The 72089-nt window shown below is 37.5% G+C and overlaps 1 protein-coding gene across 1 annotated transcript; it reads left to right on the plus strand.

Moving 5' to 3' along the window:
• The first annotated feature begins 10550 nt into the window (after positions 1–10550).
• Positions 10551–35393, plus strand: LOC145980245 (XK-related protein 6-like). Its single transcript, XM_083113256.1, has 5 exons — positions 10551–10665; positions 20702–20800; positions 21802–22088; positions 31982–32134; positions 34924–35393. The coding sequence occupies exons 1-5, from the start codon at positions 10613–10615 to the stop codon at positions 35391–35393; spliced, it is 1062 nt and encodes a 353-aa protein (XP_082969382.1). The 5' UTR covers positions 10551–10612.
• Positions 35394–72089: the final 36696 nt, after the last annotated feature.

The following is a 72089-nucleotide window of genomic DNA, read 5'->3' on the forward strand; positions in this document are numbered from 1 at the left end:
TCAGAAATATGCTTATGTACATCAGCATTAACATTGCTTTTACTTTCTAAAATAGTGACTCTAGACATAAGATCAACAATGTTAGAATTATAATTTGATTTGATATTATCTAAACTTTGATCATAATCATTAAATTTGTTATTAACATCCTTTAGACGTTTGTCACAATCAAGAACGTGTTCTTTCAATGATCCTTGCACATTTTCAAATTCAGATAGTTTGTCATCAACATTACGACATTTATTATCAAATACAGATTCAAGACGTGTAGTTGATTGTAAACACGCTGTACTAACGTCATCTATTTTGTCCTTAAATTCAGACATTAAAATATTGAGCCGATTGTTAACATGACTAATATCATGATTAACAGCTTCAAATTTAACATTAAGCTGTGAAGATAACTGTGTATGTGCACTAGATAATTCAGCTTGTTTTAAAGATATAACGTCAAGTTTAACCTGAATATCTTCATTAGACAGATTTAATTCTGATCTAAGTTCCTGATTAGACTGTTTGAGTTCTTGATTAGACTGTTTAAATTCCTGATTAGACTGTTCAAACTGAGTCTTAAGTTCCTGATTAGACTGTTCAAACTGAGTCTTAAGTTCCTGATTAGACTTTTCAAACTGAGTCTTAAGTTTCTGATTAGAACTTACAACAGCTAATTGTATGCTTCTAATGCTGTTTAGTATGTCATATAAATTAGGATTTATACTTTCCAAATACACCGGCAATTGGTAAGGATCGTAACTGGAATCACATTTGTTACAACAGTATTTTTCTTTAGTGGTAGAATAAATTGTCCAATGTGTGACGGAAAGCTTCAAACATGAAACATGATATCACGAACGGCAATCAAAACATTGCACATACCTCAGGTTATTATCGAGCTTATCACAACACGTCACTCCTTCAATCTTACCTGACTGTACATCACAAATGTCACCATCGTGAGAATTACTACTATTTAAGTAGGTTCCTTCATATGCAACATTAGATTTTAGCCTACGTGAAAGTCTAGGCTTCGTTTCTTTAGATTTATCTGCCATAATTGCACAGAATAATAATACACTTAAGAAATAAAATATTTAGGGTCGCCAATTTTGTCTTCGCAACATGTTCAACAAATTGCAAATCGAAGACAAAATAAAATTTAAAAGTCTATAACTACCATTGCGCAAACTTCAAACCACGCATTAGAAGATTGTCCTTTTATCTTGAATCCTGGTTGTAGGCGCCTAATTATTCAAGCAAGTCTTTCGCACACATTTCAACGAAACATCCTAGTATTTATCTTTATCCAAATCTACTTACAGTTTGTTAAATTCAAAGAAAACTCGGACGTCACTATATAAAATTTCAATATATTTTTCACTTATTGATCTACTGTGTTTTGTTTCATTATCGTTGCTATGGTCAAAAAATGTATATAGAAATGTATACATCGTAATTTTACATTATCAACAATTCGATAATAATTAATTATACATCATATTAATGCAACAACGTTTTCCAAACTATAACAAAACAGAAATTGATAACATAGATATATCATCTTGCATATTAAACACAAAATTAAACAAATCATAATAAATGTGAATCTTTGGGTCAGTCACAACTTGCATATTGAATAATCGTGAGATTATCTTCTGGTGTGTCTCCATTTTGCCATAAAACACCTCCAAAACCTATCTTTGAACCATCTACATTTATATTAAAAGGTTTAGAAAAATTAGACTGTGCTAATGCTTCTGGAGATATAACCAAATCACGTAACCTTTCAAAAGCTTCTACATGCACTTCCTTCCACGTCCAGAGAATATTTGACTTTAGAAGTTCATAAAGTGGATGGGCAACTTCTGCAAATTTATTAACGAATTTTCTTCTCAAGTTGACTAAACCCAAGAATTTTCGAAGTGACCTTTGTTATTTGGTGTTGGAAAATTTATTATAGCAGAATTCTTGCTACTATCTACCTTAATTTCATTTCCAGAAACAATATGTCCAAGAAAAGCAATTTCTTTAGGAGCAAATTTGCACTTTGAAAACTTGATGGACATATTAACATCATTCAATTTTTGCAGAACAGCTTCCAGGTGTGTTAAATGCTCCTGCCAAGTTTTACTAAAGATCAAGATATCGTCGAAATAGCAAACAACAAAGTCGTTCAATTCTCTCGTGAAAATTTTGTTTATCCTGTCTTGAAAAATGGACACAGCAGATCGTATGCCGAAGGGAAGATATCGAAATAAATAGTCTACCACGATATGAGAAAGCAGTATGAAGATGTGATTCTGGAGTTAATGGGATCTGGAAATAGCCACACGATAAATCAATAGAAGAGAAATATTTTGATCCCAAAAATAGTTGTAACATTTCATGAATTGGTTCAGCTATAACTTGAGGACTGATGACATGCTTATTTAAATTTTTAAAATCCACTACTGGTCTTCATAAACCAGCTTGTTTTGGCACAATGTGTAGAGGATTTAAATATGGGGAAGATTCTTGATATATGAAACCCCACCTTTCCCATTTGGCGAGTTCATCTCCTAAATTCTTTCTTCTAGAAATTGGTATAGGATAAGGTGTGCCGTGGCAATAGTAGATATGTCACTGTCTAACTGTATCTTATATGGTTCTACCTTGGCATGTCTTGGTTTGTCAGAAAATTGTTCGTGATAATTCCATAAGAGTGAAAATAAATCACGTTTCTGTGAATCACCGATATCATCAATTGAAAATACTTTCTCGTGAATATTCCTCTGGGAAGGCATATAATTTGCTTCAATATCTAACATATGTACATATTTTAACATCCTACATGACTGGAATTCATTCTCCGTTATGTCAGTATCATGCTCCACACCAGATACAAGCTTGTCAGATTCAACACTTATCGTACTAGAATCCTTATTATCTAATGTTGTACACACTTTCTTTCCTGATGAAGTTATTAAGCTTATATTCTGATTTCTAAAATCCACAATTCCTTTGTACCTTCTTAAGAAAGGAACCCCTAAAATAATGTCTGCATTAAGTTCTTTTAAAATGAAAAATTCCATTGGAAAGTATTTGCTGTCAATCTGAATGTTTATCGTCTTACAACCGACAATTTTGCACTTTTTATTTCCAACAAATCCACATAATCTAATGTCATCCACCTTGTCCAACGTAAGATTACCAATACATGATGATATCTTACACCAAAGCTCATAATTCATAACATTTGCTGGGCTACCACAATCTATTATACAAATTATAGGCAATTGACATATAATTCCATGTACAATTGGAACTTCTGTTAAAGGTACAGGAATATCTACATCGTTAATAACCCAGTCAGGTTCTTCCTCAAACCATTCTAACAAAAAAATAATTTTCAAGTTTCTTAATGCATTTTCATTCGAAAGTTACATAGCATCACAAACATTAAATAAATCATTTGACTCTTCCTTGTGCCTCTTGTAGGTAGTGCAGAGGGAAAGAGGCTCTTCCGACTGTCACTTCCAACTTCCAACTGCTGTTGCCTAGCATCATTGTCTTGTCTGGAATTCTCATTCGAGATATTTCTATTATTATTACAGTAAAACCTGCCAGTATTGTAAAAATTCCTAGGAAACATTTGATTTCTATTTCGTCGGAAATTTCCAAAATTAGAAGCATTACTTGCATTATATCTTGAACTCATAGATTGGTTTACATTGTCTGAACTATTTCCAACACAGGCACCCAAATTATCAGAAGGCAGAGTTTGAGTAGAAGAAGTACTAACACTTCTTGTTTTTCGAATATTTACTTGTCGTACATTTAATCTTTGATGTTCATTCTTCTTAAGACCTTTGTTAGACTTGTCGCAATCTAAATCTTCAGGTAAATAAATAAGTCCTTTCCTACTAGTTCTAATAACATCTAACTTACGAAGCAGATTTGTAAGCTTATCAATCGTCTGAGCACTATGAAAAGCTATATTGTTAGCAACATTATCAGGAAACTGGATCATTATCAATTCTATAACATCAACATCATTCGGATTGTTCACTAAATTACAATATGTGGAATGTGTTTTTAATGCAAAAGTTTCTAAACTTCCATGCGCATCTTGGTCGTATTTTTGATTCCTTAAAACAGCTAACTGTGACTAACATTTCAGGCGAAGCAAACTGTTGAATAAATTTGTTTTCAAAATCAGAATAACAAAAGAAATATATTTTGTGTGTTCTAAACCAATAAGCTGCTCGATTTGTAAAACAATTCTGAATGCTCTGCAGTCGTTTATCAGCAGGCACTCCTATCAGATCTAACGTTGAGTTTAATTCTTTCAAGTATTCCCTTGCAGATTGCGTTTCACCTCGACCTGAGAATTTTGGTAATAAAAACAATTAATTTAACTTCAAATGTTTATCTTTCCTCATGTACAAGGGCAAAGAATCAGAGTCCGGTCTTGCATTACAATCTTCTTACAATTTTCTAATCCATTCACAAATGCACTATCATGAATGTTTTGGGTGACTGTTGATTACCAGCAAAATATGTGCAGGGTAAGAACGATTACAGAGTTTCCTTCTAGACTCATCGTTATCATTATGAGAATTAAATGCTCTCTGTGTATTATTCATTCTTGAAGCTGTGTTATCAGACCTGTCTGGATGAATTTGAGTATAATCAGTAGAACCAGAACACCAAGTGCAAGGATAGTTTGTGTAATTCAAATTACAATATCCTCCATAACTGCGGAAGTCCTCTGGCCTACCTAACATATTTGATGTTGTTTCAGGAAATGCGTTATTCGAGGAAACATCAATGTTATTCTCAGTTTGTACTCTGTTTTCGTTTAAAATACAACTAGATCTATTCATACAAGAGCAATTAGAATTTACTTGCGTCTTTCTAGCATTATGTAAACTAGATTGTTTGCGATTTTGCTTCCAACTTACATGCTTAAGATGCGGTTCCCTTGCATAAAACGTCTTTACTTTAGTAGTATCCGTAGAGTTAATAGAACTTCCATCTGAATCACTCAAACAAGAATCATGCTTATGACCAGTTCCAGAATCAAGCCTTACATTTAACCTTCTCGATTGGCGATTTGCAACATTATCAATACCATGAACTTGAGTGTTCGTATTAGAATATTTGTTATGAGAGGTACCTGTAACATTACAATCAGCACCATCATAATTTGCATTAACTGGTTTCTGCATATTATTATCAATGACATCAACACGCAATGCAAGCTGTTTCAAATTATTATCGTACTGATTAACAATTTCGAAACACTGTGAAACCTTAGAATCGGATGTTTCAACTTGCGAACAACAATCATCAAATCCACATTTGAGTTTACCTATATCGTCTTTTGCATCTTGCAAAGAACCTTCAATTTCATTTATTTGTTTCTCACGAAGATCTTGTGTACTAAGAATGTCTGATATTTTACAGTCATAATTCCGCATGCTTTCTTGCAACTTCTGGTTTAATTCTTCATTTAAACTTACACACGTTTCTGCTAAAGATTTGATTTTTATTGCTACATCAGAAGCCAACATGTCTATACGGTTATTAACCCGCTTTACATCAAAATTCATAGATTCAATTTTAGACTGTAATTCGACATTGGAAGCTTCAATTTTGGATTTCAACTCTTCGTTGGAAGCTTCAACCTGAGATTTTTTTTCCTCGCTGGAAGATTTAAATTCTCTATTGGAAGCTTCAAGCTGAGATTTTAATTCTTTGTTGGAATCTTCAAGATGAGATTTTAATTCTTTGTTTTAATCTTCAAGCTGAGATTTTAATTCTTTGTTGCAATCTTCAAGCTGAGATTTTAATTCTTTGTTGGAATCTTCAAGCTGACATTTTAATTCTTTACTAGAATGAACTACAACGAACTGAATGCTCTTGATTGTTTCTAACAGATCATTAAAATTAGGACTAATACTCTTTTTGTAAGCTGACAATTCATATGGATTATAACTAGTTTCACAAGATTTACAAAAGTAATTCTCTACCGTAGTAGAATAAATAGACCAATGAACCACTGACAACTTAAGACAAGAAAAGTGAAACCATGAAAGACATTTATAACACTGAACAAATCTGATGTCAGCTTATGTATCACCACAACATTCCACCTTGCGAGTACTGGTATCAGTCTTATCATCAGAATTAATTTCTTGACCTTGAATGTTTGTAAACGTTGCTAGATATGTACCATCGTATCGCATAGCAGTCTTCTTTCTGCTACGAGATTTAGATGAATCTCTGGAAGATATTTTTCATTAACAAAAAAAAAAAAAAAAAAAAAAAAGACTTACAAACACTTAAATACTTGAATATCAATCAAATGCAGTTAGAATCCGCTTCAATCCCAGACATACTGAGATTATATTTCACATCATTTATCCGAAGAACTACTTTACTTCAGAGTCCTGTCACACGGTCGCCACTTATTGCTAGTGTCGTAGAGGCTTGAGCATTTTACTTTATGCTCAGGAAACCACTATTCTACTTCACAGAAAATTATGAAATAAGAGTAATGTAAATAGTTCAAAATCACAACACCGTTCTCTGGTGAATATACTTGTTATTTTCACTAAATGAATACATTAGTTTATGCTCGATATGAAGTGATTCGAACCAAGGTTATTAGAAGTATAGGTTGGGCCAATCCGTTGTTTACTCGTGATGACGAAACGACGGTAAGAGGTGAATTTATCCATGAAATGAATTCCAAATCTATGCGCTAGTGTTGCACTATGCAGAATGGAAACCATGCCAGAAACTGAAGACAAAAAATCTAGTACACAATTGAGCATTTCCACCCATTTACATTTTGTGGCTTCAGACAAATTGAAAATAAATATAAATAGGTACTTATTGTTATGCGGGACAGAATATTATTGATCGGAACGGGAATTTTTTTTTAAATCCCGACATTCGGGACGGGAAATATTCGCAATTTCTCGACTAGTCGGGAAATCTCAAATTCTCATTTTCACCTAAGTGATTTTCTTTGCATTTCTGGAATGAAAACAAACAATTTCCGATAAGTTCCAGACACTGGCAATGTAGAAAACGTCAAGAATTAATACCGTTTTAAAATGACCTTTCGGTATTTCCCGACTGCTCGGGATCCAGAAATTTAGGGAAGGCATTTGCTGAAGTCGTGATAGGGACGGAATTTTTCTTTCCGATCCCGGTCCCAACTTTTCGAGATACCGCACACCACTTGTTATTATTTTTTATTTCAGTTCAGCACAAGATACATTTTCCAAGTACGTTGAACATAATATATACGTTATATACGTTTTTCAAAAGGATTCTTCGGTCACCGAGCTTTGGATTCGTGTGGAAACGCTAACGTGAATCATGCTAATGCTAGAATCTGCAGTGCGCATTTCTGCCCAGAAGATTATGTACGTAATCTGAAAAGTCAACTTTTAGGTTTACATCGAAGAAAGATCCTCAAGCAAGGTACCTTCGACTCCTTATTATGAGCAGGAATGTAGGGAGTATAATCCTGATAAGTACTTCGCCTACCATTTCTTTGCCATTAGTCTACAATTCTCTCTCGCTTTTTCCCTACATATTCACATAAAGCAATAAAAATACAAACTGCTAACTTTTCATTCCATTTTGGTTATTTATTAAACGATACGTGTTTCTATATATATTTATAAATTTACTTTGCTCTTCCGGCCATTTAAGTCAATTGTGATGATGAAGAAGTGATAAAATAGATGAATGGCCAATCACAGTTCCCCTTACTTACAAGAGCGACCACAAGAAAAAGAACCTTCCTCCTCTTCCGTTCAACTCGGACTATAAGAGAGCATGCTCCACTCTCCCCCTCCCCTCCACACTGGAGTACGGTGCACAGGAGTCGCGAGTCTGCGCAGGTTTCTTTGCTTGTGGTTCCACTATAATAGTAATATAAAATTGTACACTCACCTCACTTAGTTCTCCGGCAGTTTGTTTCTTTATACATCATATTTGGAGAAGATACAATTCAATCTATAGTTGTACGTACACTGTACACACCTTATTACTGACTTCCTTGACCCTGGATGTACAGGGACAAGGAAAACAAAGAAATAAGCATAATTTTCTCTTCGGTGAAGATGTTGAACCTAAACAAAAAAAAAACTCAAATAATGAATTCGACAATGTAAATTGATGAGATTTAGTAAATCATTTGATGAAGTGAACTAATTCTGAGTGGACTAATCGCAAAGGACATAATCAGCTCAGATCCTATTACTTCTTCATGGTATGTGACGTAAAGTTTCCGCCCAACCGTTTGACGGCGTTAGTGGTTATCGCATCTCCTTTTCCAAAGCCTGTAGTACACATCCTCATCTAGACATTGTTCTTGTTCTGAAGTTTAATATTTGCATACTGCAACACTGTCGTTTTGTCATTTCACGTGACTTCACATTGAAGTGATGCATTCACTTGGCCGGTTACACGTCATCGCACGCAAAAACTTCAACCGTTACCATGGTTTTGGGCCAGGGCTGATTCGAACTACTCACACACTTTCTTGTTATATCTTTTCACTTGTTTCTTACAACTGGTTGCTACGCAACAAAAGAGTATGCTATAACATTTTTTCTCTTTTCTTTTACACAGGAAGTGATTATACATTTTACAATTTGGAAACAGTCGCAAGATGTCGTGGCTTAGCTGCCCGTTTCTCCGCTAGGAGGCAGTAGTATGCAAACATGGTGGTGTCCATTGTGTCCTGCAATTTGCTAGAACTGATTCAACGTGGGTTTTGAACCAAGTATCGTACAGAACCACCAACGGATCAAAACAATAAGAGACTCGCAGTGGTGGCGATTGGGAGTCAAAACTGGGGGGGGGGGGAGGAGAACAGTTTACTTTCTCTTGGTAAACAAGGCTTAGCATTAACTGGCCATAGTAAGGGGGCAAAAAGTAAGGGTGTGCAACTGCCCCGCACGCCACCCAAATCGCCGCCACTAAAGACTGATATAGAAAATTAAAGGAAACTGTTTTTTTGTACATCGCAAATCGAACTGGTAGTCAGGTGCCATCGTATGCAACCCGACCACATACGGGTTAGATTACAGAATTAACTTCTGTCGAGTCACCAAGGGAGGACAGACATATGAAGCATTTGTAAGGTGGGTTAAACACTTGGATATTTACTCTCTTCACTGACATGCTCTCATTTCCGTGGGTGAATTGACCTCTGAGATAAGGTTAATATAAATATAAACGTTGGGCCAATCGCTTGCTGTTCTCTTGATGACGATACAACGGTAAAAGGTGACTTTAGCCATTGAAAAGAAATCCAGATCTATGCGCTAGTGTTGTAATATGCAGATAGGAACAATGTCAGAAACTGAATACGCGAAATCGAGTACACAAATGCGCATTTCCTGATGTGAGATGCTTTCCCTATAAGCATTTAACGCATAAACTAAGGTCCGATGGTTAAAACGATCAAGAAGATTCTTGTGTTTGAATATTGATTGACTGAATTGGAGTTTTAAGTCCAATTTATGCACATTTAGGATAATTGGGACTGGACCTACAGTTTAAAGTGGGGTCCGAACCACTATGTGCCTGTACCGGGTATCGAACCCGGAACCCTTTGATTACAAGGCTACGACGCGCTACCTCTGCGCCATAGGGGAGGCATTTTGTTTGAATATGTTACAATATGAACTCAAAGTGTAATACAACTAATACATCCTACAATGTAATTTGATGAAGTTTTGTAAATCACTCTGTGTTTCTAGAACCACGATCCATATTTCCTCTGTGGTCCACGCATTCGTAACTTCAAGTTCCCGGCCAACCGTTTGGCGGCGCTAGTTGCTCCTTTTCCACAGGCTCTGGTAAACATTCTTACCTAGAGTTTGTTCTTGTTCTGGTGTTTAATATCTGCATATTGCAACACTATCGTTCCGTCGCTTCACATTCAATCGATGCATTCACTTTACCGCTAACACGTCATTGCACACAAAAAAGGTGAAGCGTAACCTACAGAAAATTAGCAAACACTTCTGTTGTTACATCCTATCTTGATTGATTGATTGATTTGGTTTATTTTACTTCGCTTTTTGTGCCACTTTTGGCTAATTTGCAAAGATGGAGATGAAATTGATGAATGGACACTCACAAACATCCATGCCCAGGCCGGGATTCGAACTCAGGACCTCGGGCGTCGTACCGCGATGTGCAAACCACTCTGCCGCGGAGGCCGGCTACATCATATGCTTACATATGCTGAAGCCCCCTCGAAATCCTACACACATATCTAATTTAAATAGTGTATAGTGGTAATTAATTATACTTCCTTATGCATCAGCATATGCTCAAACACAGAATAGATAATAATGATAAGGAAAATTATCAGAAGTCTATATAAGTCATTCTTATCAAGATATCGTATCTTTCAAACGAAATCATGGAACCGCAAGGAGCTCCCCATGACAAAGAAAAAGCATATTTGACTTCAGTCTTGTGCGTGATTTGGAATTCTGTTTGCATCGTGCTTGCGGTTGCAGACACAGTGAGTGACTGCTATCTAGCGTACAGCTATTATGCAGAGGGCCAGATAGCGTATTGTTGGTTAACAATGGGTTTCTGTTTGCTGTCAACAATTGTTGTGGGAGGAGTGAGCATCCAATGGTGAGTTGTAGTGTGAAGGCTTGGGATGAAAGTTCGCATTTTTCTGTTGCATTTGTTCTGTTAGGCTTAAGGGCATGCGATACATTCTCCACGGGACTCTTCCCAAACTCTTCCACCCGTGACAGTGTGCCAATTTAGCTCTCTTGGAGCCAAATCTGGCTCTTTGTTGCCCTCGTTCGGCTGTGAACTGGGACGCCCACCCCCGTGCACCTCTATGATGCCATCACTGGTTCCGGCCCACGTAGGACAACTGTTGTCATAATTATACATTTTGCACGTGACGTGATATTGTTATATTGGCTGCGTCGCTCCCCCCCCCCCCCCGCAGCTACTTTTTTATAGTGCCGTGTTTGACGTTAAAATTGATATAATATTGTTGTCAGGGAATTATTTTATTTAGATTTCATAACCATCAATGGATTATTGAGATGGGCGATGCTGCCGGATCTAGATGTTGAAAACTAAGAATAAATTGTTAGAAATTTAGAGTTAAGGATAATAGCAGTGCCCCTAACCCTTTGACAACTAAGATTACCTAGAGAGCACTTTATCCAGACTTCGTACATCTAGCACCTTGAAAGTCAGTTTTAAATCCATTTAATTGATTGATTGATTTAGTTTATTTTTACTTCGCGTTTTGTGCCTCTTGGCTAATTTGCGAAGATGGGGATGAGTGATGAAATGATGAAATTGATGAATGGACATTCACAAACAACCAAGCCCGAGCAGGATTCGAACCCGGACCCTTGGCGTCGCAGCACGATATGCTAACCACTCAGCCACAGGCTTAACTCCATTTAAGTTGATATTAAGTTATTTTATGCGCATCAGTTTTGGCAACACTGCCAGGAGGCAAGGAGAAAAGTATTGATCATATGGAAGTATGATTTGATTCGTTCGCTTTGGAATATAAAACTTTCGATGGAATAGAAAAATATATCAACGGGAATAAGACAGTTTGAAGATGCATTTCACAAGCGGAAAAGTCGAAACTTCCATTTGATTAGCCGTAACTTGATGTTGAAGTTGATTCCCCATAAGGAATACATGGGATTCCGAAAATTCTTTTTCATCATATTTTTCAAACATCGTGTCCAGCTTAATAATCAACATAGAAAAACGCTTCCACTTTCAACATGGAGAGAAATTCCTGCTCTTGGAAACACTCAGGGGTTATCTTTAGTAGCAGTGCCCATTTGGATGATATTTAAATAAATGCACAATTGGTGCGTAACTGTATCTCTTCCCCTTAAGTTCCTATTCGCTCTACACTATGGTAACTGTACTTGTCATTTCATTCTCTTCGTTTATTCCTGCTCGAAGGTTTTGCTCAAATTTCTCATATTTGTTGCTTCGTTTACATTTTGCTTCGTTGTTGCATCAACTTCTTGCGCAACTATTCATATTTGTCCTTAAGCACTGTGAAGTATATTCCTCTTCGGTCTTTAGACCATCATTTCCTTTAGATCTTATTTGATCTTACATTCTTATTATGTCTGTATTTCTTCTCTGTCTTTTCTCTACGGTCTCCTCATTAAAGTAGTGGAAAGGCTATCGCCTTGTAATCACAGGGTACCGGATTCGACCCCACTTAAAACTGTCGGTTCATTCGAATGCCGGTGTGGGCATGGGTGTTTGTGAGTGTTCCTTCATCAATTTAATCATATAATCACTCATCCTCATATTAGCGATCCTAAAGGTGGCAGAAGAGCGAAGTAAAATTTAAAAGAAATCAATCCATCATTGAAACAGACTCTGATAAACTTATATAAATTCCTCTAACTGCACACTACTTCCTACTATATCCGGCTCTGTGGTGAGCACGTTAAGTTAATAATTGTCATTTTTCTTATTTAGCATAGCTCTTCTGCAACTTTTGGATAACGAGGATGAAATTGGCGAAGGGACACTCACAGGAAACACCCATGCCCAGGCAGGGATTTGAACCTGCGACTCCTGGAATCGTAACTCCTTGTTCTAACCACTCCGCCACAGAGATCCGCTTGAGGATATTGCCACCGAAGTTCCCGGGATCCTGACCGTCGTGATTACCCAAAAGTGACAGAAAAGCGACGATAAACAACAGAAATACAATGCAAATATTTCCTCTTACTTAATTCGGTAACAGTATGGTATAGTGAAAACACATTTCACTCGTTTATTTCCAAATTATTTACATTTGTACTTACCTGTTATGCATAGCGGAACATTTTTGCACGTGGGATTTTTTTTTTTCACTGAAAAAAGCGTAATTTTTCACATTACAAGTATTTATTGTTCGTTGCTAATTCGCGGGCAAATCTTGACTCACGTTGTCTATCCTCAGCTGATACGCAGTGTTACCAAACTTATTAACCGAAAAATGCCGCACAAACTATTCACAGAAGGTTTCTAAGCGAAAATTGATCCACAAACTATTCACGGAAGGTTAAGTTAGGTTCAGTTAGGTTAGGCAAACAGAAAATTAAATTGAAAAAAAAAAAACGCTCGCTCGCTCATCTTGTAAAACTACCGCGTGGTTGCTACACTAACAGAGGGGGTTACATAATCGAACGCACGGAACATTTGATTCACGTAGTCGACGGTAATGGTGGCAAGAGCTGTCGTGCATCGGAGATACATTAATGCCGAAAAATACATGATTTACCGGCCGAATAAGTTGAACGAAGGGAGAAAACACTTCCACGAGCTTCCAAAAGTCTACAGAAACTCAGTTGCGTAAGTAGTTTCTCCTGTAAATTTGAAGAAATGTTTTCACTTTACCATACTGTTACCCTTAATTCCTGTCTGTCCTTGCTTCTTGTAGCTAGTTCCAGTAACCCGCTGGTTACTAATAGAGAGAAGATAGGACAGATAGACTTGGAGATGAAAGAGAAAATAGTAGTGGAATTGATAGAAATGCAGGGAGAAAACTGGAGGAATATAGACCGAGAGAAAGAGATATAGACTAGCAGAGAAAGGGTGGCATAGTAAGAGAGAAACATATACTGCATAAACAGTGAGGACGCCAAAGCGGGGGGGGGGGGGGGTGCCGTTGTCGAACGCCCACCGTACAAAAACAAGCCTGTTTCTCAGCAAACATGAAAAGCTAACTAAATAAAGGTTGTTTCAGCGAGATATGGTATTTAGGTGCATATTCAATTACTGCTTTCCTAAAATAATATTCTCGTCCCCAGCTGACATCTCAATCATTTTACTTCTTGCCCCGTCACTGTAGGAACTGGAGGATTGGACTGGAATGAATTCCATTCATAATGTAGTCGAACTTAGAAAGATTGGTAGAACGAGATAAATAGCATTGCAGAGGGATTGAGCGGAATTTTCAGATTCTTTCTGTCGCATCCCTTCAATCCCTCTTGGGAGAGCTTCGAGAGAAGTTGTTGGAATATTCCTGAACTGGAAGCTTTAGAGGGTAAAAGGTGAGAAGAAGATAGGGAGATGAGGGAGAAAGAGCGATGGAGGGAGTGATAGAGAAAGATAGATGGAGAAAGAGGAAGAGATAGATACATAGGATAGTGAGGAAAGCAGAGAGATAAAGAAAGATGTGGAGAGAGAGAGAGAGAGAGAGAGAGAGAGAGAGAGAGAGAGAGAGAGAGAGAGAGATATTGAGGAAGATTGGAATGGATATAGAGGGTAGATAATAAGGAAAAGAGAGAGACAGCTTAAGACAGTGATAGAGTAAGACAGATGAAATGAGATACAGAAAGATAGAGAGATAAAGAAAGATTTTCAGAGAGATAGAGACATGTGGAGGGAGAGATAAATAGATAATAGAGATAGATGTATAGATAGTAAGTCTACCTTTGTTCCTGACCACAGTAAATAATCATCTTTTGGGTCCTTCGATGTAGATACTTAAACATTGTTTGGTTTCATTCCTAATAAGATGTCAGAGAATTCCAAGCACATATTCAGTGAGGAATTCTTATTCAACAATATTGATTTGGCCATGGTGAAGATAACAATGCATTTCCCGAACGATAAGATAAGATCTTGTCGATATCAAAAGTTATTGATCAGAATGATTACACTTGAATTGCACTCGATTACGTCATATTTGGATCTTCGATATTCTAATCTCGAATCCTAGGGCTCAAGGGTATCATTCTACACCCTCGATTTTCCGCACATTTTAAATATTTTCGTGAAAATATTTAGTCCCTTATAACAAACAGTGTTTGTAAATAGCGCGGAAGGTAATTTCTTAGATCTACGTGCTACGAAACTTACGTTTTCCTTAAAATTAAAATTCCTTGCGTAACGTCAAAGAGGTTTTTGAGAGCTTCTATGATAGCGGATCATGGATTCATGTCACAGGTGCACGTCTGATTTTTTCTTTTTCTTCTTATGATTGACTTGTGCAATGGGAACATTTGCGATTGCGATATGATATTTGTGTGATATATTGGCGGATTGGACATTTCAGACATTGGATTTCATTTATGCGACTTCAGAAATTGGAATTAATTATTTCTTTTTGGCAACTGCAGGCCGTAAAGGGGAGGGTTGTTTTTTCTAAATGACTTGTGGGATGGGATAATTTGCGACTTCTTATTTTTATGATGGGAAGGGAGTGGAGGGTGGTATTCTGTGGAAAAGGACAACAAGGACTTCCAACGTAGAAGTTACTTAATTTTTGGACTTTGAAATTTAACTTCGTCCCGCAATTCAGTGCCTGGCCTTGGTAAAAAGAGTAAGTTACCTTCTTAGGTTTAATTTTAGCCTTCATTTTTGGTATCTTCATGTGATAATGCGGAAAAAGTGAGAAATAGTGTTGGGGGCAGGTGACTCCGTCCAATTTCTAACATACCTTTAAAAGAGACTCTATAGATAAAGGCGGGTCCGCGGTAGCGGTAGGGGTCGGTAAGTCAATTACCCCAGGGGCGGAGCCCAAAACAGGTGGGAAATTTGGACTCGACAATTTCAAACGACAATATCTCAACTTCAAACGGCTGTACATTCGTAAATACTTGTTTCCGCGCTCCAAATTTTTGTTCTTCATAATTAGCATCACATAATCTTCATAAAAAAAAACTTCCGAAATCGAGGGTGTAGAATGGGACACCGAACCCGATCTATCATCCCAAGAAGTGCACATTGATGTGGCATAGGGAATTCAGCTGCGATCGTGAGTCATGTGAAGATGAACAACGTAACGGAATACCGCCGTTGTTCAGGAAACTATCAATCGTGTGAAACAACTAGTCAACATTGATAGCACATTCAACACTAGGACACTTTCTGATATTGTTGGCATATAAAATGGTAGCATTCGTACCATTTTAACTGTCCACTTGGGATTAAAAAGAGTAAGCTGTCGTTGGGTGCCTCGATGTTCAAAAACACGACAGGCTATCCAGTCCTGTAGCTTCAAAAGCTTGCGACATCCACCTTATTCCCCAGATCTGGCCCCGATAGACTACTACCTGTTTCCTAAACTAAAGGAAGAGCTGCGTGGTAATAAATTTCACAATGATTCTGATGGCATGGACGCTGTGGTTGGGTAGCTACCGGAGCAAGACAGAACATTTTAATCTACTGGATTTGAGACGCTATTAAAACGATGGAACTCGGATTGGACTATATCGAAAAGTGATGGAAGAAATTTCGGGTCGGGTACCCTATTCTACACCCTCGAATTTTAATTTGTTTTTCTTTCATTATGAAGATTATGTGATCCTAATTGTGAATAAAAAAAAATGGATCGCGGAAAGAAGTATTTACGACTGTACAGCCGTTTAAAGTTGAGATTTTGTCGTTTGAAATTGTTGAGTCCAAATTTCCCACCGATTCCGGGCTCCGCCCCTGGGGTAATTGACGTACCGACCCCTACCGCTACCGCGGACCCGCCTTTATCTATAGAGTCCCTTTTTAAGGCTTGTTAGAAATTGGCCGGAGTCTCCTGCCCCAACACTATTTCTCACGTTTTCCGCATTGACACATGAAGATACCAAAAATTAAGGCTGAACCTAAGATGGGAACTTACCTCTATTTACCAAGGCCAGGTATTGAATTGTGGGTCGAAGTTTAATTTGTAAGTCCAAAAATGAAGTAACTCTTACGTTGGAAGTCCTTGTTGTCCGTTTCTACAGAATACCACCCTCCACTACCTTCCCATCATAAAAATAAAAAGTCGCAAATTATCCCATCCCACAAGTCATTTAGAAAAAACAACCCTCCCCTTTACGGCCTGCAGTTGCCAAAAGGAAATAATTAATTCCAATTTCTAAAGTCGCATAAATGAAATCCAATGTCTGAAATGTCCAATCCGCCAATATATCACACAAATAACATATCGCAATAGCAAATGTTCCCATTGCACAAGTCAATCATAAGAAGAAAAAGAAAAAATCAGACTTGCGCCTGTGACATCGAATCCATCATTCGCCATCATAGAAGTTCTGATAAACATTTTTGACGTTACGCAAGGAATTTTAATTTCATAAAAAACGTAAGTTTCGTAGCACGTAGATCTAAAAAATTACCTTCCGCGCTATTTGCAAACACTCTTTATTATGAGGAACTAAATATTTACAAGAAAATGTTTGAAATGTGCCTGAAATCGAGAGTGTAGAAAGGGGTACCGGAGCCGAAATTTCTCGATACCACTACCGGAAGTGGGTCAGAGCACGAACTTATTGTATGCCCCTCGTAAGTACAATATTAACAATAATTGTAGGCCTAGTACCAAGTCTAATATTAGTTTAGTTTGTTATCATTACTTAAACAATTGGGGAAATTGTTATACAGATTGCAATCAAAACATTCCTTTTTGCATTTTGAATGTATTATCTTCTATGCTGTTATCTGAGAAGGAAAAATGCATATAGATTCCAAAGAGATTTCATCTGTGTTTTGTAAGTGTATCTATTAAGTTTATCTTTCGTAAGAATGTACACATTTATACCAAATGTTTCTTCACAATTTGTATCCAATCAGCTTTTGTGTCTAACCAACCTCTTACGATATGAACAGGAGACTTTTGGTGTGTGTGTGTTACAAAAATTCATATGCAGTACGCTTGGCAAATAAACCAATTTTAATTACACTGGTCGAAATTTGAGAAAAAAACGTTCGGATGTTTTCAAATCAATTGGTGTTTCTGGAACTACTTTGAATGCTGATCACAGAAATAACATCCATTTGTTCCCATCATGTCAGAATTATTCACAATTTTACAATCAAGATTCTCATATTCGCTATTACATTGCATTTATTACATAACGCAACAAAAAAAATTCGGATGTTTCCAAAAAAGTAAATGATTCTGGAAGTATTTTCAATGCTGTTCACGGAAATAACATCCATTTTTTTTTGCATGAGGACAGGATATTTCACAATTTCACAATCAAAATTCTATTCGCCATTACATCACATTTATTAAATAACGAAACAAAATAAATTTATACAAGGGGAAATTTCTGTTGTTTCCAAATCAATAAGTGATTCTGGAAGTATTTTGAATGCTGATCACGGAAATTATATCAATTTCCACTCATTACGTAAGGATTTTTCCCTAAGTGAAGATTTTTCTCCACGTCATTAAGTTCGATCAACCCACCATATCATCATCATCATATGGTCATCATCATTCTTATTGGGTAGGGTGGGGTGTAAGTAACGTCCCGTAGGATTCGGCTATTCTATTGAAGGGTGGTGCGTGCGTTGTTTGGTTATTTGGGATGAATTGTTTATTGTACTTACCTCGTATGTACCATTAATTTCATTGTATTTATCCTTGCCCATCTCATTCATGTATTTCATGTAATTTCTTGAACCCACCATATTATAACATTGTGGATTAAACATCTTGTGGCGGATTTCGAAAATATATTATGTAAATAAAGTCAATATAATGTTCATTTTAATGTATGATGTGAAGATGAAAGGTCTATTAAATGCACACAATTTTTACATGCATTCATGGTACAAAATTGGGAGGGTTTGTATTGTAGAAAATCAAAATTTTATTACCATCAAAACAGAGCCATCTAGGGGAAAATGGGGTAGCCCCGGACATGTTCACACAGTGATGTGCTTCTTGGTAAGAAGATGCAAAATTGTTTTAAAACAAGCCTGAAATATTTATTTGGAATGTGATCTTTATTGACAAAGCAAAGTTATCGAAAGAAATGCAAAAAGAAGTACATAAACAAATGACAATACAGATCGCTACATTTTACATATTTTCAGATATTGGCGTGTACCACCGGACACTTAAGATAATTGAAAAAAATCATATTCTACACTTGGAAGGAACAATAAGAACACCTACCCAGGAAGTTTACAGTGATCACATGTGTAATGGATATCAGTTGATTCGATATCGGTGCAGTTGTCATGGGCCCAGCCATCGCAGGATTGACACTGAATCCAGCCTTCATTGAACGTTTCACCGCAAATGATGCATTCAGTTGTGCTATCCTGTTCGTCTGGTCGTATGTCCTCTTTGTTATTGTCACAAGCAAGCTGATCGTGGCCCATTAGCTTCTTGCGTCCTTTCTTTGCTAGTACATGTGTTGAGGTCTCCTTTCTTTCAAGTTGCTTCTTATATGGTGAAGATAGTATCTCACTCACTGCAGTTCTTCTTGTTCGTGACGCTAAACGTCCCTTACGATTTTCTGGTAATGGTGATAACTTTTCAATGATGGAGAGCCCTTTGCTAGTTGATGGACGAGGAGATTCAGGTTCCTCGGTGACATGTAGAGAACGTGGATCCACTGCAGACGACGGAGAAGAAGCAGCCCCCGTTGCCTCCACCGCTGCTGAAGTTGAAGGTTCTGGGTCTTCACAGGTTTGCGGAGTGTAACATCTTTCAACGCGAGTCACGTTTGCGGGCAGGTAGTCAATGTCTGTGAATATATTACGGTTGAATGGATATATTCCAGTGCACGAAAATCCATTGAGAGCAATGTCCATGCGACACACCTTACGGTATGCCTCTGCAACAAGGTGTGCTACATCATAAACGGTTATCTTTACTCCAGCATTCTTGCGCATCCACATCGAACAAACTTCATTGTATGCTCCTTTAAACGGTTTCATAAAGACCTGTCAAGGGGCTGAGTCTTGTGCGTGGTATGTGGAGGAGTACTGAGCATATGAATACTGTGATCCCTCGCATATTGGATCACTTTCCAATCCTTATGACTGCAATGTCCGTCAACAAGTAGCAGAACTGGAACGCTATCACACAGTTTCAAGAACGCCTACATTTTGTCCGGTGTTACCCTCCAATTGACTGTCCGGCGCTACCCGACACGTACCATTCGACAATAACATGCCTCATACTATCACACAGTCAAATATATAATTGCGGTTTCACACACGATTTGTTCAAACCGTAACCAGTACACTGACAACCATTTGTGTTTCGTTTACTTACCTTTATAATAGCAATGACCTGCCTTAAGTTACTTCGGGACGAACATCGCATACGCAGAAACAGAGCGGCTTGCAGTACGTCCGCTATTCTTCACCGACCAACTCCTACCATAATATAATAATAATAATAATAATAATATCGTCTTTATGCACGTGCAGGGTAGAACAAAGTCCTTTCTTTTTCTGCTGATACAGTATTGCTAGCTCATACCGCAGTTTCGGAACTCACACTGTCCGATGGTACCCGATGTCCGGGGCTACCCGATTTTACCCTATTGAGAAAATAATGGAAATACACATTTTATTGTGAACAATCCTGACGTGATGGGAAAAAATGGATTTCATTTATGAACTCGGCATGCTGAAATTATTCAAAGACAACAAACATCTGCAAGACATCGAAACCCACGTCGACCACTGTTAATTTTGCATCACATGATAAAGTTGTTTTTATCCTTATGCGAAGTTACGGCGAAAGAGAATAGATTTGCTAGAAACAACTGGTAAATTTCCACGTAGTTGTAGCTAATATTGCACGAAACTAAAATTTTCTAAAATATATTCACGTGTGAATGTATTATCTGTTTATCTAAAAGTGAGGTTATTAGTATTAATGAAATATTACTAAAATGTTTTTTTCTTATTCCTTCAGGTATATTCGTGACGAGAAAGATGACTGCACGTGTACTAGAGTTTTAACGTGGATTGTTCGAGTCGTGGGTCTGGTTTTCAACCTTCATCCATCCTTCAGGTAAAGAAACAATGAAAATTAATGGAGATTTTTCAGGGTTTGGAAATAACTTGTTACCGTCTCTATCTAACCTTTATACTCTCCTCCGTTCTTCGTTTGTTTTTTGTGTCTTTCTTTGCTCGCCCCTGTTGTCTATCTTACTACCTCTTCTCTCTTTTACTTCGTTTATCTTTTTGTATCTTTATTCCATCATTTCTCTCCTTCTCGAGCTCCCAATGTGTTTCTCCCTATCTCTCTTTCTACAGACATGAACGTATCATAAGCAGATATTGAGCACAGGTAGCAAACCACTTTCAAGAAGTTCTTTCACTCAACGCTGAGAGGCGCCACTCGCACGTTTGCTTCTAGCTGCTGAAGAAATGGTTTGCAAGTTTCAACCCAAGATATCCATTTCAACTCACTGGCGAAGCTTGATGTCACCAGAGCCAGTGTCCCGGATCAAGATTCGTCGAATCGTAGTCTTCCTCGCTTGGGGGAAGAAACTCTTCACAGACCTTGGCCGCGATGTACCTAGTATGTTTGCGAACAAACTGACACGAGGGCTTGGGAATTGAAAAAAATCATAGCTAAGGGTTGAGGGATCTGCTTCTATATCTTTTTCGTCTCCTTATGTATCTCTGCCTCTGTCTTTCTCTCTTTCTTCCCCTGTGTATCTTTTTGTCCATTTCTTCTTTTTCTTCTGCCTCTCCCTCTCTCTGTGTATTTTTTTCTCTCTCTCACTTTTTGACTGTCTCTATCTATCTCTCTGCCTCTCTTTGCACATGAAGAACCATGCCCAGGCCGGAATTTGAACCCGGAACCCCTGGGGTCACAGCGCGTTGTGATAATCACTCCGCTACGGAGGGCGGCTACATCCAGAGAGTCACGCTGAGATGTACCGAATGAAAACAAAAAGGTTCATGGTATTGACAGCACTGCGGTAACTTGTACGGTTGGAACGTCATGATTCACTGAATTGGAAGCGGGTCTTTATGCACATCCTATACTTTCTTTATTTTCAGGAAAGGAAGAATCATCATGGATACCCTGAAATTCATGAATTCTAAGAGTGACAATGCCCAGGAACAAAAGGAATTGCTCCGTAAGATTGAAAACGATAAGGCGAACACAAGCTACCTAGGTCTCATAGAGAGTTTCACGGAATCAGCCCCACAGCTCATTCTTCAGTTGACCATCAAAGGAATCGCAGGTAGCGCCACGAATGGAGACACAGATGGCGCCACGAATGGAGCCACAGATGGAGTCACATATGGAATCATAGGTGGAGCCACGAATGCAGATACTACATGTAATTATTATGTTTACATTTAACCTTTATGGGATGATTTTTTACGCTGTCAACACTGCCCGGAAGGAAAATTTTATCGTCGGGACCTGAAGCTGAATTTCCTTCTCTGGTAAAAGAGTACGCTGTTGTGAAGTGGCTTTGATGGGGGGAAATAGGGGGGGAATGAGGGGAAGAGTGGAGAGCGCCACTATTGCCCCCGCTCTATGATAAACCTTATCTACAAAAGAGCAGGCAATACACTGTCCTTGTCCCTAGTTTTGGAACCTTGGCCCCCCGGGTTTTGGAACTCAATCGCCGCCACAGTATAAAATTTATGAATACATAAAGAATAACGACAACCTGAGTCTCCACCTTGTGTGTAAACATTTAAGGTCAAATCAAAACAGTAGAATTGGAAATACTTCCCGGCTGTTTTCATCGATTTTCTGTCATTTTTAATTATGATTAATGGCTTTCTTTTTCATTATCGAGGGTGACGCTATTGTTAATTAATCAAGCGCCACGTATCGGGGGTGGAGGAGGAGATGAGTCATCGATGACTCATGCACACGTGTGAGTTTGGATTTAATGGTTTTCCATTAATGTACAAAAGACACTATTACGGAGTTCGTCTTTTACTCTAACCTAACCCTATTGTAGTACTTTATATATGTGTTTCAGCCGGATATGAGTCACGGATGATTTATACAGACGTGGAGCTTGGTTTTAATGGTTTTCCATTAGTGCATAATAGATACTATTATGGTACCCGGTGCCGCCCCATACTAACCCAAGGAACTCAGTTCCGGCCTATTCTAAGCCAGTTTATTCTTTTCTTATAAGCGTTACGCCCGGATATGAGACAAGGCTGATTCAGGCACTCGTGGGAACTTGAAGTTAATGCGTTTTCAGGACACGTTTTTCGCTATTCTAATCCAATTTTTGCCTATTTATGTGTGGTTTGCAGACGCCGTTGACGTCAAGACCGGCCATTTTGACATCGGTGCTGGAATATTAGGTATAATTAAGGATCTTGATTTATCCGGATTCAACCGGCCCCGATGCGATCTGGGGTAGAAGATATTATAACACAATGTTTGGCGTTAGCCTATGTTCGCTTTAAAGGCGAAGAAATTGAACGATGTAGCCTATATGAAAACGAAGTATACGGGCAGAATGCATGTTATTAATAGTAATTGCTCTTAAGAAAAGGGAAGAATACCTTGACCGCAAGAACCTGCTACAAGGTGGCGGACGAAATTCGCACCAGAAAAGAAGAATATTTCATCGCTTCCCCGAACGGCGAGCTATTATTGCCGGGAGAGGGTGAGAAAGGATCTCTATTGTTAGCGGCCCCCCTACGGAAACTGTATGGGATAAGGTCGCGTATCGCCAATATTTTGCGGAAGTAATTTACGCGGCTTTTTTCTTCCGCCTTTTGTAACATTGCAAAGACTATTTAACCTAAAGCGTAAGGAATTTGGCTGAACTAGTAACAATCAGTCCCAGGATCTACAGGTTAAAGTGGATGCGATCCACTATTTGCCCTTATTTCTAGGTTGCGAACCACGGACCCTTTGATTATTGCCTTATAAACAGCAGGATTCACTTAAAATTGACGAGATTTTTTACTGTTAGGGCCAATATTTCGCATTTCTCGCGTATTTTTACTCAGATAACGTTATTTGAACGATTCAAGCAAGAGTTTGCATGGCAATTTAGACACACAAACTGTGTTTCTTCAACTTTAGAAGAAAATGCAAAATATTCTACAACAATCTGCTTCATAACATAAAAAACTTCTAAGTTCCCAAAAAGTATCCAATCAATGAAAGAAAAGTGCTTGAAAAGGGAGAACTCTCTACAGTCTCGCAGAATTATAGGAAAGTAACAGCAAAACTTGGAAGATTACACCATCAATAATGCTCAATATGCATACACTTTACATGCAATCCCATGAAAAAGGCACATAGCAGACACTCATCTGAACTTGGACTCCAAAAAACAGCACTTTGGGATTACTAATACTCATAAATACTACATTGCCTGGCCTTGTTTGAATAGCGACGGTGCACACTTCATAGCAAAATATTGAAAACGTCAGATGTATGTTCGTATGAATGTGTAAAAGTGTGTGTGTGTATAAACGAGAATATATGTGTATTTAGCAGAGTGTGCTCTTACATAAATTGATAAAAAACAGCAATATAGAACCTGATAGGAAATAGTAAAAAATTAGGTTTTTAACATGACAAAGTAATTAGTTTAGTTTGTTAAAGATAAGAAACATAAGTTAATTACAAGAAATATAAATGAAATGCAATAAATATGTACAATTGTTTGGTTTGAATGTAGAGAAAATATCGAAAATTGTGCAAAACTTTGCATTATAACCAGTAAATTAAACAACGTTTGCCTTAGAATAGCACAAAATAGCATACTTATTAGATTAATAACAAACTTTCTGATGCAGTAAAGTATGGACTAGGGCTGAATGATTCAATTACTGTAAAATATTAGTCACTGATTGAAGTAAATAAAGTGCAAACAATACCATTTGTTTGTAAAATAGGGTTGTTAATTCCTCTGATAGCCGAAATATCAACTTGTACACAGTAAATTTGAGAGTTTTAGCAATATTTGTCATGAAATTGATATAAGTGTAACTTGCTAAGCGTGCCAAACACAAAATATTTAAGAAACAGTACAGTATAACCACAATTTTGAAAGCTAACAGTCCTCTAGTGTTTCTACCTAGCGTCTGTAGTGGTAAAATATATCCAGTCCTTAGGATTTTTGTCCTTCCATTCATCCCCAGCGTCGCGATTAGCCACTAAAGCAAAAAGCGAATTATTTTGCTTATTATAATTTCTACCTTTCATGCAATCACTTACACTGTAGTACTAAGTTTAGTGAATTTTGTCGTCTTCCTGATTGGTCTGTTAAAGTTAGTAATCCAATAAATATATAGCCCCAATCCCACCACTCACTGACATAAATGTTCTCCAAAAAGGAAGCTCCGGAGGCGAAAAATGACCGATTACGACCCCCCATGAAATTGTCCCAAAAAGCCGAGAAAATTAAGAAATCGCTCAATTGGCCCTTCCTTAAGGGTGAAAATACCCTTTTTTCAAGTCCTTAGCAACCGTTGCCACGGACATTTTTTTGCAGCACACATTGTTTCCTTCAATTCTTAATTGTCTAGCGAAATACATTATATTTCTCACAGATCAATAGCACACTGAAGAATGAACTCATGGTTTTGAAAAGGTGGCAGAACAAGGGTGACATCTACATAATAAGGAGTTTCAGCCCAGATACAATTACGTATATATTGTTATACTCAATGCATAAATATCTACATCGTGCTTGTTTTAACTAAATGTTTATGGGGTATAATGATATGCAATTCCTTAGAGCTTGCCGTGCCTGTTGTTGTCCATGGAAACGGACGTTGCTAGGGAACTTAAAGAAAGTTTATTTTCACCCCGGAAACTACTGTAAGGCAATTATGCTAGACTTTTCCATTTTCAAAATACGAGCATCAGAATTTATTACAGAGGCAAGGTAGGAATTTGAGGGGAATGACGGAAAACAGTTATTATCCAATTACGTTCAAAAATGTGAAAATAACAAAATACGTAAATATTGCATTTTCAATTTAGTCGCTTTTCAATTCGTTTAAGCAAAACATCCAACTACTTATCTTGAAACGGTTATTACTTACTCAGTTCATTATTAAGAAAATAGACAATAATAGTTTGAATATTTGTACCTTATTAGAGCCCATACACATAGAAAGTTACTTTCTAAACTTTTCAAACTTATACATATGTTCCCCATCATCCACTACAACATGCAGACATGTTCAAAGTCATTAAGATCTATGAAGAACCCCATCTATAACATGATTGCGCCCACAACGTGGCCGAAGCTCAGGCATGCGAGCGTACAAGACGTGGCCTTTGGCCACGTCGAAAGTACGCGAGTCCAATATATATAAAGCCTCAATCCCACCACTCACTGACATAAATGTTCTCCATGAAGGAAGCCCCGGAGGCGAAAAATGCCCGATTACGACCCCCCGTGAAATCGTCCCAAAAGGCCGAGAAAATTAAGAAATCGCTCAATCTGCCCTTCCTTAAGGGTGAAGATGCCCTTTCCTCAAGTCCTTAGCAACCGTTTCCAAGGCTTTTCTTTTTCGCTCACATTGTTTCCTTCAATTCTTAATTGTCGAGATACATTATATTTCTCACAGATCAATAGCACACAGATGAATTAACTCATGGTTTTGAAAAGGTACCTCAAACAATGGTGACATCTACATGATAAGGAGTTTCAGCCCAGATACAATTACGTATATATTGGTAAACTCAATGCGAAAATATTATCTACATCGTCGTTGTTTTAACTAAATGTTTAGAGGTATAATAACAAACAATTATTTAGAGAGTTTGCCGTGCTTGTTGTTCACAATGGAAACGGATGTTGCTAGGGAACTTACAGAAAGTTTATTTTTACCCCAAGAACTACTGTAAGGGAATTATGCTAGACTTTTCGAATTTCAACATACAAGCGTCAGAATATATTACAGAGGCAAGGTAGGAATTTTAGGGGAATGACGAAAAATTTTCTAATTACGTTTAAAAGTGTGAAAATGGCAAAAGACGTAAATATTGTTTTCTCAATTTAATGTCGCTCTTGAATTCGTTTATACAAGAACTCTAACTAACTATCTTGAAACAGTTATTGCTTACTCACTTTATTATTAAGAAAATAGACAATTTTGAATATTTTGTATATTTGTACCATATTAGAGCCCGTACACACACAGAGTTACGTTCAAAACTTTCCAAATAAGCGAAACGTATATATTGGTAAACTCAATGCGAATACATTTACATCGTGGTTGTTTTAATTAAATGTTTAGAGGTATAATAACAAACAATTATTTAGAGAGTTTGCCGTGCTTGTTGTTCACCATGGAAATGGATGTTGCTAGGGAACTTACAGAAAGTTTATTTTTACCCCAAGAACTACTGTAAGGGAATTATGCTAGACTTTTCGAATTTCAAAATACGAGAGTCAGAATTTATTACAGAGGCATGGTAGGAATTCGAGAAGAATGACAGAAAGATTGTATTTCCAATTTAGTGTCGCTATTGAATTCGTTTATGCAAAACATCCAACTAATTATCTTGATACCGTTATTACTTACTCAGTTTATTATTACGAAAATAGACAATAATATTTTGAATATTTGTACCTTATTACAGCCCATACAGACATAACGTTACTTTCTAAACTTTTCAAATTAGCAAACTTATACACTTTTTTGGCTTCATACAATAAAACATGCAGACATTTTACCCCATCTATAACATGATTACGCCCACAACGTGGCCGAAGATCACGCATGCGAGCGTACAAGACGTGGCCAAAGGCCACGTCGAAAGTACGCGAGTCCAATATATATAAAGCCCCAATCCCACCACTCACTGACATAAATGTTCTCCATGAAGGAAGCCCCGGAGGCGAAAAATGACCGATTACGACCCCCCATGAAATCGTCCCAAAAGGCCGAGAAAATTAAGAAATCGCTCAATCGGCCCTTCCTTAAGGGTGAAAATGCCCTTTCCTCAAGTCCTTAGCAACCGTTTCCAAGGCTTTTCTTTTTCGCTCACATTGTTTCCTTCAATTCTTAATTGTCGAGATACATTATATTTCTCACAGATCAATAGCACACAGATGAATGAACTCATGGTTTTGAAAAGGTGCCTGAAAGAAGGGTGACATCTTCATGATAAGGAGTTTCAGCCCAGATACAATTACGTCTATATTGTTATACTCAATGCGTAAATATCTACATCGTGCTTGTTTTAACTAAATATTTAAGGGGTATAATGACATGCAATTCCTTAGAGCTTGCCGTGCCTGTTGTTGTCCATGGAAACGGACGTTGCTAGGGAACTTAAAGAAAGTTTATTTTCACCTCGAAAACTACTGTAAGGGAATTATGCTAGACTTTTCGAATTTCAAAATACGAGCATCAGAATTTTATTACAGAGGCAAGGTAGGAATTTGAGGGGAATGACGGAAAACAGTTATTATCCAATTACGTTCAAAAATGTGAAAATAACAAAATACGTAAATATTGCATTTTCAATTTAGTCGCTATTCAATTCGTTTATGCAAAACATCCAACTACTTATCTTGAAACGGTTATTACTTACTCAGTTAATTATTAAGAAAATAGACAATAATAGTTTGAGTATTTGTACCTTATTAGAGCCCATACACACATAAAGTTACTTTCTAAACTTTTCAAATTAGCGAACTTGTACACATGTTCCCCATCATCTAATACAACATGCAGACATTTTCAAAGTCATTAAGATCATTGAGGAACCCCATTTAAAACATGATTGCGATCACAACGTGGCCGAAGGTCACGCATGCGATCGTACAAGGCGTGGCCAAAGGCCACGTCGACAATAAAGTAAAAAGTAAAGTGTTCCCCTGTGCATAGCACCATGCCATGAAGGCGTATAGGGGGTGTGGGGTTAACGCCCCACACTTTCTTGATCCGGTCGTGAGTGGGGGTGATGTGATCAACATCGCGCCCCTGACCGCCTTTACCCCCCAGGGTTTCCCCCAGGTACCCATGTTATTCGACGCTGGGCGGGCGCCGGGGCCGCTTCCACCGTTAGAAAAGTTCCCGGATTTGAACCGGCCGGGGATCGAACCCGGAACCTTTACCATGGTAGTCAGACGCGTTACCGACTGAGCCACCGCGGCCACCACGTCGACACTACGCGAGTCAATAAATATATACTTACACAGAAAAATCCTGATATAGTTGGATTCTCAAAAGTATGTACAATCAGTGTTCTTGGTACATTTAGCACCTAATATAGTATAAATTGAAGTCTAGTTAGTGTTGGGCTGTAAGATGTTCTGGTACATGTAGTTACTTAAAATAGCAAATATTTACTGTGTAACTGGTAAAGCACTCAAAAAAATCAACTTCGATTCCTCGTAGTAGTCCCTGAAAGTGATTCTTGCACGCTAATAAGGCCTTGGCGTGTGTTCCTATGTCTTCTACAAGTCTTTGTAAAGTTCATATTGGCCTGTGATTAACCATTCAACAAGCTTTAGAGCCTAAGCTTTAAGCTTCATTCAGTGGAATTTAGTAAAACATAAAAATAAACAATATTAATAAACATCCAGTTATAGTACTCTTGGTAAAGGGGTTTCAGTTCTCAGGCATATAATAATTTGAGTAACAGTAAAAGCTTGGCCTCTTATAAGTGCAAAAAGTACAAATATTAAACATTTCGTACAGTTTATCTAGTAAGCAAAAGCAAAAAATACATTAACTGCGCAACATACTTAAAAATTAAGCAAGCCGTGATATTCTCGTGGCACATAATAAGTCTCAAATATACTCAAAAATACTCTGACGTAAGGTTGACGGTTATCTGAGATCAAAATTTTCAAGCTTTCTCTCATGCATAAAGTGGCTCTAGGAAACACTAGGCCTTAATGAAATGGAAAAATAGAGTAAAAAACACTTGGAGAGTCGTGCTGAACACATCATATGAGAACAAAATATATGGAACCCTACTCATATATTTAGGAAACAATACCAACCCTAACAGTAAAAATATACCGATGAAACTCTAAAATAAACAAACTTTCCTCCGAAGCAAACCAAAAATAGCTTAGTGTAAGTCAATAAACCCTAACAAAAACAACATTCAACAACTACATAGAAAACAATAATAATAATAAAAGTAATAATAAAGGTTGTGGCTAAAGTTTTACTTAAAAGTACTTCTTCCTTAGTGATTAGAGAATTTTTTAAAATAAAGAACAAAACTCAAAGTTAAAAATTAATAAATATAAGATACAAAAGGTAATAAATAGAAAAATTAATAAAAGAAGCTGAAAAAATACCTTTGCGAGTATAAACTGCAATAAAAAAATGTAGCCTGAATAGATGAAATTGTGATATTAGAGTAAAAAATAAGCCTAACTTGTAAATAATAAGTTAAAGGTTGAAAAAAATCTCTTTGTAAGTGCAAAATGTTATAAACACTCCTGCCAGAATAGCTTAAAATGTATTATTTGAGTAAAAAATGGAAATAAACTTTTAAAATAACAAGTTAAAAGTTGAAAAAATGTCTTTGTGACTCCAAAATTTAATAAAAAATGTAGCCTGAATAGATGAAATTGACACATTAGAGTAAAAAATAAACCTAAACTTCAGCTTAAGTTGAAGAAACACAGTTTGTGTGTCTAAATTGCCATGCAAACTCTTGCTTGAATCGTTCAAATAACGTTTTCTGAGTAAAAATACGCGAGAAATGCGAAATATTGGCCCTAACAGTAAAACATCTCGTCAATTTTAAGTGAATCCTGCTGTTTATAAGGCAATAATCAAAGGGTCCGTGGTTCGCAACCTAGAAATAAGGGCAAATAGTGGATCGCATCCACTTTAACCTGTAGATCCTGGGACTGATTGTTACTAGTTCAGCCAAATTCCTTACGCTTTAGGTCAAATAGTCTTTGCAATGTTACAAAAGGCGGAAGAAAAAAGCCACGTAAATTACTTCCGCAAAATAAAATTGGAACCTCAAAAAAATCAATACAAACGTGTTAAAATATTGGCGATACGCGACCTTATCCCATACAGTTCCCGAAGGGGGGCCGCTAACACCCTCTCCCGGCAATAATAGCTCGCCGTTCGGGGAGGCGGTGAAATATTCTTCTTTTCTGGTGCGAATTTCGTCCGCCACCTTGTAGCAGGTTCTTGCGGTCAAGGAATTCTTTCCTTTTTTTAAGAGCAATTATTTTTAATAACATGCATTCTGGCCGTATACTTCGTTTTCATATAGGCTACATCGTTCAATTTCTTCGCCTTTAAAGCGAACATAGGCTAAAGCCAAACATTGTGTTATAATATCTTCTACCCCAGATCGCATTGAGGTCGGTTGAATCCGGATAAATCCAGATCCTTAATTATACCTAATAATCCAGCACCAATGTCAAAATGGCCGGTCTTGACGTCAACGGCGTCTGCAAACCACACATAAATAGGCAAAAATTGGATTAGAATAGCGAAAAACGTGTCCTGAAAACGCATTAACTTCAAGATCCCACGAGTGCCTGAATCAGCCTTGAATCATATCCGGGCGTAACGGGTATAAGAAAAGAATAAACTGGCTTAGAATAGGCCGGAACTGAGTTCCTTGGGTTAGAATAGAGCGACACCGGGTACCATAATAGTATCTATTATGCACTAATGGAAAACCATTAAAACTAAGCTCCACGTCTGTATAAATCATCCGTGACTCATATCTGGCTGAAACACATATATAAAGTACAACAATAGGGTTAGGTTAGAGTAAAAGACGAACTCCATAATAGTGTCTTTTGTACATTAATGGAAAACCATTAAATCCAAACTCCCACGTGGGCATGAGGCATCCATGACTCATATCCGGCAGTAACGCCTATATAAAGTACAACAATAGGGTTAGGTTAGGGTAAAAACGGATTACATAATAGTATTTTTTGTGCACTATTGGAAAACTATTAATTCCAAACTCACACGTGTGCATGAGTCATCGATGACTCATCTCCTCCTCCACCCCCGACACGTGGCGCTTGATTAATTAACAATAGCGTCACCCTTGATAATGAATAAAAAAGCCATTAATCATAATTAAAAATGACAGAAAACCGATGAAAACAGCCGGGAAGTATTTCCAATTCTACTCAAAACTTTCATATGATTCGTTTAGAGAATACATAAGGTTAGAGTTTGAAAATGTTGCTCCCGTAACTATGCATCTGTCCGGCAACGAGTTTCATATGTGTTTGTAACCAGCTTTCTCCTTGTGCTGCAGTGATTCTACAATGGATCAAGATATCCATCGCAATTATCAAGTTGGCCTGGAACGTCACTTCGTATCACGGTAGCACTAGGAGTGCTCGTGCCTTCCCACAGATGTCATCAGCTGGAAAAGTTCTTCACTTCTTGTGGCACGCTATGGAAATTGGTAAGTCGAATGGGCGAGAGAGGATGTCCAGAACAAATGGTTTTAAAACTTGTTTATAATAATTATTAATAATAATAATAAAGAGGCAAACAATGAGAGAGATAATTACGAAAAGGAACAGGGAAATAAAAAAGTTAAGAGACAGAAACATAGGGAAATTGAAAAGGTAAGAGACAGAGGAATACGGAAATAAAAAAGTCAAGAGACAGATAAATAGGGAAATAGAAAATGTAAGATACAGAGAAATAGGGAAATAGAAAAGCTAAGAGACAGAGTAATAAAAAGACGGAGAAGAAGATAAAAACAAACAGAGAAAGAATGAATCAGAAACAGTGGAAGATAGAGAAAAAGAAAGGTAGAAGGATATAGGTATATAAAGAAAAGGGGAAGATACAAAAACATAGAAACACAGAAGAAGAGAGAGAAAGAGATAGAAAGAAGGAATGAGAAACAGAAAGAGGAGGTTAGGAAAGATGAATAAATAGATAGAAAGCGGTGGAAAGAAAATGCACAGCACTTTTACATTCATAAACTGTTATCCTGTTCAATGTTCAGTTACACTTTCTGTTAACTCTGTCAGTTGGAGAAAATCGCCAGTCTTAACCAGCACCGGGTAGTTCAATGTGAAAGTAAGAAGCAGTTGACTAACCCCAACATCGCATTTCAAAATAGCGAGTTGGCAATGGTGAAGAACGGGAATGCTAGGAAATCGATCTGCGCGCAATCTCTTAGTAGTTTCATACCAAATCGATTGGCACACAGTCTGGTGTTTAAATGTAGAACTGCAAGCACACATGCAGCTTGTAGATTGACATATCGTCCATTGAGAATGCAAATGTTGTATCTCCAAATTGTACACAAATAGATATATTTTGACTGTGGTGTATTTAGAATGGAATTGTTTCATTTCTGGTATCGTCTGATGCCTACATACAACCAATATTGATATATTGAGCATACTTTTGGTTAATTTGCAGAATTTGGAAACACCACGAGAGTGCAAACGCCAACAGCCAATGAAACCTTACGACACAACCGCCATCCGAGTATGAGAGAAACCACTTATATTCTAACCTCAGTCACTTGTGGGAGCTGCTTAGCAGTAGTAAGGGTCTTCGGTTCTTACTTGTGTTGTTAACAGACACAAATTTTGAATAATAGTGGAATCCAAGTAGTTGATTAATTTCCCAAAATATGAATTATCTATTTTACTTTACTACGAAATGAGAAATTCATAATGAAATTGTTTCATCTCCATCTCGGTTGCAGAATGTAGTGTCCTATGTAGAAATCTCAAATCAAAGCTAGTGTTGCGTACAATTGTTCTATCTGAAATTTCAATACTTCATTGAAATGCAAACTTTCAGCGTAATGGTGACAAACGTTCAACAAATATACGCGGGGGTATCAAAAAGTTCGTGCAATCACCTGGAAGGAAACGACTTTGGACAAGTACAAAATCATGGTGGTATTAGTCCTTCTCGCCATGGTTGGTGACACATTTCTGCCAGCGGCCTTTCACCTTGCGTAAGCCGTTTTTATAGAACACTGCATTTTAGGCCTGAATCCACGGTTCCACCTCAGAAATGACACCATCCCTCGTGTCAAAGTGACTTCCTTTTAGTGGACGCTTCTTTTCCGGAAAGAGGAAAAAGTCAGTCGGTGCCAGGTCTAGGGAATATGGAGGGTAGGGCAAAATTTCGTATCCTAATTGAACTGTTTTCGAAATGGATGTATGAGCAGAATGGGCTGGTGCGTTGTCTGCCAATAGCAGCAATCCTTTTGTGAGCTTTCCTAGCCTTTTCAGCTTCAAGTTTTGACGGAACCGAGCTAGGAGATCACAATAATAGTCACTTGTGATTGTATGAGCCTGTGGCAGGTAGTCCTTCAGGATGACTCCCTCACAGTCCCAGACAACGGACAGCATCACCTTAGCGGCTGACGTTTGCACTCTTGCCTTTTTGGGGGGCGGTGGGGGCTGAGTTTCCACTGCTTACTCATCTCCTTTGTTTCTGGGTCATAAAGGTAGATCCAGCTTTCGTCCATTGTAACCAGTCTGCAAAAATCCTCTTCATCCAGCTTACAGCGGCCTAACATCTCTACTGCTTCCTCTCTAGTCCCCTTCTGGAAAGGGGTGAGCAATCGTGGCACCCACCGTGCCGACACTTTATGAAGGTGCAGCTGGTGATTGATGATTTTCCAGATGTTCCCATAACTAACACCGATTACAGCCATCACACTTTCAATGGTGATCCTCCTGTCTCCCATTATCATCTTCTCCACTTTCTCCATCAATGTGGCATCATTTATGAAGGACGGTCTCCCTGTCCTAGGGGCATCGGAAATTACCATGTGACAGGTTTGGAACTACCGTTTCCACTTGAAAACCATCTAATCTCATAGGATAGGATTTCCTCCCCATACACGCTTTAATCTCATCGTGAATTTACTTCGTTGCTTTCAACTGGAGATGCAGGAATTTGATGACGCTCTGTGCCTCAATTTTGTCAATCATGACACCTTCCTTTATTCACCTGTTAAAAAAGGATAGCAATAAACATCCAAAACAGACAAAAATTTGTGTGCTTAACCTAGAGGGGCCATTGTACAATACACATATCCGAGCGGGTTTCTAGTTTGTTTCCTTCCAGGAGATTGACGAACTTTTTGATACCCCCTCGTATCATGTCAAATTTTAAAGGCTTCTCATCAAAAAATGAAAAATTGGTCATAGACCATTTACAGTCTCAGTGGACGATATCTCATAAACCTTTCCTCTTCTGTTGTAGTTTCGCGCATCACCATCTTATGGATGTTCGCGGAGAAATTCCAGACCTACGTTCTCGTTCTGATCGTCGTCCATTGGTGCGTCATGATGATCTGGCTGTTCGGACTGAACGAGCCACTCGAGAAGGAAACGGAGGACACGGACTGGTGCAAAGTAGCGGAGGACATCGTCACCAAGTTATCAGCCTCTTTCATCTACAACTTCACCTTAGTAATACTCACAGACGGTCCTACCAAGAGACACTACGTACCTTACTACATCTTAGTGATCTTCGAGAACGCTGGAATCCTGTCCGTAATCTGGGCAATGAACATTGACTCCGCGCCCGTCGAGTTGTACGTCAAGACGGTTATCCAACTGTCCTCCTTCCTTCTGAGTCTACTCTTTATGGTAATATACTACGGTTTCTTCCACCACAAAACTAGTATTTTCAAGATTCTTGGACTGACAAAAACAGAATCTAGAGCCTGATGTTTTGCTTTTTTTACATTTTAATAAATTACAACGTAAAGCTTTATTTCCTTCTCTTCAGATGTGATATTTTTTACTCCTTTTTTTAGTACAGTGTGTTCGAAAAGTAACCATTCATTTTTCTTCATCACAAAATATATTGAAGTTTTAAGGGGTAAATTTCTCAATAAGCACCAACCTGGAAAGCTTCATTATGTCACTTTTCTGCCATTTTGACTAACAGCGATGATGATAATGTCACTTACGAAGGGGCACTCAAAGAGCACCCAGCATGGGGTTCGCACTCTTGACCCCTGGCGTCGTAGCGTGCTGTGCTAACCACTCTGCCACGGAGGTCTTATACCGTGGACAGAATTGTTACATTGAATAATGTGATTCTGGCTCTTGGAACCAGATATAATCTGTAGGGTTTGTTGTACGCTGTTCATGTGTGTTGTTTTTCCATCAATTTCATCTCATGATCTCCAAAAGTGACAGAAAACCGAAGAAAAATAATACAAATCAGCAACAAAAACTACAACAAAAACAAGAAACAACAAATATATTTGAAGTGATGCCTGTAAGCATCCCGAGAGAGAGAGAGAAAGTGAGAGAAAACACACACAGAGGGAGAGAGAGATATATAGACAGACAGAGAGAAAGAGGAAGAGAGGCAAACAGAGAGGGAGTGAGAGAGACAGAGGGGGAGTGACAGACAGACAGAGAGTGACAGACAGACAGACAAGGAGAAACACACAGACAGAGACAGACAGACACGAATAGATAGAGAGACAGACAGACAGAGAGAGATAGACAGACAGGGAGAGACAGACAGAGAGTGAGAGACAGACAGACAGACAGACAGAGACAGACATGGAGAGACAGGCAGACTCAGGGAGAGACAGGCAGACGGAGAGAGAGACAGACAGACAGAGAGTGAGAGGCAGACGGGCAGGGAGAGACAGATAGATAGACAGAGACAGGCAGACAGGGAGAGACAGACAGACAGATAGAGGCAGGCAGACAGAGAGAATGAGAGAGATAGTGAGAAGGAAAGAGAAAGGAAAGGAGAGAGGCAAGGGAGGTAGAGAGAGAGGAGATAGAGAGTGAGAGATACACAGACGGAGTGAGAGAAAGATAGAGACAGACAGACAGAGAGTGTGAGAGAGTGTGAAACTTTTAATGCCTTCACTTACACCTGCCCTCTCTCTCCAATGCAAAATTATCCTTTATTAACTTATGAGGCTCTTTTGACAAGACCATCTTTAATGCAATTTCCTAATACTATATTCTCCAATCTGCATTACTGAAACAAATGCGGGAGGAAAACATAAAAATTCATATCACGATTCTTAAGAAAAATATATTATAATGGAAGAGAAGACGTTATTATCGGAGATGCTACAACTATTGACATACTCACAGAAAAGCAATTTCCTTATTGCACAAGATACATTCCCAAAGTGCCAAGAGAAGGAAGACATTCTTTCGATCCTATCATGGTTGCCAGTACCTCTCAAATCATCTAAAAACTCATTCAGATAAAACGTCCCATATTTTTTTTTCCGTACGATATATTAATGATAAACGATGATCTTAAATGCGAAATTAATCACTCTCGATTTCATTTTTATAGCGGATCTACAAATCCTTTAAGCGTTCCGTCAGGGCTGTTCTTGCGCGAGATCTTCCAAGGTTTTGAGCTCGTAATTTATCAGCCTTGATTCTGCCTTGTGTCGCGAGGCTATTAATTTCCTCATTGTGCTTGACGTTTTATCGACTCCTTGTCTCTTGTAGTAAATGGTGGCTTATTGAGAGAACGACACACAGGTGGGACGTGATGAAAGATAATTATGTATTTCAGATCTAGCCTAGTATTGCAAACCGAGTGACACGTTCCTTTAGTCAAAAGAACATGATTTAAATCAAACAGCAAGTAATACGTTCACATGAAGACTCTCAGCATTCACGTGATCCTCAAAGTCAAGTTTTAGCAAAGAAATATAAATATATTTTACTTCTTAGTAAAATAAATACTTATATGCGTAAATCCATTGCAGTCAATGAAATAATAGCTTCTTACAATTCAACTTTTTTTTTATATAAATGTATATTTGGTTGGAGCTTTGCTGCTATGCACCAGTTACATTTGTTTTACATTTTATAATTTTACAATTTCATAATTTTACAATTTTACAATTTTATAATTTTATAATATAATATTTTCTCTCACAATATAGTTGTTAAGTATAATAATATGATCAGGTGTTCCTTCAGTTGAACCACACTGACAGATTGGGGATTGAACAATCTTCCTAGTATACAGGTCTTTAGGGGCTAGGGTGTAATTTAGCCGACATATAAGAAGACTTGTTAAAGAGTTTCTTGAAAGGTTAATGTCTTGATACCAAGGTTCTTTAGGTTTAATTGGTTGAATTGAATAATATTTTTTCCCATTAGTCTTCCCTGTAATTGTCCATTGTTTCTACCAACTTTTCAACAATTCTGTTTTAGCATGCGACTCAAGCGCTTTTGCAGAAAATTTAATCCGAAGCGATCGATGACTTGATTCTTCAGCCGCGTACTTGGCTAATGCGTCTGCTATGTGGTTCCCTTCTATGGATGTATGCCCAGGAGTCCAGACAAAAGAAATACTGTATCCTGAGTTGGTTAGTTTGTGATACAAAATTTTTATGTTAACAATGTACCAGTCTACATAGTAATCAGCTGTTATCGATCCCAGGGAGTGTAAGACTGACGCTGAATCAGTGGCGATCACTAATCTCTTGAGGTATATACAACAATGCTTGACGAATAGCAAACGCTTCCGCCTTGAATATTGAAAATTCTGCTGGTAATGGGTAGATTTTGTATTCCATTAGATTATTGCAATATATTGCAGCTCCAGTGTTACCAGCTGCGGATTTTGATGCGTCTGTATATATATAAAAATCTTCATACACTACAGAGTGTACATATTCCATGAATATGTTATTCACCAATTCACCATACTTGGCATTGACGTTCGTGTATCTTTATCTGGATATGGAGGAAAGTGAACGGGAAGTATTGTTGCTAATTTAAAATAGTCTGTCGTAAAGCACGGAGACGTTGAAAATCTAATAACTTTCGGTATGTAATCCTTAATCGACTTGTATGCTGTGAATACGATTGGAAGATTTAATTTATATTTAGCTGTACGGTTTGATGACATTAAAAGTGTAAAAGTGATAATTTTGGTATTATCGGACTGGATATGGAAGACATCTTTTTCATTAAGAATTTTCTCGAAAGATATTGCGCCCGTAAATGAAATGGTGGTTCTCCTACTTCAACAAACGTAGCATGTTTCGGTGTTCCTTCCCATAGACCAAAGATTCTGCATAGACTATGATATTGTATTGAAGATATTTTCCCAAATGCCCAATTTAGATTATTGTTAATCAAGAGAGCCATATTCTAATCTTGAGTTTAGCATTTGCTTGTGAACATTGTGGAGTAGTCTAGGATCTGCTCCCCACTTTTTCTTGACTGCGAGACATTTTATAATGTTAAACGCCTTAAGCGCCTTTTCTTCCATGTGTTCTACTTGGGCTTTCCATTTCAATTTATCATCCAACATAATGCCAAGAAATTTGTATGTCCTAGTTTGTTTTATGTGTGATCCATTAATGTATAACACAACTGGAGTATGTAATCTTCTGCTAGGGAACACAATTACAGATGATTTTTCTACGTTAATGTTTATGCCATTGTTATCACACCATGTGCATAATTCGTTTAAAGCCAGTTGTGTTTTCTCTATACCATCAGATACATTGTTGCTGCTTTTGTATATAACAATATCATCTGCATATTGCAATAATCTAGCATACTTCAATACTTTTTAAAAAAGATCATAAGTATAAGTATTAAATAATGTTGGACTTAACACCGCACCTTGGGGAAGTCCTTGACTAGTTGTGCGAACATTCGAAAGTTGATGACCGTAACGAACATAAATTTTTCTCTGTAGTAATAATCCAACTATACTTTTAATAAATTGCTTAGCAAGATTGAGATTTTTTAGTTTTTTAACAAGCAAATCTATAAGGACTGCATCATATGCACTAGAAAGATCCAGCAAAACAACTATACAAAATTCGCGACGATCAATTGACAACCATATGTCTAAAATAAGTGTAGTCAAAACATCTATTGTCCCCATTCCTCTTCTGAATCCCATTTGATATTTTGGTCATATATTGTTATATTCAATCCACCAAGTAATTCTATTAAGTATAAGATGTTCATAATTTTTTGATAAGCATGACGCTAGTGCTATTGGCCGATAATTTTTAGAACATTCTGGTGTTTTTCCTGGTTTAAGGATTGGAATTATAACAATTTCCTTCCATTGAAGGGGAACTTGTCCACTAATCCATATCACGTTATAAAGTTCTAATAATTTATCTATCCCCAGTTCATATGATATGCCATCCATTCCTGGTGACGACGAAGGTTTCCTTTCACTTATAACTTTTCTTAATTCTGCACTGGTATATGGACATTCGAATGTTGATGGTGTGAATTCATTCATTGAATTTAATATGGCATTAAAATCACAGTCGCTGGAGTCTGGTGTTATGGTTTGATGAAATTCTGTTATCCATTTACTGCTTATGTCGCCTCCATGATATCTACTAATATTATTGGCATTAGACATTCTGTTAATAACTTTCCACGTTGTGGTTAAGGATGATTCATTTGTTAATGAGGAACAAAACTTTTTCCAAAACTCTGCCTTAATTTACCTTAAGTACCTTTGAGTTTTGGCTGCTGTTTCTTTGTACTTCAAGAAATGGTTCATTGTTGGGTTTTCTTTATATTTGATGAATGCATTTTGTCTAGCGTTTATCAATTTCTGGCAGTTTGTCGTCCACCACGGAGCAATCTTTCTTTTCGAGTCACGTTGACGGAGACTTGTAGATCAGTTCAAATTCTCTCTAATTAGTGATGTATAGTTTTCGTAATCTTTCTCTAAAGTTTGTTGTTGGTAATTTTCAGTAGAGAGATTGATTTGTCTTGATAATTCGTTCCAGTTAATATTTTTAGAATAGTATGGACGTGTTGGTCTTTTCGGAAGATTACTAGATATAAGTGTTGTATCTATATTTGAATCAAATGATATCAAAATTGGAAGATGATTACTATTATATGGATTTTGTAAATGAGGTATCTATTCCCTTAATTACACCCATTCTCCTCACTTTATGTGCTGGCACATAAGCAAACCAGTTATTGTTCATTAGAACTGGATGAGAGAGAAAGTTGTTAGCATTTTTCGCAGATTTGAATTCCAATTTCGCCAGAATTTTCCCCATGGTCTCAATTGTCTTTAGACCTTCGATTTTGATTTCATGAAGTTTTTTCCCTAATTTTAGTATATGTAGCTGACCAATATTTCTTCTATTTGTTCCATTAATTTCATTTGCACTTCTTACAAATACATCATAAGGCCCCAATTGGGTATTTTTGTATGTAATTGTTTCATGATCTTTAGATATTTTAAGTAGTTGTATTTGTGATATTATTGGCACAAAAATCATACAAATGAAGAGCTTTTTGATTAACAGACCCGATTTGGCTACACTTAAAACTATGCCAAGATGCCCATATGCCCCAATTGCCCAAGTGTGATATGCTCTCAATCCCAAGAACCCTGAATTCTAGTGTACAAATGAAGAGCCTATTTGATTAACAGACCCGATTTGGCTATACTTAAAACAATGTCAAGATGTCTATATGAATCAATTGGCCAAGTGTGGACACAGTTGAATCTAAAGAATCTTGAGCCCTAGTGTACATATGAAGAATCACACAATGTACAAATGAAGAAACCTCAACAGATTGATTTGACCATGTATGCAAAAGCTGAATCTGTGAGATTGTTGTTTGTAAGCCTGCTAAAGATATCTAATACAATACAGGATTACCTTGGACAAAGGCAGGCTGCAAATTGAACTGTTACCTGTTTTCTTCCTAATCTTTGATCAGTTTTATGCCCGGGGCAGTAATTACTTAGCTCAGAAATGCATTAGTCTGTCAGACAGTTATGATCGGGAAGATTGATGCATTGCTTGACCTGGTAATAAATTATGCACGCTTGGGGGCTTTTATATTCCATTATTGCTGGCACGCTTGGGGGCTTTCATATGCTGGCACGCATATAAGCTGAAAGGGGGCATTATTGATATTTCTGTATAATTCTAGGGAAAATTCCTTTTGCATGATAGCATGTGTCAGGCCTGCATGCTATTGACTCCAATTCACTGGAAGGGCATGAAACTTCAATTAATATTTCTGTGTAATAGGGGGAAATTCTTACTAAAAGGACATCACCCCCTGAGTCCAATTCCAAAAGGCTATGCTCTGAAATAATATATACACACGTGAGACTTTGAGAATATTCACTGCACAACTGTATTAGCTGATATCCAGCTCATAGCTCCCAGGTCTGATACCTGGTAGAGTGTGTGGGCATAGCCCCATGGCTTATATGCCTTGTAATCAAAGGCTCCTGGGTTTGAGGCCTCCCCATGGAGAAGTGTTAATATTGCTGCCTTGTAATCAAGAGCTCCCGGGTTTGATACCAGGTAGAGTGTGTAGGCCTCCCTGATGGCAAAGTGTTGGTATTATTGCCTTGTAATAAAGAGACTCCCGGGTTTGAGGCCTGGTAAAGTGTGTGAGATTGAAATACATGTGGCAGAATAATATCCCCACACGTAAGACTTTGAGAATATTCACTGCAGATTTAAAATCCAATTTTGACTGTATTTAGCTGATATCCAGCTGATAGCTCCCGGGTTTGATACCTGGTAAAGTGTGTTATACAACAGCATAATAGAGCAAAACTACTCTATATTGGGGATCACCAGAGCCTAGTTATTGCTGTTGTTTGGGTATAAAAGCACCAGCTCAGCCACTAACTGCTGTTATAATTGTTTTGGCATACTATCCATAGTTCTGTTTTTTTGGAGCAAGAAATTTTATATAAATAAACAATAAAAATGCCAAACTTGAAATATTGCAATCAGTGTAAAAAAAATATTTCAAGTTCTAATTGGGCTAGGCACCGGCATAATTGTGATCCAGAAAAATGCAGAAAAGCTACTAAATTGTGCCCAAGATGCCATAAAATATTAAGCAAAGCATATTACAATAGGCATAAGTGTACTTGTTATGTACAGTCATCAACATTGCCCTCACAACCATCTACATCTGGTCTGAAAAGGAAGCTTGAAACACCTGTTAATGCTAGACCGGCAAAGCAGCCACGCTATGCACCACCTATCCATAGCAGTTTTAATGGCCAACTTAGGGATCACTGTTTTGAATCAGAGCCAAGATGTGACATTAAGAATTTTTTGAACAGTATAAATCCTGATGTGCAGGCAATTCTAAATGCACAAAATGGCTCTTATAAGCTGTCCCTCAAATTGTTTACACAATATAAGAAACCAAATGGCACAAAATTTACACAGCCCCACATAACAGAAACTGTAGCTGTATATTCAAATGCAAATTTAGACAAAATAATAAGCAGTTTGATAGAGCAATTGAATATTAAACACTCTGAATTTGCAGCAAAAGAATCAGGATGGAGCCTATGCGGAACTCCACACAAGCTCTATGTTAATATTTCTGAATTCAGCCCATTACAAGGATCTACATATCTGCCATTACCTGCCAATATTAAAAACAAAAAAAGCCGTGGTTAACATAGAAAATAATGATGAGAAATGTTTTTTGTGGTGTATTTTATCTGCTTTGTATCCAGTTTTAAGGAATCCTCAGAGAATAACTTATTATAAACAACATGAGCACGATTTTGATGATGCTATGGAGGGCTTAGAATATCCAATGTCTGTTCAGAATATTGATAAATTTGAAAAAAAAAGGCCAGGGATATCAATGGTAAACAATTATCTATTAATGTATTTATTTGTTCTACTGGCCGTGGCAATTGCTTGATAGCACCTCTCAGAATCAGTACAGTTGATGATGATTCTGCTGTTCCGATTGATCTGCTCTTAATTGAAGGGGATGACACACACCATTACACTCTGATACACAGTCTTGAAGCTTTAGTCAGAAAACAACTAGACAAATCCAATACAATATTCAAATTGTGCAGAAGATGTTTGACTGTATTTGATGGTAGAAAAATAATAAATGGGGTTCGGGAACAAAATGCAGAAATTGCTAAAAACAAGTTAATTGAACATTTAAAATACTGTAGCAACCATAAACCTGTTCATATGGTGATGCCTAAGCCAAATGAAAATGCCAAATTCAAAAAAATTGAAGCCTTGTTGGAACACCCAGCTTATATAGTCTGTGATTTTGAATCAAACCTCAAACCCCTTGCATTATGCAGCCCAGATCCTGATGAATCTTCAATTACATCATACCAGTTACATGAGCCTTCTAGTTTTTATTATGTTGTTGTACAGGATGGTGTTGTTAGTGAAGAATATTTATATATGGGACCAGATGCCATCAAAGAATTTGCACATAGAATAGAAAATGAATGCCATGACAAAGCATCTAATGTCTTATTAAAATCAAAACCTATGTTGCCTTTAACAGAGGATCAGATTGAAGATTTCAACAATGCAGAAAAATGCCCGGTATGTGATTCTGAATTTTCAGATACAAATATCAAGGTGCATCACCATTCTCATACAGATGGTAAATTCAAAATGGCCCTGTGTAAAAGCTGTAATATTAAGATCCAGAGACCAAAATTTGTCCCAATATTTTGCCATGGTGCATCTAATTATGATTTTCATCATTTGATAAGGTACGAGGGGTTTGACAAGCAGAATTTAAATATTTTAGCAGAAAATAATGAGAAATATATTGCTATTAGCAAGATAATTAAAGTTAATGGTGTTCCCATTCACTTAAGATTTCTTGATTCCTACAGAATTCTGTCAGCTAGCCTTGCCACTCTGGCCAGTCAATTATCTGATGATCAATTCAAAATCACATGTGTTACGTTTCCAAATCAGGACCTGAAATTAATTAGGCGGAAGGGTGTATATCCATATGACTATGTTACAGATTTTTCTAAATTTGATGAGTGTGCTCTGCCACCAAAAGAAGCATTCTACAGCAAACTCAGAGCATCTGGAATCACTGATGAAGATTATCACCATGCCCAGTTGATGTGGAACAATTTAAAATGCCAGACATTTGGTGATTATCATAAGGCATATTTAACACTTGATGTGACTCTCTTAGCTGATATACTACAGGCATTTAGAAAATCATCGATGGAAAATTATAAGCTGGATCCAATGTATTTCTACAGTGCTCCAGGCCTAGCATGGTCTGCAATGTTTTTAAACACTAAAATGCAGTTGGATCTAATCCAAGATCAAGATATGTATCTGTTTATGGAACAATGTATACGAGGAGGCATGGTGCAATGTTCTCAGAGATATGCCAGAGCAAATAACAAATATATTCCTGATTATGATCCAGCACTGCCATCAAATTATATACTGTATGTAGATGCCAATAGCCTGTATGGTTATGCTATGATGGATAAATTGCCATATGCAGGGCATGAGTGGGTTGAAGATTTCAATATTGAAGTTCTTCAGGATTTTGATGACAGTGACTATGGCCTGTTCTTAGAAGTTGATCTGACAATTCCTGATGATTTACACAACAAATTTTCTGATCTGCCCCCAATTCCTGAGGCTAAATGTTCACCTGGCTCTAAACAGAAGAAGCTCATGATGACTCTAGAGCCAAAACAGGGTTATGTCATGTATTACAAAAACCTCCAGTTCCTAATGAATCATGGTGTTCAAGTGACCAAAGTTGGCAAAGTCTTAAGGTTCAGGCACTCAAGATGGTTGAAGCCATATATTGATACAAACACAGAGCTTCGAACATCTGCAATGAGCCAATTTGATAAAACTTTGTTTAAATTGATGGTAAATTCAGTGTATGGCAAAACCATAGAAAATGTCAGAAAACATACTGATGTTAAATTAATTACTGACCCCAGCCTGAGCAAAAAATTGATTGCAAAGCCTAATTTCAATTATAGAAGAATTTATGATGAAAATATGGCACTTTTCAACATGAAAAAAACAAAGATTAAGTTTGATAAGCCTATTTATGTAGGGGCTGTGATATTGGAATTGGCCAAATTACACATGTTAAAATTGTATTATGATGTGTTGAAGCCTATTTATGATGATCGTGTAAAACTGATGTACATGGATACAGATAGCTTTATTCTTGATATTCAGACAGAAGATGTCTATCAAGATATGTCCCAGCCTGCATTGCTTGAATATTTTGATACCAGTGAACATACAAAGATTCAACCCCACAACAAAAAGGTGCCTGGCAAGTTAAAAGATGAGACACTTGGTGATATTATTGTGGCATTTGCTGGGTTAAGGGCCAAGATGTACAGCTTTGAAACATGTAGTGGTGCTGTTGCCAAAAAGGCCAAGGGCATTGGTAGAGATACTGTAGACAAAGAGCTCCAATTTGAAGATTACAAAAATTGTCTCAAAACCCAGAGTTTAATCAGAACATCAGAATGCAGAATTCAGAGTGAGGATCACTTGTTGACTACAAATGTTGTAAGAAAAGTGGCTCTGGACCCACATGATGATAAGAGATGCATTTTATCATGTGGCATACATACTCTACCATGAGGTCATTGTGATTTGAGAAGTGGTAATCAATGCCCAATTACAGAGCATGATTTGAAATAAATAAACATGCCTATGAACTTATTTGGGTTCAAAAAACAGGCTATTATGGACCTGCCAACACCAGCACCCTCTTCTGATATACAATCTATGATATCTAAACTAAGTGGTTTGTTAATTATTAATCTGAACAGCATACTTACAGATGTTGATGATGAAACAGGTAAAACATTATACATATTTAACAATAATTTAAATCATTACCAATTACCTGTAGGTGGTCAATTACAATTTATTACAACTCCCGAGGGTAATGTCAAGGTTTCAATAGGGAGAAATATTTATAGAATTAAGCACTCAAACATGATTTCTGGCACTGTATATACTGTTTCTGCTGGTGACTGCTTATATATTGAGGTCCCGGGATCCTATGACAAGCTTATACCTTTTTTATAGAATTAAGAATTAGATATTTTATAATAAATAACCACTAAAACAAAAATGCCTAATGATATATTTGGCCATACAAGGCATGAAGATCACAGTGATGAGATTCTGATGCTTGATGTCAGAGTCAAAAGATTAAGAAGTGATTTACAAGCTTTACAAATCACACTCAATGCCAGTCTTCAACTAGAAATTACAAATTTACAACCACAATGCATGGACCCTCTTCTTAAAATTGATTCAGAACTCAAATTGCTGCTTCAAAAATATACTGACTTGGCCAAAATTTAGAGGAAGCTGTGGCAGCTCTTCAAGCCAAATTTAAGACTCAGGCTACCAACTCTGAGCAATTGAAACAACAATTGGAAGAGCAGATAAATAATGTCCAGGCACAGCTCCAAACAATTGTCAAAAGCATAAAATCACAAGAAGATTTTGATCTAGTGATTTCCACTCTAAAGGAACAGATTCAATCACTACAGATACCTAATCTGGACCCCTTGAACAATGCCATAGCTGAGGTTAAAGAAATAATTGAGACACTTGAAAATTTTATGAACAACTTGCCATCTTCTGATGCTCTGAGTGCTATAACTCGTAGTGTTGCCAACATCAAGCTGCAACTTGAAACATATGAAGATTTTGGAAAAATTCAGAGTACCATAAGCCATCTTGAGGGTACAATAGCAGCAGTGCAAAGTGATCTGACAAATGTACAAGAAACTCTAGAATCTCGCCTGCCTGGTATTGTAGACACCCTTGTCAGTGTCCAGCAACAGATCACAAAACTTGAAAACCTCAACACTGAATCTGAGCTATCTCATTTTCATCACTTGATCGATGATATCCAAACAAAACTTGAAATTTTACAACAATCAACACCTACTCAGGCAGACATAACCCTGCTTCAAGATGCTATGCGAAGTGTGGCTGATGCTTCTGAATTAAATGATGTGAAATTGGCACTTGAATCTTTGCAAAATACTGTATCAAATCTGCCTACATCACAGGAACTTAAAAATATTAAGAGAGCAGTGAATCGCATATTGAAATCAGAAGATATCAAGAATATCCAGACAGAGATCAAACAACTTACTCAGACAGTGGCCACTCTACCAACTAATCAACATATTAATGAATTGCATGCCTTGTTTAGGATATTAGAAGACAAGTCCATGATCTTACTGCTCAAAATTCAAAATTGGCAGTTGTTGAAAATCTACAGCAAATTGTGGCCAACATCAAGCAACAGCTAGGAAGCATGGAATCCAACCAAGCAAATGCTTTGTCTGCTTTTGCCACCCAGCTTCAAGAGATTGTGCAACAATACAAAAAACTTGTTGTGGACATAAAAATCAACCAAAGAATATGATTCACCATTTACACCAGGTGGCAAAATATATATGCTGTCCCCTGCACAATTTTATTACCAGTTTTTTGTTGGGGGCACACTTAGACCAATCAAGATCAAATATTGGCTACAACCACAGGCACACCACTACCCTACCTTATCAATAACAAATGCTGACAACACACCAAAAGTCACCAGTGTTGAGTTAGAGGATTTTACAGACCCCGATACATTAGAGACATCTTATGCTGAAGATGATGGTTCTCTGGAATTTAATATACAAATAGGAGACAAATTATATTTAGAAAATCCTGTAGTATCAGCTGCTGAACATCCCATAGTTGCAATATTTTTGTTTACATACTATGTCTAGACAAATTATTGTTGATGAATTACACAGACAAGCCAAGCCAGACATAATTATAAGAGACTGCCAGTGGTTACAAAAGGCATAGATGATTTATGGCAGTGTGACTTGGTTGAGATGGCAAGTGGACAGCTGAAAAACTTAGACAAGATCAACAAGGGCTACAAGTATCTACTCACTGTCATAGACACATTTTCAAAATATGCCTGGGCTGTGCCACTCAAATCCAAGACTGGAGCATGTGTTACAGAAGCCTTCAGGACAATCATCAATCAGAGTGGAAGATCACCGCGCTATTTGCAAACAGATAATAGCAAAGAATTCTATAATTCTGTGTTCCAACAATTTATTAAAAGCCAGTGAACACAACATTACTCGAGTTACAGTGATCTCAAGGCCTCTATTGTAGAAAGATTCAACAAAACAATAAAAAATCATATGTATAAACAATTTACACTTCAAGGTAATTATAAATGGCTCAGTATCCTACCAGAACTTTTAGATAGATATAACAACTCGGTCCATTCCACATTCAACATGAAACCCTCTGAGGTAACTTCATCTGATGAGCAAAAATTGATCAGTACTGTTTATTATCCTAGATACCAGCCAACAACAAGAAAAGCCAAATACAAGGTAGGTGATCAAGTAAGAATCATCAAATATAAGCACTTATTCAAAAGAGGCTTTACCAGAAACTGGAGCACTGAATTATTTACAGTGGTTCAAGTTAAACCTGGGACCCGATACACATATATATTAAAAGACCACCGAGGAGAAATTCTCAAAGGCAGGTTTTATGAAGAAGAACTCAGCAAAACTAAGCAGCCTGACACATATCTCATAGAAAAAATCATCCGCAGAAAAGGCAACAAGATACTGGTGAAATGGCTAGGACTCCCAGAACACAGCTGGATCGAGGCATACAAAGTGATACTATGAACACCTGGTATGTTATAAAGAGACTGCCAGAGATTGAACAGCAGATTAAGAGAAATGGCAAGCTGCTGTCTGATAATATTAGATGTCTTATTGTTGGGCCATCGGCTAGTGGTAAAACTACACTAATGATTGATAATTTTTTATTGGCACCCAACTGGTTAGACTGGAAAAACAGGCACTTGTATGTTTTCTCTAAGAGCTTGGAACAATTAAAATATCAGCAGCTGATGAAGCTATATGATGGACTGGATATAGCTACTTTTGAATCAGATGTTAAGCCACTTCATGAATGTCTCGATAATTCTGTTGTTATGTTTGATGACATTATACTGGATAATCAAAACAAGGTTAGAATTTTTTTTACACAGGGGCGGCACAAAAACATAGATTGCTTCTACCTGGCACAGACCTTTTCTAAAATACCGAAGCAGCTGATCCGAGACAACAGCAATTTTATATGTGTGTTTCATCAAGATCATACCAACCTCAAACACATACATGATGAATATGTAGGTGGGGACTTGAGCTACAATGATTTTTCTAAGTTTTGCAGTAGGTGCTGGAACCAGGACAGCTATGGGTTTGTCACAATTGATATGACAAGGAAACCCAATAGTGGTAAATACAGAAATAAAATCAACAATTTTCTAGACATTGAAACATATATAAATAACCATGAAAAGGCCAATCATTGATGATCTTAAATTAAGAGATTATCTTGTAAAAAGATTTAAGGGATGGAAATCAGAGAACCGAGGAATCTATGAACAACACAAGCAAACAGAACAACCTATTATTGATGCTATTAGTGAATTAGGTAAAAATATCAAAACTGTTACAGAGCAAAATCAAAATTTGATCACAGAGCTTGTACCTGTAGCTGCTAGGAACATATTAGATTATCCAATCTCCCCACTTTCTAGTATTCATACACCTAGTCCTGTTGCTCCTCGAAGAATTGAAGCTACTCAGGATCCTATTGAATTGGGTCTTCTTGCTCAAAAATATTTAAGCACACCTAAAGACAACAAAGATGAGGTCTTTGGCTTATATGCTGACACAGAGCGTGATGGTAGCATCATACATAGAAATGGCAATTTTAGAGTAACATTTATGGGAGATGATCTAATTGTATATTCAGAATCTCATCTTGGAGAAAGAGGTGGTTTTGTTAAGTACCCTGGCACACCTGGATTGTGGGAACTGATGACTAGGAAAAGGCCTGGCAGCTATACAGATCAAGATTATGAGCATTACAAAGAAATATTAATAAAATCAGATGCTCTATACCAGAACAATGATCCCACACAAAAAGAGTCAAGTCTAGCAGTGGAGCAAAATACAACAACTTAATCAAGCCCATATGGTCACAGATCAAGACTGGTAGTGGAATCAAACATTACAACACCCTGCCTAAAGAATTTGTCTGGGTTGATGATGTCAGGAAACTTGTAGATAGGTTGTTGGTGATAGCTGGGGAGGAAAATGCTGGCAACCACAATTTTTACAATGAAAAGGTTGGAATTATGGACATGATAAGCACCAAATTGTCTAATTTTATAGTGACTGACACTAAGGGCATTGGATATCTCATAAAAATTATTAATACTCTACCCCCCAAATTTTGGAATATCTCTGAGGCTCGGGGGCTGGTTAATGACATCATAAACAAGCTGCCATTTGAACTACACATACCAGGCTATCAGTATTGTGGTCCCGGTACAAAATTGGACCATAGATTAAACAGAGGTGACCCTGGTGTTAATCCCCTAGATGCTGCTTGTAGAGACCATGACATAGCATACAACACACATTCTGATCTTGATAGGCGACATGTTGCAGACAAGAAATTAGAAGAGGCTGCATTTGGTAGATTTGTAAGCAAAGATGCTTCTTTAAGTGAGAGAATAGCAGCATTGGGGACCACCATAGCTATGAACACCAAACAAAAACTGGGGTGGGGGTTGTGATAAATTAAATAAATTTAAGCCACTTAATTAAGCTATGTAAACCCAGAATATATATATAATAAACCTACAATGAAGGCCAAGGGTGTTATGTATCAGATACCTTATGCAGGTCTTAAATATCTTAAAACTATTGATTGCCTTTTAACCAAAAAGCAGCGCAAGAAAAAAAGCTCTTGTCTTGCCAAGGGCCATGGTATGAAATTATTACTTAGTACCCCCCAATTAAAAAAATTACAGCAATCCAGGAAAAAATCACATGTAGGGGGCTTCATATTTAGTATCCCGGCCATCCTAGCAGCTTTGGGGGCTGTGGGGAGCTTGGCTGGGGGATCAGCTGCCATAGCAAAAACAGTAATAGATGCGAAGAAGAATAAGGCAGAATTAGATGAATTGAAGCGCCATAATCTGGCCATAGAGAAACAAGGCAAAGGTGTTAAGAGAGCCATGAATAAGTTTAAAAAACAAGAGCCGCTTACAAACCAAGATATTGAAGGTTTAATCAAGCCACTGGGCATCAAAAATTTTAGAGGTGTGTACATGTCTGATTCCTTGCCAGAACAACCACTCAACAAAGAGTGTGGCATTGTTAATTTGGATAAGTACAAAAATCAGGGCACTCACTGGATCTGTTATCTTAAATATTTAAAAGATGAGGCATTTGTTTTTGATTCATTTGGAGGTGTTCCACCTGAAAATTTAGTAAAATATCTAAAATCAACTAATCTTTATTACAATAATGCCCGTGTTCAAAATTTCAAAGATGTTAATTGTGGACATCTGTGTTTATCTGTTCTTAGATATCTGTTCAAATAAATAAACCATCAATTGAAGATTTTCAAAGGGCCCTGTGGTATCTGAAGCATCATGGGAGTATTCCATCTCACCAGCCAAAATTCAATATTGAAGCTCAGATTACATGATGACATAGTGTATCCCAAAACAATAGCTCTCAGAGCATTTTATGGCATGTACTTGATCCCTAATATTACACACCTCAACAACAAGATTGCAGTTGGTGACCAAAACATTGTCATCACTCCAGGGCAATATAATCTATCGACTCTAAATGCTCAGTTACCCAGAGGTATAGTGTTAACTCAAAATTCTGTCACTCACAGACTAGAGATTGTGTCTGCTACAGAAACAGTGGATCTGGGTACTATAGGAGAGCTGTTAGGCTTTGAGAACAACACAAAACTTGAACCAGCCATTAAACACACTGCTATTAATATACCTAAATTCTTAGCCATAGAAACTCTGAATATTCACTGTAATGTGGCCGAGGGTATGATCACCAAATCAAATGGCATAGGCACTCACAAACAAACTGGCATCATTGCAACATTCAAACCTAACTCTGAATTCATGGAGCCGATCATCTACACTCCATCACCAACATTATATTTTCCTGTGTGCCATAATAGAATAGATAACATTGAGTTGATGGTCACTAATGAAAAAGAAGAATTAGTTGATTTTGCTGGAGCCACAACAACTGCAATCATAGAAATTAATATTTAAATAAAAATAGATACAAAAAAAATGGAAAATATTGAGAGTTATGAGCTACAATCATTCCCCCCAAACAGGAGGACCTTTGCAAATTTAAATCAACCCAACACAGAGATTGAGGTTGATCTTGATGTAGGAGATGGCTTTATACACCCCCACAGAGCAGATCTATATATCAAGTTTGATGTTGTAAAGCTCGATGGTACAGATTATCCTGCAAATTCAAATATAAGATTGGTAGACAATTTTTTGCCACATCTGTTCTCTGAAATTGAGATCAGAAAACATGGTGTTGTTATAAGCAGAGTAGATTACCCTGGTATTACCTCTACAGCTTTGGCCACACTAAAATTATCCAAAACCGAGGCATCATACTACAAAATAGGTGGATTTGAGGCTGGTGATAAAATATTATCCAAGAGCCACACAGTATTGTTTCCTATGCGCCTGTTGCCAGGATTCTTCCCAGATTACAAAGACATCATGTGGAAGGGTAGTTTAAGAATCACATTTAGAAGAGCTGCTAAATGATAATAATGCTTTGATGAGGTACAGTACATTAAATTCTACTGGGGAAGCTCTGCCTAATACCCTACCTGATGAGGGCAAATGTCTTATTCAGACTATTCAGCTAAGAATTCCAGTAGTTGAATATGAAGCCAGTTATGCTCTTAAATACAAAGCAGATATACTAAAAAATCCACAGGTGCCTTTACAATTTTATACATATCAATGTGTGCAGAAGCCTGCCACTGGTAGCTATTATGAATTTGATGCTACAAACTCATTCTCCAGTATACAATATGACATGCCAGATTTTGTGGTAGTACTGTTTCAAACTGGAAGACACAATAATCAGGAAAAAAATTCAAGTAAATTTGATAACTGCAACATCAAGAACATATATCTTAAAAATGGCTCTAAAGGGGTGTTTCCTAGATAAAATTATAATTTAAACATGTCCAAGGATGATTTCCTCAAATTATATGGAGCATTTACAGCATACAAAAGGGTCACCACTGGCAATACAGACATGTATTACTCACCAGATGAATTCAAAGCACAGAGACCCATGTTTGTCATCAACACCTCAAAAAGGAAACAAGTTGTGGTTAATGACAGGACAAACATTAAAATTATCTGGGAATTCCATGATACACTCCCTGATGACACCGCATGTAGTGTTATTCTTATAGGTGAAAAATCATATGTTTATGATGTAAGAAATGAGAGAGTCACAGAGCAATTCTAGAAGGCCTCTGCATATTACATTGTCTTTGTACTAGATATGCAAGTTGGGCCTGGTGTCCAATTAAAATATTGAGCATATTCCAGGTAACATATTAATTCTCTGAACTTAAACCGGAAGTAGACCGGTAGTGGACCGGAAGTAAATATATGTGGGTGCATGGGTGTGGGTAGCTCTTAAGAGCATTTTTGGCTTAGTTTTAAGTGTAGCCATAACAATATCAAGAAGACTATATCTTTAGCAGGTTACAAACAACAATCTCACAGATTCAGCTTTTGCATACATGGTCAAATCAATCTGTTGAGGCTTCTTCATTTGTACACTGTGTGATTCTTCATTTGTACACTAGGGCTCAAGATTCTTTAGATTTAACTGTGTGCATACTTGTCCAATTAATTCATATAGACATCTTGATATTGTTTTAAGTATAGCCAAATCGGGTCTGTTAATCAAATAGGCTCTTCATTTGTACACTAGAATTCAGGGTTCTTGGGATTGAGAGCATATCACACTTGGGCAATTGGGGCATATGGGCATCTTGGCATAGTTTTAAGTGTAGCCAAATCGGGTCTGTTAATCAAAAAGCTCTTCATTTGTATGATTTTTGTGCCAATAATATCACAAATACAACTACTATTTTAACTTGATGTGTATTTACTGTATCCTGGGACAGGTTTTTCTGAGAGACATCACTTTTGTCTTGACTAGCTACGCTAGCAGGAACCCAAACTTCCATACATTCCGAAGTGTCTGTGTCACTTACTTGGGTATTCATTTTGTTTAATGGCGTCGAGCCATATTAAACACTTATATCATATTAATCACTTTATCTTCACTTAATCTATCTTTTCACTTCGTTCACACAATTATTATATTATATATTACTCTCAGTTTATACGAATATAATCCTAACTTAAATCACAAAGCACAAGAAACACTAGTAGATTCTCTATCCACTGAAGAACCACCATCCTATTCTGTACTTCACTATAGTGTAAATCCTACCATTCAACTTGACCACTCCTTTAAAACTTAAAGCCCGAAAGAAAGACAAAACACAGTCGTAATTTCCATGGCAACAGCTCATACAAGATACGTATATACAGGTTAGTCACTAATCTGACATTATCAGTGATAGGTCTAAATATTACTTACCACAAGAATCACAAAATAATAACAGAGATTAAGATTAATAACAATAAGCATTGTAGAATAAGAAAGGAAATTAACAACAATAAATATTGGTACAAGGACGTGTCACGAGATTTATGGTACACCCAACGGCAAAAGTAATAGTAGGCAAGCATTTTCATTCAGTCTGTTTCCAACAATGTGGTTATCACGAATTGGAATAAAAATGTCAATAATCAGAATTGATTGATTGATTTTGTTTATTTTACTTCACATTTTGGCTAATCGCGAAGATGAGGATTAGCTATGATCAGGGCTAGGCCGATGCCGATGCTCTTACCGATTCTCACAGATACTTTCAAATTTCAATAACTAAAATTTCCTCAAAATATTGATCAATATTGGTGTGTAAATATTCATATCGAATTATGTGCGTCAATTTACCAAGAAATTTGTTTTAGAATATTCAAGAATTACATCAGAATATTAATATAGATATTAGGTAATCACAAAGTAGATTTTCATGCAAATTTGGTGCAAAGTAAAAAGGAAAGTTACGAATTTTGCATAATTTCCAGGATAGACTCTGAGAAAGTGTCGCTCATCATTTTTGAGGATCCGGTGAAAGATCAATATGCCAGAGAAGTATCGGCTGGTATCGGCATTTCAATCGATACTTTCTGATATCGATTTATCGGTATAGGTATCCCTTCTGCCCTAGTTATATGATGAAAATGATGATGGGACAACCACACTCATGCCTAGGCCGGGATTCGAACCCGGAAATTCCATAGCGTGCCTTAAGAAGTGTAGAAATTTTCCATGTGAGGACATCTGTGACGAGAAGGAATGAACGCTTCAGTTGTAAATGAGCGTCTTGTCTCTATTTGTAAAAAAGATCATCTCGTTCTTGTCTCGGTATCAGTTTAAGTCTCTAAATATATAATATGAAGAAGTTACATAAGGAAAAAGGTAGTGTGTAGAGGTCAATATTTATCTTTTTTTTTTTTTTTTTTTTTTTACGAAATGTACCTTGAGCGTATGCAATCAAGCCACACATGCTCACAATTGCCACTAATGGTTTGATTGATTGAGCTGGTTTATTTTACGTTGCTTTTCTGCCACTTTTCGCTAATCGCGAAGATCAGGATGAGTGATGAAAATGATGAAAGGACACCCACAACGAACACTCATGACCAGGCCGGGATTCGAACGAGCTGTGCTAACCACTCAGCCACTGAAGTAGGCACAGATGGATCTAGTGCAGGAGCGTATATTCTTGGCTAGCTAGGCTATCTGCGAAGCCTGATGCCTAAAGAGTAAAATACAGAAGAAAAATATATTGCAAACTGTGAATAAACGTAATTTCAATAAGAAGATATTGACGATTTTGAAGTTGGCAACACTTAATCCATAGGAGTTGGCAACACTTAATTCATAGGAGTTGGCAACTCTTAATTCATAGGAGTTGGCAGCACATAATTCATAGGAGTTGGCAACACCTAACTCGTAGGAGTTGGCAACACTTAATTCATAGGAGTTGGCAACACTTAATTCATAGGAGTTGGCAACCCGAATTCTTAGAAGTTGGCAACCTGAATTCTTAGAAGGTTGCAACCTGACTACAGTTGGGATAGCAACGTGGCTTTCTTGAAGACGTAAAGAATGAGCCTAGTCTTCTCCCTTCCTCCATAGCCTAGGACCACGTGTCATAGTGAGCTACTCCAGGTTGTGAAAGTTCGGCCCCCCTGTCGCTCGTTTCACTCCGGCCCTCTGGATTACTTCCTGCTTTAATCCTAAAATCTCTCCTTTCACCTCACCCTGGGTGCCAAGGGAGCAGATTATATTTGCGCCGGAATTAGTCCCTGGTTCGTTTACACATGAATATACAACTGGTTTAAAATGGACAGTACCGTAGTTCTTGGAATCATAACATTTCTAGTAGGATATATTGGTTTATTATACGTTGTTATATATATATATATACACATTTACATACTGCTTCCATGTGTGCATTTACATAATCAAACAATTTCCTTAATTCAACATAATTGCGCACCTATGGCTTACACCATCGGCACTTACTTTACAGAGGAGTTAGGATAACTATCTCTGCGGGCCTACCCTGAGCTTAAATGATATTCCGTTCAATACAAATGCGTTTCCTTACGCCTTCACTCTTTCTTTTGGGCATCAATTATTCAATACGGAAATATCCACAAATTCAAAGCTTTTTCTAAAAGGGGACTTGGGACAGCAACAGGCGTTGGCTTACACCAAATGCTACATTATTATATCCAGTCTAGCCACCATAAGTGGACTAAACTTGAGGAGACGTTCCTCGCCGTCGATCAATAGGGAAACACTGTTTTCTGCTAAAGCCCACTGGCCTTTTTTATAGTCGGGGTAATCGTCCGTGGACGTGGACCCCGTAGCGTTGGAAAATTCCACTGCAACGGTCTTTTGAAAGACAGCTAGCTCCCCCAACCGGGGAGATAAAAAACAGGGGAATCTAATATCCAGCAAAGCACAATCCAATAAGCACATACACTTACGTGCAATTACCATGAACAAAATACAATAACATATCTATAAATGATCCGCTAGATATTAGCTTGATATATCTGAACAGGTATCACAGTAAAGTATATTCGGTTCAAGTAGCATTTTTCACCCATCATACCCAAGGCTCGATCCAAGTCTTAATCTCATTACGAATATGCAGCCGTCTATCTCGTTCTTATCTCGACTTTTACCATATCGTTTCAGTACCAAGCCTTGAAAGAATGCTTAGTACAGAGTACATATGTGCTAAACCTACATAATTGCATTAATATCTGCACACCCTCATTTTCCATCTGTCAACTCTCTTCAAGCTATCTGGCATCGTCTTCCCACCTCTTCAAAGTAAATATCGAAGCGGCCAATTATGCTTATCAAGCATAGAATAAAATTTGGATGTGGTTCTTTAAATATGCTTAAAAACAAACACCACATTAGCATACTGCATTAAACAAAATAAACAGAATGTTGACTTTTTATATTTTGCACGATTATACAAAAATCTCTCCCGACTTATGACGATCATCTTCAAGCAGTTCACAATGTCTCCGCTGGATGGCGCTGAAATCGCGCAGTCTTGCGCGCCATCTGTGAAACAAAGGTGGAACTAGCTACTATTCGCTCGTTGCTGAGTATCTTGCATACCTTATTTTACTTCGCTTTTCTGCCACTCTTGGCTGATATCGATGATAAGGATGAGTGATGATATGATGAAATTGATGAAGGGACCTTAACGAGGATACCTAGGCTCATACCGGGATTAGCACGCGGAACCCCTGGCGTCGTAGCGCGCTGTGCTAACCACTCAGCCACGGAGATCGTTATGGCAAAATAAAAGGGTTTGTATAGCTATTATATAAAACGTATCAAAAATTCTAATTGATACTTGACGTGCTATTCTATTTTCAGTACACAGGGAAATGTTAGATGAACATACACACATTTTAATGACTATAAATTTGTCAATTCTAGATTACGTTAAACGAAAATAATCCCTATTGGCACCCAACAGCATGTTTGCCACAAGTTTTGTAACTAACAAGGGAGGTTATCTAAGTGTCCCCCTGCGATTTCCATGAAACGTAGCAGGTGTATAGAGGGGCCCAAAGGAAGAAATACTTTTTTTTTTTGTTTCAGCTAAAAAACTGTGTTAGGGGCAAAAACCCCCTCAAATGTCAAGATGAGGACAAATTGAAGTGAGGATCTGACCCCTGTGTCCCCCTCCGATTTCTATGAAACTTCGTAGGTGTATAGAGGGGCCCAAAGAAAGAAAAAAGTGTTTGTTTTTGGTTAGGCTAAAAAACTGTTTTAGGGGGCAAATGCTTATTGTTCTAGTCAATATCTAAACCTATCACTGATGAAGTCACAGGATAGTGACTAACCTATGTGCACACATCTTGTAAGGCCTGTTGTCATGGGAATTATGACTGTGTTTTGTCTTTAGTTTTAAAGAGTGGTCAAGCTGTTATTTCTTTGACTGCAATGGATGTACGCACATAAGTATTTATTTTGCTAACAAGTAAAATATACTTCTTTTTCCTTGTGAAAACTTGACTTTGATTATATTTGAGGAAAGAACGAACAGATATTACCCATACCCTGAGAGGTTTCACGTGAATGCTGATAGAATCTTCACGTGATCATTTTCTTTGTGTTTGATTTAAATCACGTTTCTTTGACTAAAAGAATGTTAAACATTACAATCTCCAGTCCAAAGAGCGCCCGATTATATTGCAGTTGTGCATAGAAGGGTCAGAAAAAGTCATTAGTGCTCTAGAAAATATATGTTTTGAGGTGACAAATTATTATGATAAGAATTGCTTTCTTAAAAAAAAAATAATCAAGGGATATTGTTGCCCACTGTCGTCCCTCTGAAGCCGTTCGTGATGCTGATCTTCAGCTGTTTATAGTGACGTCACCTTTACCTAGAAGAAGCAGGCATTTGCACCCTGTGCCCTTGTGTAGCGAAACATACTGGCCAAAAGGCACCTACATATGTGAAAGCCAATAAAGAAACCATACCACAGTCATACATTAAGGAACTCTACGTGGGTATAGCGTACAATGCCATCTTTTACTAAAATATATTTCAATTCAACGCACACCCACGCTCTGAAGGTACATTGTAGTGATTCGTATTCCACATTAAACTAACTTATCTAAAAAGAAAACGAACCTAAAATAACTTTTGCCAAACTTTATTTCAAAATACTGGCGAGAGTTAAACCTTCTAATTATGTTGATATTCATCTCTACACATCATACACCGTGCTTCATAAGTCCCTCAGGGATTTTGAAGTTTCACCGAATAGTATCAAACCAGGCACGTATCCAAGGAAGGGGGGCTTAGAAGGCTGGAGCCCCCCAAATTTTTCAGTTTACACTAGATAAAATGAGATTTTTGATTTCTTGCGGTGTGAAATAAAATAAAATGAGGATAATTTAAGGCGAGAAATAATTATCGAGGAAAGACGGAGAATGTTCTGTAACCCTATTATTAATAATAACACGTATCCAAGTTGGGTTTCAGGGGGATCGAGCCCCCTCCCCCAGGAAAGTTTTCAGTTTACACTACATAAAATTAGGTTTTTGGCTTCTTGAATAATGTGACAATTATTTAAGGAGATAAATAATTATCGAGGCAAGACGGAGAATGTTCTATAACCCTGTTATTATTAATAGCTCGTATCTAAGGTGGAGATCAGGGGCTCGAGCCCCCCTCCCCAGGAAATTTTTCAGTTTACACTAGATAAAATTAGGCTATTTGCTTCTTGAATAATGTGACGATAATTTAAGGAGATAAATAATTATCGAGGCAAGACGGAGAATGTTCTATAACCTTGTTATTGTTAATTGCACGTATCCAAGATGGGGATCAGGGGCTCGAGCCCCCTTCAGGAAAATTTTCAGATTACTTTAGATAAAATTAGGATATTGCGGCTTGAATAATATGATGATAATTTGAGAGTAATAATTATAGAAGCAAAACGGAGAATGTTCTATAACCTTATTATTGTTAATAGCATGTATCCAAGGTTGGGATCAGGGGGCTCGAACCGACCCTTCAGGAACTTTTTCAGTTTACACTAGATAAAATTAGGCTATTGGCTTCTTGAATAATGTGATGATAATTTTACGAGATACATAATTATAAAGACAAGAAGGAGAATGTTCTATAATCCTGTTATTGTCAATAGCATGTATCCAAGGTGGGGATCAGGGTGCTTGAGGCCCCCCCCCCCCCACACACACACACAAACAGGAAATTTTCAGTTTACACTACATAAAATTATGTTTTTATCTTCTTGAATACTGTGACGATAATTTAAGGAGATTCATAATTAATTATAAAGACGGAGAATGTTCTATATAAACCTGTTGTTGATAATATTGCACGTAAACTTTTCTTGCGCATTTGGTGTTGTCGCAGCGAACTTTTTGGACGCTGCACAACAAAGGTAGCGCCACAAGTAGGACGATTCGTTGTAATTTTTAATCTCTGAAAAGCGCGAGAGGAAACGTTCTTGAATAAGAGAAGGAGTCGAACTATTGGCAATATTAACGAATCGTTTTATCTGCGGAACGTTCTAGAATATAATGAGTATAGGATATAAATATGCGGCTTCAATTTACCGGTTGATCTGTACAACAGAATCGGTTAATGAGACTTCAGAATTTTCAGAGTATGGCAATTCATACAGTCGATTAGTGATCTGTAAGTGCCCATTGCTTGCTTTGTAAGATCTAGTGATTCTAAAATAAAATGGACTGAATATCGTAAAGTAACGAAGTCTACTAGTTCGGGTCCAAAGCTGAAGACATTGACGACAGCGGAACTTCCGGAGCCTCAGTGTAGTGCAGCTAGTTCAGGTCGAGGGCCGAAGAGATCGAAGGTCTCTCTCTCTAAAATGAATATTTCAGCGGTTTATTAAAACAGAAATAAGATTCACAGATCAACTGAAAATCAAAGTTTTGAGTGATGATTTAGTTGTGCCAGAACAAAATTTCATGTATGCAGTCCGAGAATTTCATGGCATAAAAGAAATATTTTTTGTTTAAGCCTACTGGGTTCGCACACACACACATACTTAACTACCATGAAGGGACAGCCGAAAATTTTATGAATGTCTAGAAGAGAAAGCAAGAAGATGTTGCATATGTAGTTATTTTAACGGAAATTGCAGGCTCCACCAGGACCCGAATCAGGGTTCTGGCATACCGTGCCATTGCTCTACCAACTGAGCCACCGAGCCACCCTTGACTTCGACTGAGTTTGCGCTAAAATGTATAGGCTACATAGTACATGTTCTGTGTATGTCAAATTGTAAGATGTTACCTGTTTTATTAACAAGCACAGAAAATAATGGAGAAAGAAGAAATCTGAGGGGCATTCCCACCGGTTGAGGAGACATTTTTCTTCGGTGGTCAATACGAGCTGCCGCTTCGAGGTGACGATGACAGTGGCCTACTAAGGGAGATTTCACACTGTGTTGCCTGAGGATTTCACAAGTCGAACGTTGGTTTGCGAGGTCTTTTGTGTCGCTACGGTGTGAAACGTTTTTGTTGATTGGCTCATTCCGTACGTCATGTATCGCGTATCCCTTCGGTCTGAAATCTACTTTAGTCTTGAAGATCCAAGTCACAAGGATGGAAATTTAGGGCTTTGTTAAGGTTAGGTGCGAAGTCAGGCGAAAGCACCCTAAAGGATCATATACAAACATGCAGCAAGAACGCATTTTACGTAAGTCTCGAATACGAAATGATAAAAAATTCTGGTGACTTGATTTAGAAAAAGATGTGTCCGAGATAAAGAATGGCGTGACCAGGATTATCGGAGGGGAGAGGGGTTGGTAGTCATCTTTTCTTGTCTTTGACTTTCCTTTTTTAAAGAACACTGGATCAAATGGGGTTATGACACCACCAATCCTCCCTTGGGCACGTCACTAGAAATATATAAGTAAGCATTTGATCATATTGGAAGACGAAACATTAGACGTGTTGGGAGCGGAAGGGTTTTCAGAGGCCTGAATATGAACAATTTAGTGGGTTTCGGCTTTTATAAGAGCTGCAAACATGGGAGGACAAGACACAGTAGTGGTGTTCAGGCTCGAGAAATATTCGAGAACAGTAGTAGGATTGGTGGGGGGATAAACCCGAGAAAGGAAGAGCTTCTCTCCAGCAGCTTTGCTACACTTAAAACAAGCTCAACATGCCCATATGAGTTTTTTGAGCAAGTGTGGAATCTTGTCTAATTCAAGATTTTTGTAAAAATGCCCTCGGGAATTTTTCAGAAAGGAAGAGCTCTTCAGATTGATTTGCACATACTTACAAAAGTTGCATCAGCCAGATTTTTGTTCATAAATTTGTCAATTTTTGGCTACACCAGAAATTAAGCTTATACACATACATATTTACTTCTGGTTTAAGTTTAATTGGATACCATTCAATTTGCTTATCCAATATTAAAACAATGTAATATGCAGAGCCTACCTCTAGAATTGGTCCGTGTTTGCATGTTCCCTCCCCCTCTGTGTCAGTGTGTGGAATTCCCGAGACGGTAGTATTGATTTTTTTCCTCAGCGCCAGTATTTACAGAAATTCCCGAATATTGCATCAGCCAGTTATGTGAGAGTGACTGAGGGGAACAGATGTGTTGATACAGTGCTTCTCATACTTACAGGCCTGTTTGGTTTAATTGAACATTATAAAATCTGATATTTGTTGTAATCCACTCATATTTAGAGTCAAGCTTATATTTGTCCCAGCCTGTTATACATAACAAGGTCATTGCCATTCTATACATGCATGTCCGTGCAGGCATTTGCGGAATGGCAGTGTGAATGAATATTCCATTTGTAAGCTATTGGCTTTACAACCTGTCATAAGATTAATATTATTAATATTAATCCATAGAGATTACATTTAAAACCCAGGAAATTTTATATAAATACCAAAGCCAAAAATATTAAGTGTATACACACCTACACATATACACACATATACAAAGCACAGTGCTGAACCCAACTGATATTTTTTATTCAGTATAAAGTTTTGAATTGAAACCCAGGAAATTGTATATAATAAACAACAGCAAAAATGCCGAATCAAAAATATTGCGACCAATGCAATAAAAATATATTTAGCTCTAATTGGGCCAGACACCAAAAGATTTGTAATCCAGACAAATACAGAACTCCCACAAAAATTTGCCCCAAATGCAATAGAAAATATAACATGGAATATTTCACATATACACATAAAGATACTTGCTCTGTACAACCATCCACATCTGGTCTGAAAAGAAGGCACGAAGCACCTCTTAATGCCAGAGCAGCAAAGCAGCCACGCTATGAACCCATCCGTAGCAGTTTTAACGGCCAATTAAGGGATCACCGGTTTGTATCAGAGCCAAGATGTGGCATTGAGAATTTCTTGAACAGTGTAAATCCTAAAGTGCAGGCAATTCTAAATGCACAAAATGGCTCTTATAAGCTGTCCCTCAAATTGTATACTCAATATAAGAAACCAAATGGCACAAAATTTACACATCCCCACATCACAGAAACTGTACCGGTATATTCAAATGCAAATTTAGACACAATAATAGGCAATTTGATAAATCAATTGAATATTAAACACTCTGAATTTGCAGCAAAAGAGTCCGGATGGAGCCTATGCGGTTCATCACACAAGTTATATGTTAATATTTCTGAATTCAACCCATTACAAGGTTCTACATATCTGCCATTACCTGCCAATATCAAAAACAAAAGAGCCGTGGTCAATATTGAAAATACCGACCAGAAATGCTTTTTGTGGTGTATTTTAGCTGCTCTGTATCCAGTTTCAAGGCATCCTGAGAGAATAACTTATTACAAACAGCATGAGCACGATTTTGACGATGCAATGGAGGGTTTAGAATATCCAATGTCAGTTCAGAATATTGATAAATTTGAAAAAAAGGCCAGGCACATCAATGGCAAACAATTATCTATTAATGTATTTATTTGTTCCACTGGCAATTGCCCGATAGCACCTCTCAGAATCAGTATACTTGATGATGAAGCTGCAATTCCGATTGATCTGCTTTTAATTGAAGGAGATAGCACATACCATTACACTCTGATACATAATCTTGAAGCTTTAGTGAGAACACAACTAGACAAATATAAAAAAATATTCAAGTCGTGCAGAAGATGTTTAACTGTATTTGATGGTAGAAAAATGGTGAAAGGGGTTCGGGAAGAGAGTGCAGAAATTGCTAAAAACAAGTTAATTGAGCATCTGAAATACTGTGGGAACCATAAACCTGTTCATATGGTTATGCCAATGCCAAGTGAAAATTGCAAATTCAAAAAGTATGAAGCCTCGTTGGAACACCCAGTATATATTGTCTGGGATTCTGAATCGAACCTCAAATCTCTTGCATTCTGCAATCCAGATCCCGAAGAATCTTCAATTACACCGTACCAGCAACATGAACCTTCCAGCTTTTGTTTTATGGTTATACGGGATGGTGTTGTTATTAAAGAATATTCATACAAGGGACCAAATGCCATCAAAATATTTGCACATAGAATAGAAAATGTGTGCCGTGACATAGCATCTAACATCTTATTAAAATCAAAACCTATGTTGCCTTTAACAGAGAAACAGATTGAGGATTTCAACAATACAGAAAAATGCCCGGTATGTGATTCTGAATTTTCAGATACAAATATCAAGGTACATCACCATTCTCATACAGATGGTCGATATAAACAGGCCCTGTGTAATAGCTGCAATATTCAGATCAAGAGACCAAGATTTATCCCCATATTTTGCCATGGAGCATCCAATTATGATTTCCATCATCTGATCAGGTACGAGGGGTTTGAGAAGCAGAATTTAAATATTTTAGCTGAAAATGATGAGAAATATATTGCTATTAGCAAGATAATTAAAGTTGATGGTGTTCCTATTCACATAAGATTTCTTGATTCTTACAGATTTTTATCTGCTAGCCTGGCTACACTGGCCTCTCAATTACCTGATGATCACTTGAAAATCACACGTGCATTGTTTCCAAATCAGGACCTGAAATTAATTAGGCGGAAGGGTGTATATCCATATGACTATATCACAGATTTTTCTAAATTTGATGAGTGTTCCCTGCCACCACAAGAAGAGTTTTACAGCAAAATCAGAGGATCTGGAATCACTGATGATGATTATCACCATGCTCAGTTGATGTGGAATAATTTAAAATGCAAGACATTTGGTGATTATCACATGGCATATTTAAAACTTGATGTCACTCTCTTAGCTGATATATTGCAAGCATTCAGAAAATCTTCCATGCAAAATTATAAACTGGACCCAATATATTTTTACAGTGCCCCGGGCCTAGCATGGGCCGCAATGTTTTTCAACACTAAAATGCAATTGGATCTGATCCACGATCAAGATATGTATCTGTTTATGGAGAAATGTATAAGAGGGGGGATGGTGCAATGTTCCCAGAGATATGCCAGAGCAAATAACAAGCATATTATGCTGCCTGATTATGATCCAGCACGGCCATCAAATTATATAGTGTATGTAGATGCAAACAGCCTCTATGGTTATGCCATGATGGATAAATTGCCATATGCAGGGCTTGAATGGGTTGAAGATTTCAGTATTGAGGATCTTCAGGATTTTGATGACAGTGAATATGGCCTCTTCTTAGAGGTTGATCTGACAATTCCTGATGATTTACACAATAAATTTTCTGATCTGCCCCCAATTCCCGAGGTTCAGTGCTCACCTGGCTCTAAACAGAAGAAGCTCATGATGACTCTGGAGCCGAAACAGGGTTATGTTACATATTACAAAAACCTCCAGTTCCTGATGAAACATGGTGTTCAAGTGAGCAAAGTTGGAAAAGTCTTAAGGTTCAGGCACTCAGAATGGTTGAAACCATACATTGATACAAACACGGAGCTTCGAACATCTGCAAAGAGCCAATTTGATAAGGCCTTGTTTAAATTGATGGTGAATTCTGTCTATGGCAAAACTATTGAAAATGTCAGAAAACATACCGATGTTAAAATAATTACTGACCCCAGCCGGAGCAAAAAATTGGTTGCAAAGCCCAACTTCAATTACAGAAGAATTTATGATGAGCACATGGCACTTTTCAACATGAAGAAAACAAAGATCAAGTTTGATAAACCTATTTATGTAGGGGCTGCGATATTGGAATTGTCCAAATTACATATGTTAATATTGTATTATGATGTGTTGAAACCTTTTTATGGTGATCGTGTAAAACTGATGTACATGGATACGGATAGTTTTGTTCTTGATATTCAAACAGAAGATGTTTATCAAGATATTGCACAGTCTGAATTGTTTCAATACTTTGATACCAGTGAACATACAATAATTCAACCCCACAACAAAAAGGTGCCTGGCAAGTTAAAAGATGAGACATGTGGTGATGTTATTGTGAAATTTGCTGGGTTAAGTGCCAAGATGTACACTTTTGAGACATGTGGTGGCACTGTTGCCAAAAAGGCTAAGGGTATTGGCAAAGTAACTGTTGAAAAAGATCTTCAATTTGAAGATTATGAAAATTGCATCAAATCACAGAGTTCAATCAGAACATCAGAATCCAGAATTCAGAGTGTGGATCACTTATTGACTTCAAATATTGTAAGAAAAGTGGCTCTGGACCCACATGATGATAAGAGATGCATTTTATCATGTGGCATACATACTTTGCCATGGGGGCATTGTGATTTGAGAAGTGGCAATCAATGCCCAATTACAGAGCATGATTTGAAATAAATAAACATGCCCATGAACTTATTTGGGTTCAAAATTATGGAGCTGCCGACACCACAACCCTCTCCTGATATGCTGTCTAAACTGAGTGGCTTGTTAATTATTCATGTGAACAGCATACTTACAGATGTTGATGAAGAAACAGGCAAAATATTGTACATATTTAACAATAATTTAAATCATTACCAATTACCTGTAGGTGGGCAATTGCAATTTATTACAACCCCTGAGGGTGATGTCAAGATTTCAGTAGGGAGAAATATTTATAGAATTAAGCACTCAAACATGATTTCTGGCACTGTATATACTGTTTCTGCTGGTGACTGCTTATATATTGAGGTCCCTGGATCCTATGACAAGCTTATACCCTTTTTTATAGAATTAAGAATCAGATACTCTATAATAAATAACCATTAAAAGAAAATGCCTAATGATATATTTGGCCATACAAGGCATGAAGATCACAGTGATGAGATTCTTATGCTTGATGTCAGAGTCAAGAAATTAAGAAGTGATTTACAAGCTTTACAAACCACACTCAATGCCAGTCTTCAATTAGAAATTACAAATTTACAATCACAATGCATGGACCCTCTTCTTAAAATTGATTCTGAACTCAAAGTGCTGCTTCAGAAATATACTGATCTGGCCACATTAGATAATTTTCAAAGTTTAGAAGAAGCTGTAGCAGCTCTTCAAGCCAAATTTAAGACCCAGGCCACCAATTCCGAGCAATTGAAACAACAATTGGAAGAGCAAATAAATAATGTCCAGGCACAGCTCCAAACAATTGTCAAAAGCATAAAATCACAGGAAGATTTTGATCTAGTGATTTCCACTCTAAAGGAACAGATTCAATCACTCCAGATACCTAATCTGGACCCTCTGCACAATGCCATAGCCGAGGTTAAAGAAAAAATTGAGACGCTTGAAAATTTTATGAACAATTTGCCATCTTCTGATGCTTTGAATGCAATAACTCGGAGTGTTGCCAACATTAAGCTGCAACTTGAAACATATGAAGATTTTGGAAAAATTCAAAGTACCATAACCCATCTTGAAGGTACAATAGCAGCAGTGCAAAGTGATTTGGCAAATGTACAAGAAACTCGCCTGCCCGGTATTGTAGATACCCTTGTCAGTGTCCAGCAACAAATCACAAAGCTTGAAAACCTCAACACTGAATCTGAGCTATCTCATTTTCATCATTTGATCGATGATATTCAAACAAAACTTGAAATTTTACAACAATCCACACCCTCTCAGGCAGATATAGCCCTGCTCCAAAATGCTATGCAAAATGTGGCTGATGCTTCTGAATTAAACAATGTAAAATTGGCACTTGAATTTTTGCAAAATACAGTATCAAATCTTCCCACATCACAGGAACTTAAAAATATTAAGAGGGCAGTGAATAGGATATTGAAATCAGAAGATATCAAGAATATCCAAGCAGAGATCAAACATCTCACTCAAGCAGTGGCCACTCTACCAACAAATCAACATATTAATGAATTGCATGCCCTGTTTGAGGATATCAGAAGACAGGTCCATGATCTTACTGCTCAAAATTCAAAATTGGCAGTTGTTGAAAATTTGCAACAAATTGTAGCTAATATCAAGCAACAGCTAGGGACCATGGAATCCAATCAAGCAAATGCTCTGTCTGTTTTTGCCACCCAGCTTCAAGAGATTGTGCAACAATACAAGAAACTTGTTGTAGGCATAAAAATCAAGCCAGGCCATGATGATGTTGTTAGGACCATCAATGAGCACCTTGAATCTGTAACAAGCAGATTGCTCACAGCAGAAAAGGAAATAACAGGCATAATCGAGAATCCAAAACATACAGTAATTCTTGAATTGTACAGCATCCCCAACAAAGAATATGATTCTCCATTTACACCAGGTGGCAAAATGTATATGCTGACCCCTGCACAATTTTATTACCAGTTTTTTGTTGGGGGCACATTGAGACCAATCAAGATCAAATATTGGCATCAGCCACAGGCACACCACTACCCTACCTTATCAATAACAAATGCTGATAACAAAGTGAAAATCACCAGTGTAGAGTTAGAGGATTTTACAGACCCCAATACATTAGAAACAGCCTATGCTGAAGATGATGGCTCTCTGGAATTTAAAATACAAATAGGGGACAAATTATATTTAGAAAATCCTGTAGTCTCAGCTGCTGAACACCCCATAGTTGCAATATTCTTGTTTACATATTATGTCTAGTAGTTGATGAATTACACAGACAAGCCAGGCATAATTTTAAGAGACTCCCAGTAGTCACAAAGGGCATAGATGATTTATGGCAGAGCGACTTGATTGAGTTGTCAAGTGGGCAGTTGAAAAACTTAGACAAAATCAACAAGGGCTACAAGTATCTACTTACTGTAATAGACACATTTTCAAAATTTGCCTGGGCTGTGCCACTCAAATCCAAGACTGGAAAATGTGTTACAGAAGCCATCAGGACAATCATCAATCATTCAGGAAGATCCCCGCGCTATTTGCAAACAGATAATGGCAAAATTCAGTGTTTCAACAATTTATTAAAAGCCAGGCAATAAAACATTACTCGAGTTACAGTGATCTCAAGGCCTCAATTGTAGAGAGATTCAACAGAACCTTAAAAAATCTTATGTATAAACAATTTACACTTCAAGGTAATTATAAATGGATTAATATTCTTCCAGAACTTCTACATAAATATAACAACTCGGTCCATTCCACAATCAACATGAAACCCTCTGAAGTAACTTCATCTGATGAGCAAAAATTGATCAGGACTGTTTATTATCCTAAATACCAGCCAACAACAAGAAGGGCCAAATACAGGGTGGGTGATCAAGTAAGAATCAGCAAATATAAGCACTTATTCAAGAGAGGCTTTACAAGAAACTGGAGCACAGAATTATTTACAGTGGTTCAAGTTAAACCCGGGACCCTTAACACATATATAATAAAAGATCACCGAGGAGAAATTCTCAAAGGCAGATTCTATGAACAAGAACTCAGCAAAACTAAACAGCCTGACACATATCTCATAGAAAAAATCATCCGCAGAAAAGGCAACAAGTTATTTGTCAAATGGCTGGGTCATCCGGAAAACAGCTGGATCGATGCAGACAAAGTGATAATATGAGCACCTGGGATGTTATAAAAAGGCTGCCAGAACCTGAACAACAGAATAAGAGAAATGGCAACTTGCTGCCTGATAATATTAGGTGTCTTATTGTTGGGCCATCTGCTTGTGGTAAAACTACACTAATGGTTGATTGGCACCCAACTGGTTAGACTGGAAAAACAGGCACTTGTATGTCTTCTCTAAAAGCTTGGAACAATTAAAATATCAGCAGCTGATGAAGCTATATGATGGACTGGATATAGCTACATTTGAACCAGATGTTAAGCCACTTCAAGAATGTCTCGATAATTCTGTTGTTGTGTTTGATGACATTATACTGGATAATCAAAACAAGGTTAGAAATTTTTTCACACAGGGGCGGCACAAAAACATTGATTGCTTTTACCTGGCACAGACTTTTTCTAAAATTCCGAAGCAGCTGATCCGAGACAACAGCAATTTTATATGTGTGTTTCATCAAGATCATACCAACCTCAAACACGTACATGATGAATATGTAGGTGGGGACTTGAGCTACAATGATTTTTCCAAGTTTTGCAGTAGGTGCTGGAGCCAGGACAGTTATGGGTTTGTCACAATTGATATGACAAGAACACCCAGTAGCGGCAAATACAGAAATAAAATCAACGATTTTCTAGACGTAGAGACGTATATAAATAACCATGAAAAGGCCAATCATTGATGATCTTAAGTTAAGAGATTATCTTGTAAAAAGATTCAAGGGATGGAAATCAGAGAACCGGGGAATTTATGAAAAACACAAACAAACAGAACAGCCTGTAATTGATGCTATTAATAATTTAGGTAAGAATATCAAAACTGTTACAGAGCAAAATCAAGATTTGATCACAGAGCTTGTGCCTGTAGCTGCAAGGAACATATTAGATTATCCATTCAGCCCACTTTCCAGTATTCATACACCTAGTCCTGTTGCTCCTAGAAGAATTGAAGCTACACAGGATCCTATTGAATTGGGTCTTCTTGCTCAAAAATATTTAACCACACCTAAAGACAACAAAGATGAGGTTTTTGGCTTATATGCTGACACAGAGCTTGATGGCAGCATCATACATAGAATTGGCAATTTCAGAGTAACATTTATGGGAGATGATATAATTGTATATTCAGAATCTCGTCTCGGAGAAAAAGGTGGTTTTGTTAAGTACCCCGGAACACCTGGATTGTGGGAACTGATGACTAGGAAAAGGCCTGGCAGCTATACAGATCAAGATTATGAACATTACAAAGAAATATTAATAAAATCAGATGCTCTATACCAGAACAATGATCCCACACAAAAAAGAGTCAAGTCTAGCAGTGGGGCAAAATACAACAATTTAATCAAGCCCATATGGTCACAAATCAAGACAGGTAGTGGAATCAAACAATACAACACCCTGCCTAAAGAATTTGTGTGGGTTGATGATGTCAGGAAACTTGTAGATAGGTTGCTGGTGATAGCTGGGGAGGAAAATGCTGGCAACCACAA

This window comes from Lepisma saccharinum, chromosome 27 (genome assembly GCF_977018435.1).
Source record: "Lepisma saccharinum chromosome 27, izLepSacc3.1, whole genome shotgun sequence".
Taxonomy (NCBI): Eukaryota; Metazoa; Arthropoda; class Insecta; order Zygentoma; family Lepismatidae; genus Lepisma; species Lepisma saccharinum.

Coding starts and splice junctions, on each gene's coding strand:
- LOC145980245 (XM_083113256.1), top strand. CDS start 10,613: ATGGGTTTCTGTTTGCTGTCAACAATTGTTGTGGGAGGAGTGAGCATC. Junction 10,666..20,701: donor GGAGGAGTGAGCATCCAATG/GTGAGTTGTAGT, acceptor TTATTCCTTCAG/GTATATTCGTGACGAGAAAG. Junction 22,089..31,981: donor CACGAATGCAGATACTACAT/GTAATTATTATG, acceptor CTTGTGCTGCAG/TGATTCTACAATGGATCAAG.